The sequence below is a fragment of the Castor canadensis genome, chromosome 1, assembly GCF_047511655.1.
Source record: "Castor canadensis chromosome 1, mCasCan1.hap1v2, whole genome shotgun sequence".
NCBI lineage: Eukaryota > Metazoa > Chordata > Mammalia > Rodentia > Castoridae > Castor > Castor canadensis.
In genome coordinates, this window is record NC_133386.1 from 74,408,568 (window position 1) to 74,465,491 (window position 56,924).

The window sequence follows — 56,924 nt, forward strand, 5'->3', positions numbered from 1 at the left end:
AGAATGGGAAGAACAACTTGCAGCTCAACATTCCTGATCCCCCACCCCTGAAATCTTGGCTCCAGGCTTTATTACTTGGCACTCACTTGGTGGTAAGTCCTGATTCCCTGCACACGCAGGATCTTGGAGCTCCATGCTCCCCTGGCACCCTTGTGTAAGCAGGACCCACAGCTCCTGCTGCTCCACAGGTAACAGAAGGTGCAAGCCAGCAGGCCTGGTTCCCCCAGCAGCAGCACCACTGAACTGTGCTCCCTGAAGCCCATGCAGGAAATCAGGTTCCAGAACTCCTGCTGCCTGCAGGCTTGGTTCCCCCTGCACCCCTCCCCCCAGCTGGCAGCAGTGCCACTGAACTGCGCTTCCTAAAGCCCATGTAGGAAATTAGGCCCCAGGGCTCCTGCTGCCTGAAGGCTTGGTTCCCCCATGCCTGTAGCAGTTGCTGTGATTCTAGGTGGCCCAGTGCAAGCCAGAAAGCCTCAGGGCTCTGCTGCCTGCAGACTTGGGGTCCCCACAACTGCAGTAGCTGCTGTAGCTCCTGGAATCACATGCCCCAATGCAAGTAGACCCCAGGGCCTTTGCTGCCTTGTGGGCACAAGATGATTCAAGCCTTTGCTGCCCTACAGGCACCCTCAACTTTCTACTTAGTGCAAGAAGCCTGCCAACACACAGCTAAGTGAATCCCAGGCTCCAGACTTTGCTATTCTGCTGGTGCTAGGAGGCCTCCCTCTCAACAGAGCATGGAGGCCCAACACTCTCTACTATTCCTGACAGCAAGAGAACCCTCAATCCCCCAGCAAAGAGCGAGATTGCATGATTCCTCACTGAGGGGAGCAAAACTATAACCTGCTACTCTGCAGGTGGAACCAGAAACCCTGCTCCCCCCAAAGTACATGGAAGCCCAGCACTTTACACTGCACCTTCCTGCAAGAGAGTCATGTCTTTCCTGTCCCAGTTCTGGAATCCCAGCTCTCAACTGAGTGGCAATATGCTACTCTACTGTTGTTAAGAGGCTTGCCCCCTATAGTGCACAGAGACACAGGACCCCCCCAATGAGACTACAGGAGAACTCCTGTGTCCCCATCAAAGAGCTGGAACTCCAGCCCCCTAACTGAAGGGAGAAAAGAGGTAATCAGCACCACAAGAACTCTGCAAGGGGTAACATATCCAGCATATCCATCTCTGAGAGCACTACTGAAGCTCCAGGAGAAAAAAACTCAAAACCCCAGCTAGGGGGGGCACAAAGAATTAAAACCTTAACCAAAAACAACTTCAAATGCATAAATATCAATGCAGAATGAAACAGCAAGACAACCACTCTCCAGCAAAAGCAATTCCACCACTAAGGATCCAACACCTGAATAGAGGAAGAGCTATCAAATAATGAATTCCAAAAAATAATAGTAAAAATGATTCACAGTCTGAAAGAAGAAACACAAAAGTTAGTATTTGACCTCAAAGAGGACATGAATAAACAATTAAATGAGCTCAAAGAGAATACAAGCAAACAAATGGATGAAATTAAGAAGACTATCCAGGATATGAAAGAGGAAATCAAAAAAGATATGGAAACCCTGAAAAATAATTAATCCAATACAAACAACTCAATATCCCAAATAAAAATCTAAATCAAAATCTTGGTGAACTGAGTGGAGCCAGTTGAAAATAGAGTATCAGGAACAGAACACAAAGTAGAGGAATTAGACCAAACAGTAAAAGATCATGAAAGAACACTAAGAAAATATGAATGGAACATACAAGATATCTGGGACACCATGAGAAGATCATGGGTATAGAAGAAGAGGAGATACAAGCTAAAGGCATTCAAATAAATAACTATTCAATTAAATAACAGCAGAAAACTTCCCTAACCTTGAGAAAGAAAGTCATCCAGGTGCAGGAAGCTTACAGAATACAAAACCATCAGGACCAAAAAAGAAACATTCCAAAGACATCATAATCAAAACACTCAGCACACAGAACAAAGAAAGAATTCTGAAATCTGCAAAAGAGAAAAGACAAGTCACTTATAAAGGCAAACCCATCAGAATAACACCAGATTTCTCAACTCAAATTCTAAACGCAAGAAGGTCATGGAAAGGCATAATTCAGGCCCTGAAAGAAAGCAACTGTCAACCTAGAAGAGTCTACCCAGCAAAACTATCCTTCCGAATTAAAGGAGAAATTAAAGCCTTCTGCAAAAAAGAAAAACTAAAGGAATTTGCAACCACCAAGCCAGCACTACAAAAGATACTTAAAGGACTTTTACATATAGAAGAAGAAACTAGAATGAGACAGGAAGACTCAAGAAAGAGTAAATGCTTTTGAGCATGCTGACCGGAAACAAGGAATAGGTAAAACTAAACAACAGGGGAACAAAAATGACTGGAAACAACAGATACCTCTCAATATTAACACTGAATGTAAATGGCCTTAATGGCCCAATCAAAAGACATAGAATAGCAAATTGTGTTAAAAAACAAGATCCAACCATAGGTTGCTTACAAGAGACCCATCTCACTTAAAAAAGTAAACACTGGCTTAGAGTCAAAGGGTGGAAAGAAGTTTTCCAAGAAAATGGGCCCCATAAACAGGCAAGAGTAGCTATGCTCATATCTGACAATGTAGACTTCAGACTAAAATCAATCAGAGGAGACAATGAAAGTCATTTCATATTAATGAAAGGAACAATTCATCAAGAGGAAATGTCAATCCTTAACATATATGCACCAAACACAGGGTAACCCATCTACATTAAAAAAAAACTGTAATGGCTTTAAAAGCACAGATAGACACTGACACAGTGATAGTGGGAGACCTGAATACCCCACTGTCACCAATAGATAGGTCATCCAGACAAAAGATCAACAAAAAAACTTCAGAGCTACTCCACACATTAGACCAAGTAGACATGGTTGATACCTACAGAGTATTTCACCCAACAACTAGGCAATATACATTCTTTTCTGCAGCTCATGGATCTTTCTTCCAAATAGATCATATTTTAGGACACAAAGCACATCTCAACAAATTCAAAAAAATCAAAATAACCCCCTGAATCATATTAGATCACAATGGAATAAAACTAGACCTCAACAACAAAAGAAACTCTAGAAAATATCCAAACACATGTAGACTGAACAACACACTGCTGAAAAACCAATGGGTAACTGAAATAATAAGGGAAGAAATCAAAAAGCTCCTAGAATCCAATGAAAATTAAAATACAATCTACCAGAATCTGTGGGACACAGCAAGGACCATGACAAGGGGGAGGTTTATAGCTATTAGTTTCTACATTACAAAAAGAGACCTCTCGAATAAACAATCTAACAATGCCCCTTAAACTCCTAGAAAAGTAAGAACAATCCAAACCCAAAATCAGCAGATGGAGAGAAATAATAAAGACCAGGACTGAGATCAATGAGATCAAAACCAAACAAACTATAAAAAAAAAATCAACAAAACAAAAAGTTGGTTCTTTGAAAACCAAAAATCGTATGTTCTCCCTCATATGTGGACATTAGATCAAGGGCAAACACAACAAGGGGATTGGACTATGAGCACATGATAAAAGCAAGAGCACACAAGGGAGGGATGAGGATAGGTAAGACACCTAAAAAACTAGCTAGCATTTGTTGCCCTTAACGCAGAGAAACTAAAGCAGATACCTTAAAGCAACTGAGGCCAATAGGAAAAGGGGAACAGGTACTAGAGAAAAGGTTAGATCAAAAAGAATTAACCTAGAAGGTAACACCCACACACAGGAAATCAATGTGAGTCAATGCCCTGTATAGCTATCCTTATCTCAACCAGCAAAACCCCTTGTTCCTTCCTATTATTGCTTATACTCTCTCTACAACAAAATTAGAGATAAGGGCAAAATAGTTTCTGCTGGGTATTGGGGGGGGGAGAGGGAGGGGGTGGAGTGGGTGGTAAGGGAGGGGGTGGGGGCAGTGGGGAGAAATGAACCAATCCTTGTATGCACATATGAATAATAAAAGAAAAATGAAAAAAAAATAAATAAAATAAAATAAAATAGAAAAAAAAAAGTTGGTTCTTTGAAAAGATTAACAAGATCAACAAACCCTTAGCCAACATGACAAAACAGAGGAGGGAGATGACCCAAATTAATGAAATCAGAGTTGAAAAAGGGGACATTACCACAAATACCAATGAAATCCAGAGAATCATTAGAGAGTACTTTGAAAACTTATATTCAAGTAAACTGGAAAATCTACATGAAATGGATAAATTCCTAGATGCAGACAGCCAACCAAAATTGAACCAAGAAGATATTAACCTCCTAAATAGTCCTATTACATGCAATGAAATTGAAGCAGTAATAAAGTCTCCCTAAAAGAAGAGCCCAGGACCTGATGGATTCATGGCTGAATTTTACCAAATGTTTAAAGAAGAGCTAACACCAATATTCCTCAGACTTTTCCAGGAAATAGAAAGGGAAGGAACATAACCAAACTCATTCTATAAAGCCAGCATTACACTCATTCCAAAACCAATAAAGACAAAACCAGAAAAGAGAATTATAGACCAATATCTTTCATGAATATAGATTGAAAGATTCTCAACAAAACACTGACAAACAGAATTCAACCACATGTCAAAAGATCATGTACCGTGACCAAGTTGGTTTCATTCCAAGGATGCAAGGCTGGTTCAACATATGTAGATCCATAAACATGAAACAGTACATAAACAGAACCAAGGACAAAAACCACATGATCCTATCAATAGACACAGAAATGACAAGGTCCAACACCCTTTTCATGATAAAAAGCTCTGAAAAACTAGGAATAGAAGGAATGTTCCTCAACATAATAAAGACTACATACAACAAACCTAGAGCCAACATCATACTAAATGGTGAACAACCAAAATCATTCCCCTTAAAGTCAGGAACGACACAGTACTGTCCGCTTTCTCCACTCCTATTCAACATAGTTTTGGAATTCCTAGCCAGAGAAATAAGACAAGAACAAGAAATAAAAGGGATTCAAATAGGGAAGGAAGAGTCAAACTATCCTTATTTTCTAGATGACATGATCCTATACCTAAGAGACCCCAAAAACTCTACCAAAAAATTACTAGAAATCATAAACTCTTTTGGCAAAGTAGCAAGATACAAAATTAACATACAGAAACCAGTAGCTTTTCTATATACCAACAATGCACAGACTGAGAAAGAAATCAGGGGAATAATCCCATTTACAATAGCCTCAAAAACAATAAAGTACCTTGGAATAAATTTAACAAAAGAAACCAAAGACCTTTTTAATGAAAACTGTAAACCACTGAAGAGAGAAGTTGAAGACAACAGAAGATGGAGAGACCTTAGATGCTTATGGATCAGTAGAATCAACACTGTGAAAATGGCATACTACCAAAAGCAATCTACATGTTCAATGCAATCCTTATCAAAATTTAAATGACATTCTGCACAGAAACAGAAAAAGCAACCATGAAGTACATATGGAAACCCAGAAGACCTCAAATAGCCAAAGCATTTCTGAGCAAAAAGTCCAATGCTAGAGGTATCACAATACCTGATTTCAAACTATACTACAGAGCCATAACAATAAAAACAGCATGGTATTGGCACAAAAACAGACAGGAAGACCAATGGATTAGAATAAAAGATCCAGGCATAAACCCACACATCTATAGCCAACTGATCTTTGACAAAGGAGCCCAAAATACATAGTGGAGAAAAGAGAGCAAATGCTGTCTTTCAACAAATGCTGCTGGGAAAACTGGATATTCACATGTAGGAGACTGAGACTAGATCCCTGTCTTTCACCTTGTACCAATATCAACTAAAGGGGATTAAAGACCTTAATATAAGGCCTGAAACTTTGATATAACTCCAAGAAGCAGTAGGAAATATACTGGAACATAGAGGTAAAAGGAACAACTTCCTAAAAAGAACTCAAAAGGCTCAGCATATAAGAGAAACAGTGAACAAATGGGACTGCATCAAACTAGAGCTTTTGCACAGCAAAGGAAACAGTCACCAGACTCAAGACAGTCCACAGAATGGGAGAAAATCTTTGCCAGCTACTCATCTGATAAGGGACTAATATCCAGAATCTACAGGGAACTCAAAAAACTCAGCCCCCAAAGAATCAATACCCCAATGAAGAAATGGGCACATGAATTAAATAAGGAATTCTCAAAGGAAGAGGTACAAATGGCCAATAAATACATGAAGAAGTGTTCAAATTCCCTGGTTATAAAAGAGATGTAAATCAAAACAACACTTAGATTTCATCTCACCCCAGTTAGAATGGCCATAATCAAGGGTAATAACAACAACAAATGTTGGTGAGGATGTGGTGAAACAAAAACCCTTATACACTGCTGGTGGGAATGCAAATTACTATAACCACTATGGAAAGCAATATGGAGATTCCACAAAAAACTAGAGCTAGAACTGCCATATGATCCAGTGATACCACTCCTGGGCATCTACTCAAAAGAACGTAAGACAGGATACAGTAGAGACACCTGTACACCGATGTTCATTGCAGCATTATTCACAACAGCCAAGCTCTGGAAACAACCCAGATGCCCTAAAACTGATGAATGAATCAAGAAATTGGATATATATACACAATGGAGTATTACTCAGCCACAAGGAGTAATGACATGAGGTTTGAAGGTAAATGGATGCAATTGAAGGACGTCATATTAAGTGAAGTTAGCCAGAATCAGAAATACAAAAGATGCATGATTTCTCTCATATGTATAAGATAGATCCAAAGATAAACATATACACAAAAACAAGCATGATCATATGCAAACTCAGATGCAGAACGTGTTTGTAACAGTGGAACTACTCTATGGAACTCGGGGAAAGGAGGAAAGGAAAAGAGAATGATAGAGCTTCAGTAATACTGCATACCATTAGATGTGAAGGTAGAGGATATAAGGATGTATATTGAAAGCTGCTGAAAAATTGAGGGGGAGGGAGGTAAAAGGGTAAGGGAGAGTAACAGAAGGGGTTGACACGACCAAAGTAAAGCACACCCACAGTGGGCATACATTGAGACACCCCTTTGAAAGTGAACTTCAATATTAATAATGAAAACCAGTACTGAAAAATAGGTACAGTGTGTACAAAGCAGGGAAGTACTATGGAGAGGGGAGGGTGAAGGAAAGAGATTAAGGTGAGGGTATATGGTTGATGGACTTCATATACCTATATGAAACAGAACTTAAAAACCTCTTGCAATTGCCTTAAGTGGGGTGAGGTGGGGGCAGAGGAGGAGAGACGATGGGGCAATATAAATAATGTACAATATAAGTCTGTTGTTACTATGAATAGTGGGACTAGTCACTACAAATCTTCTCCTGTATAATGAAGATATCCTAATAAAAAATTAATAATAATAATAATAATAAAAGAACACTGGCTCAGCCCAGTGGCTCATGCCTGCAATACCAGCTACAGTGGAGGCAAAGGTTGGAAAGATCACAGTTCGAGGCAAACCTGGCAAAAAGTTAATGAGACCCCCCCATCTCAACAAATAAGCCAGGTGTGGTGGATATACATCTTGTCATCCCAGCCACACAAGAGGCGTAAGTAGAAAGATGGTGGTCAAGGCCAGCCCAGGAAAAAAAACACTAGACCTTATCTGAAAAACAAAAGCAAAAAATGGCTGGGGATGTGACTCAAGTGGTAGAGTGCCTGCTTAACAAGCATGAGGCCCTGAGTTCAAACTCCGTATTGCCAAAAAAAAAAAACCAAAAAGCAAACCACACACACACACACACACGCACACACACACACACACACACCCTAAACCAAAAAAAACACCACACCTGACTTGGAATGACATAGGATGAGACCCATCCTTTGTTTAAAGGAATGCCCCAGGAACATGTATCTATGTCATGGTAACCCAAATTTAGTAAACTAAGACTTGATATCTCTTGTTGAATTAGTAATGTCAAAACAGAATACCTATAAAGATAATGAAAGCATACCAGTGCTCAGAATAAAGAAAAGTGCTTAATTCAAAGAATTTTGAACAAAACTCCCTATGGTACTTTTTCAACAAAAAAAACCCTGATATCAAGTTTTCTCATTGTGTCTCCCATGGAACCCCCAAGCTCTACCGAATACGTTTTGCTTTCTGCATGCTTGATTTATCTCAGTCTCAGTCAAGTTTCACTAGAAAAACCTTGGTGTTAAGGGTCCCACTGAGATTGCAAAAGCATACTTTCAATTGATTTTGAGGCTCTCACCTTTAAGCTACAGGGCAATTGATCTCTCTCCAGAACCTGGAGGAGGAATCTGTCCTTCTTGCCTTTAGAATGGAGGGAGGGAGCAGCAGCGTTTGCCCCTCCGTACATTCCTCCCTGGGGCTGGGCATTGGGAGATTTCATCAGTTTGTGCGTGGAAAGTTGTCCAGTTCTGACTCTCTTCATAATTGGCTCTCAACCTATGTGCATTGGAAGGATTAGGGTTCTGCATAATAATTCACAATTTCCTGGCTTTAATCCCAATGTGTTTGAAAGTAGTGCATCCTCGACACCTACTCAATGTTCCTATAGACACTAAAGTAAGTTTTATGTGTTGTTTTGAAAAAATTGTTAGGTTTCCCAACCAATTTTGTGATCTTTAGCAAGTGACTTTGCTTTTCAAGTCAGTTTCCTCATTTCCAAAGTAGGGGATGATAGTAGGTACCTTCCAGGGTAGCTGGGAGATTTCAAGAAGACAAGGGTGAGTACAGAGCCTACTGTATATTTGATACATGGTAGATGCTCAATACATGGTCACTGCTGTATTTTCCAGCATTTATTTTTATCATTAATATTGTCCTTATCAATGTCATGGGAACAAGAGACTTCAGGGAGTCCTGAAGAATAGGACAAATGGGAAACTAGAAATGAGTGTGGTCTCATTTTTAGTCTAGCATCAGCTTTTTTTTTTTTTAAGGCAACTGATCTGTCCACTTTAAACTTTAATTCTCAGGGGTGTATTATCTGGAAGACATGCAAACTAAAAAGAGAACTGAGAGCTGAGGAGATCAAATCAAGGTGAAGGATTTGGGTAAGAACAAAGATGATGTTTCACTTTGGCCATGGGAGGAGTAAAGCTAAGTAAGAAGAGAGGACTGAAAGAAGCCATTCTCCTTTGTGTTGGTGGTGACTCTAGGTGATAAGGAAAGTGGTTGGGGGTGGGAGGGAGCTGGGGTTAGGTCAGTCTGTCCTGAGAGGATCCTTTGTGATCACCCCTATGACACAGGGGTGATTTGCTCTGTGGTTGTGTAGGAGAAGGTTGGGAAGTTTTCTGGATGGCAATTGAACCAAGGGTGGGATCAAGAGAATAACAAGAGCCCTAACTTTTCCTTCTAGAAGCATACAAATTACATTAAAACCCTAGGAAGCAGTTGATTGGAATTGAGGTGGGAATGTTACCGGTAGGTAGTCTCGGAAGACCTCAGTTGAGATCTCAGATCTTTGGGGCCCTGAACAAAGAACTGGACAGAGACACAGAAATTGCAATGTAGCAGCAGAGTTTTATTGGGAATAAGAGTGAAACAGGAAAGTATACTCCCCAAAGAAGGATGGAGTGTGGACTCTGAGCAGATGGCTTAAGAGTAGCACCTATAGCTCAAGAGCACCAGTGCCTTGGGTATTATGTATTACGGGTATTTATAGCAAGAAGTGTGTAAGTGGAAGAGATTTGGGTGGTACTTAGGAGTGGCTTTTGGTGATTGACTACATATGAAAATTCAATAAGATGCAGTCCTTATTCATAATTAGGGGTCCCTGTGCACATGCCCCAGTTTGGGTCCAGATGAAAATGCTATTTCTAAAGGGGTTTCTTGGGCGGTTCTGGGTGGGCCAGATTACCTATTTTCCATGGGACAATTTATGAGGAGGCTACCTGTTCCCCATGACCTGGTTTTGGTGCTTCCCCTAAATTTCCTGCCTCTGGAGCAGAAGCTAGCACATGAACAAGGAAAATACTAGAAACAGTATTCATTTAATGTTTCCCAATCCGGTTGAAAACTGAGAAGCTAGGTTCCTTTTTCCAAACCAAAAATAAATTTCCTGCTCTCTTTTCATGTTACTCACTATGTTATGTATGCTAAAGAAGACAATTACAGACACACGCAAACACCCAAGACAGCTCCTTTCTGCTCCTCAGTGGAATTGGTAACTCCAAGGAATCAGGTGTAACAATCAGTAGGTGTAATTCCCTTAACTTCTAGGTGGAGCAAGCGAGATGTGTGACAGAGGACAGACCATGTTCTTGCAGTTTCCTTACACTTGCACTCACATGTGTTGACCTGACATGCAAAGTCAACACTGAGGCACCAAAGCACCATGTCCAGACTCAACAAAGTGATGGCAAAAACCACAGGTACAAAAGTCACACCCTTTGGGGTAGAAGTGAGCTCTGCCCTAGCTAGCTGCTATGACCTTGAGAAAGTGACTTAGCCTACAACTTTAAAATGCCTAATCACTTGCTCCTACCTTGAAAGGCTGCTGTGAAGACAAATGAGTCCATGTGCATAACATGTTCAGTGCGCTGTTAGCAGCTGTTACCTGAGATGCCTGTGTTTTGCTCATGCATCTGTCTGCCCGTACCTTGCAATATTTGAATTCTGGCTTTGTCACTTACTAAATGTGTGTCCTGGGGAAAGTTTTGGGAGCAATGATGATTACTTTCAAAAGTCATTGTGAAGATTAAACAGTAATGTGTTTAAAGTGTCTGACACATGTGAATATGTTACTGCTTGGTAGTTTTTATTAATCATCTGTAAACATGGGATAACAACTGCCTCAGTTCTGTTCTTCTTACACATTGTTATGAGAACAACGTAATTAAAAAAGCAGTGCAAAGCACTATCCTAATGTCAATACTTCCAGCCTTTTTGTAATCCATCAGTGTGAATTGCAGTTGTCCTGCAATAGCAGGAAGATAAACACGGTGGATAGCAGAGCCCATTATTCAATTGTAACTAAGCTGCTGCTTTTATCATTAGGAAATCCCAGACTGGTCAATGTAAAACATACAGCTAAAGCTTGCTTGAGAATACTACTTTTTAATTTACTGAAAACTGCTTTCCAAGTTTTTAATTCTGAAGCAACTATTACAGGTTGGTGATTAATAACTAAAGGGTTTCCTTACAGTGGGCAGATTTTTGGAGACATTTTATTGGTAAATGCTGATCTGTGTTGGTCTGGAGCATTGTGGTTCTTGAAGATTTTCTGCATTTTGACCCACAGGTCATCTAGGGTTGGGTATAAACACAGGACTCCCAATCCTTGGAGATAGGGCATCTGACCTCCAGACAAATTTTTCTTTCACAACTGGCAAATGTAAGTGTGTGTTTTCCAAACTAATTTATATTCAGGTCCCACATTTTAAATTTTGTCTTACTGAATTTGAGGGAAATTGCTACTTTTGTTCACAAAACAATGATCTCTTTCTCTCTTGAATGGAAGTTGCACACCTCTCCACAAGAGTGACCATCTAAGAACATGTCCTGTACTTATTTCCAACCCCAACAAATGCCAACACAGTTACATGTCTGGTGCAGAAATGAATAAAGCCAGGTATTCAAGTGCATTTAGACTTCCTCCAAGAACTATTTCTCCTCCTAATCAGTTTGATCCCCTCCCTTTTCTTTCCCCTTGATTAGACTTGCTGCTCACTGTAACCTGGAGTGTGCTTTGGAATATTTTGTTTTTCCCATTAAAATACTTACAGCCCAGTAGTACCCCCATACAATATTGATGATCAATCAATGGTTTTTGAGTGTATTTATTTAGTCTTTGGAATGCTGTTTTTGTAGTGACATTTCAGCTGACAACTTTTAATCAAGAATTATTTCGTCCTCCTTAATAACAAGATTGGAAGGTGTTTTCTTCCTTTCTGGCAGAATAAAATCAGCATGTCCTGGTGAAAGCTTAGGGAAAGTATAATTGATGTATTTTTGAAATGCTGCCCTGGTTTCCTGTAATTCCTCCTCCAGAAAATTTTTCCAGTTTGTCATAATTCCCAGTTGCTTTGCTATGGTCAGCAGCTCCCCCTGGGTATTAACCAGTTTACCCATCACATTGCCAAGAGTAGCCCGATGTGTTTTCTCTGCTTCTTGAAGCACTTCCTGCACTTCTTCTTGTTTCTGCTTCTGAGCCAAGCCGTAGTATACATTCATTTCAAGTTCCTTTGCCTTTATCAACTGGCCCATATTTGCCTTCTGGTCCTTAATAACTGTTATACCAGTATTCACAAGGTCCTCCATGGCCTTGCTACAAGAGATAACACAGATTTATAAACTAAATGGATTAACCACTAAAAACACCATGATTTTGTCCTTAACCACAGATGTACAAGCAATCATTGCTTATCATCCTTAAGATAAGCACCATCCTAAGTAAGACAGACTGGTACAGATGAGCTTTTGGACCGTGTTCACTATTAACAATCAATTAAAAGTATGTTCCAGAGCCAAGAGGCTGCCCATCAACTTCCCTGCTGTGGGACGGGGCGAGGCCACTAGTCTAATGTCTAACGGCAACTTTGGGCATCAGAAAAATATGAACACATCATGCTTAAAGATGAAGAAATGGCTCAGAGTTCCAAACTCATAAATTATTTCTGTATGTCAATTCAGCTGCTTATCTTTAACCAGAGGGAAGAAACCTTTACCCTCACAGGTTAAAGTCAGCTTTAATCTTGATTTTACCTGAGCTATATTCTATGATGGCTGCCTCAAACTTTTTGGTTCCACTTTACACTAAAAATTGTTCTTTTGTTTATATGAGTTATATCTATTCATATTAACAGTATTAGACACTAAAAGTGAGAGATTTTTAAAACATTAATTAATGCAAAATAGCAATAAATTCATTACACATTAACATAAGTATTGTTATAATAAACATCTTTTCCAACACAATAAAACATTTGGTGAGAAGAGTGACATAATTTTACACTTTTTTTGCAAACTACTTTAATATTTAGCCTAACAACTACAAAAAGCTGGATTTTGTAGTATTTCAATCATTAAACCCCCAGAAAATTCCATTACACACTCATTGGAGAATGAAAGGTAACCTCTTAGTATTATCAAGGAAACAGCTTTGACTTTACAAATACCCTCCGCAAAAGGTCTCAGAGATCCTGAGGGTTCACGGATTAGACTTTAAGAACTACTGTTGAATGATTCAAACCTCTGGATATTACATATGTAATTATATATAATTCACAGCAGCTAACCCTGTTGACCTCTTACCATATGTCAAGCAGGTCAAGGAGCTTCTATGCATATATTAACTCAATGACTCCTTCAATTCTGTGAGATGCTTCTGGTATTATGCCCAGTTTATGATAAGGTCACTGAAGCTCAGAAAGGTTAAGTACAAGTTCATTTAATTTGTAAAAGTGGCAGAATCAGTGCCACAACCCAGGAAGTCTGAGTTCAGGGCAACAGTTCTCAGCCACTGAATGACACTTTCAGTGGGTTTCTGAAGTTAACCTAGTTTGAACAGAGTCCCTGAAGAGTTGAAATTTTTAAATCTGCAAATGTTAGATTCAAATATTATATTATTAAAAATCCACCCTTTCTCCTTCCCAGTCTTAATAAAGTCTTTCCAAGATTTATCACTTACTCTGTCATCTAAATTCCATCCTCTAAGGTACAATTCTCTCATTTTTCTCATTTTTTTCTTTTGCTTTGACTTTTAAACCTGACTGACTTCTCCAATCTTGAAGGAAACATCTTTCATCCTTAGCCTCTAGTTTCTAAGCTATTTCTCTTTTTCCTTCCCCAACAGCTAGGCTATATCCCCTATTAACAGGAAGAGCTAATGTTGATTGAGCATTTACTGTGTCCCAGAGATTGTGCTAGGAATTTTATGCAGCCATGAAGAAGAACGAAATGTTATCATTCGCTGGTAAATGGATGGAATTGGAGAACATCATTCTGAGTGAGGTTAGCCTGGCTCAAAAGACCAAAAATCGTATGTTCTCCCTCATATGTGGACATTAGATCAAGGGCAAACACAACAAGGGGATTGGACTATGAGCACATGATAAAAGCGAAAGCACACAAGGGAGGGGTGAGGATAGGTAAGACACCTAAAAAACTAGCTAGCATTTGTTGCCCTTAATGCAGAGAAACTAAAGCAGATACCTTAAAGCAACTGAGGCCAATAGGAAAAGGGGACCAGGAACTAGAGAAAAGGTTAGATCAAAAAGAATTAACCTAGAAGGTAACACCCACGCACAGGAAATCAATGTGAGTCAATGCCCTGTATAGCTATCCTTATCTCAACCAGCAAAACCCCTTGTTCCTTCCTATTATTGCTTATACTCTCTCTACAACAAAATTAGAGATAAGGGCAAAATAGTTTCTGCTGGGTATTGGGGGGGGGAGCGGGAGGGGGTGGAGTGGGTGGTAAGGGAGGGGGTGGGGGCAGGGGGGAGAAATGAACCAAGCCTTGTATGCACATATGAATAATAAAAGAAAAATAAGAAAAAAAAAAAAAAGAAGTAACCTAGAAGGTAACACCCACGCACAGGAAATCAATGTGAGTCAACTCCCTGTATAGCTATCCTTATCTCAACCAGCAAAAACACTTGTTCCTTCCTATTATTGCTTATACTCTCTCTACAACAAAATTAGAAATAAGGGCAAAATAGTTTCTGCTGGGTATTGAGGGGGTGGGGGGGAGAGGGAGGGGGTGGAGTGGGTGGTAAGGGAGGGGGTGGGGGCAGGGGAGAGAAATGAACCAAGCCTTGTATGCACATATGAATAATAAAAGAAAAAAAAGAATTTTATAGACATTATATCTCATTAAATTTTTACGGGAACCCACTGAAGTTGGTGCTATTTTTATTTACTCCCTATTTTTATTAGGAAATTGAGGCCTACAAATTCAATGTCAGACAAATGAGAAACTGGAGAGTTGCTGCCTGTAACTGTTACCTGCTTCAATCTCATGAGAGGTGACTATAAAACTTTTTTCACTGGAGGGTAGCATGATGAAAACATTTTAGAATTATTATGGTAATAGTGAGTGAACTAAATCTTAGTGGGGTGAGGTAGAGAGACCAATTAATATTATTCTGTAATGTTCTGGAGGTGTAAGGATGAGGGTCTGAACTAATGGCAAAAGAGTGGTAAAAAACAGGAGAGAATGAGATAAACCCAAGAACAGCACATGGTCATAATTGCTAGCATCAATAACTGTAAGGGATATGACAAATGAGGAATCAAATCTGTCTTCCTGATTTCCAACCTGGGTCACAGGAGAATGGAGTGGCCCTTAGCAGAATGGATGCTGTGGGGAGAGTTGAGAATGTGTATAGGTAGCATCCACACACATGTGGAACAACAACACAAGTGACAGTGCTCGGTGTTGGACTTATAGCCTCTGCCACCAGTAACATTCTGTCACCAATATGCCTGGCATCCAGCAGAGGGCATGTCAAGTTCAACAACACAGCCTCCAGTGCTCTTTCCACTGAAGAGGTCCCTTTGCTATCTCCACCTGTATAAGGTTATAGACTTGGAATTTTGAAATTCAGCCCATATTTAAAGGGGGTACTGGTCAGAAGTGTAGTTGTACGAACAGTTGCAGTGTGTCCACATCTGCAGTTTGGTAAGATTCAGTTTGGTATTTTATGAAATGGACTCTTTGAGTATAAAAAAAGATTATTAACTGAAAATATAATCTAATATCTAATAACCTAATCTTACTAGGCTTAGGGAAAAATCATAGAAAAATAGCAATCAATTTGTCCTCTGCTTTCTTTAGGCACTCCCCCCTCACCTTTTTTTGGTGTTATTGGGATTTGAACTCAGGGGTAGGCAGGCTTTCTACCACTTGAGCAACACTCCCAGGCCTTTTTTGCTTTTAGTTGCTTTTCGGGTCTTGAGTTTTTGCCCAAGGTTGGCCTCAGAACATATGTATGTCTCCTATGTAACATGCACCACCAAGCTTGGCTTATTTGTTGAGATGGGGTGTTGCTAACTTTTTGCCCAGGATGACCTCAAATTGCAATCCTCTTGGTCTCTGCTTCCCATGTAACTGGGATTATAGGTATGAGCCATAACACCTAGCCCTTTTCAGAACCTCTTTTAACTCTCCTCATTATTTTTGGAAGGCTGTTGAAATGTTACAAGACATATTGCTCATAGTTTCAAAGAAACATATCAGTGAGTGTTCCTTTCCTTCTACTTATTAAGTGAAAATTTCACTTTCCTTATATATATTGCTAACAGCACACTTTTCAACTCCCTTCTATGTTCATCAATAAAAATACTAAATCTTAAGATAATAAGATCTTAAGACAATAAGAAGTGGTATCTGAATTGTCCTGTGGGCCATTTGTAAATTATGATAGGATATGTTCCTAAAAGTAATTTGTATATAAAGTGGAGCAGTATTGAACAGAGCAGCTCATTTGCCTTGCTAGCCCATAAACTAATAATCCACTTTTCATTTGACCTATAGGGCTGTTAACTCTATTTCAATCAGATATAATCACTGTGTTCAGAAGGAAAATGCACTCTATTTTCTACCTTGGACTCTGTGAAGCTCTAGCTCGCAGGTCTGGCAGGAGGATCAGTGACACCCTCAAGCTGGGCTGTGGGAACACTAGAAGCTAGGAACATGGCTGACATGTGCAGAAGTCAGTCTTCTGCAACACATGTGTATCCAGTTATTAATACTCTCAAATATCTACCACCCTGCCTCATTATACATCAAGCCTTCTTCTTCCATGTCTTTGTTCATTCTGTTCTCAGTTTTTTGCCTCTTTCACAAATGGGATCTCCCATCTTCTAAGGCCAAACCCAAGACCAACTTCCTCCCAAAACCCTACCTTGCCCATACCACGCCCACATTTGCTTCATCTTTCCATGACTTTGAACTCTTCCAACACCTGTGTGTAACTTGTGCCAGGGTATTCAACCTTGCTCAGAGGGCATAACCATGCTATGGCTTGCTTCACATAATGTTAAGGAAGGGCCCTGACTTACTTCCTTTTCTTTCCTTCCTTCCTTCCTTCCTTCCTTCCTTCCTTCCTTCCTTCCTTCCTTTTCTTCCTTCCTTCCTTCCTTCCTTCTTTCCTTCCTTTCTCTCTGTCTCTCTGTCTCTGTCTCTGTCTCTCTCTCTCTCTCTCTCTCTCTCTCTCTCTCTCGCCTCAGCCTCCCAAGTGCTGGTATTATAGGTGTGAACTACCATACCCCACGGGACCATGATTTATTTATGCCAGAGCTTCAGTGCCACAACTGCCAAAGGCACTTGATAATTGTGGTGACATGGACAGACCCTCTGAATAACTCACATAACTTCCTATACATCTGAGTGACATAATGGATAATCACAGACTTTGACATCATACAGATCAGGATTCAAATCAGTCAGATCCTGCCACCTCCTTTCCAGGTAGTCTTTGTCAGTTTGCTTAGTTTCTAAGACTCAGTGTCTTAATCTGAAGATATGCAGAATGACAGACTCTGCTAGGGAGGTGCTTAAGAATTCAGTGAGAAGTATACAAAAGGTGAAGTATGTACTGGGTATGAAATGAAGGATGGTTATCCTCAGGAACTATAGCCATGACCACAAAAATTCCTGAGCAGTTGCTTCATTCATGTCTTGCCTCGGCCTACAAAATAATTAGAACCTTTCCAAGCAGAGATGTTTAATTTTTTTAACTTTCAGAGAAAAGAGTCTAGTGTTTCCTGGACAATCTGTTTAGACTCTAATTAACTTAATCCATAAAAAATTTCTATACAATTATGAAATTTCTCTCAACAGGTAAGCATTCTGAATCCCTAAGTCTTAGATGAAAGTTGATAGCCAAATAAAGGATGTACAGTTGAATTTTAATCAGTGGTCTGTTTCCATATATTAGTTTCTGCAAATGTTCTAAACAACACTGGAATCTAGCAATCTCTAGAAATAAGATCTGATATGTTGCAGAGTTCTGCTGATCAGAACAAATTTGGACCATTTGTTCAAGAAATATTTAAAGAGTGCCTACCATGAGCCATGTTCCCTTTCAAGCACTTGGGAAACATCAATAAACAAAATAGACATTCTAATTGGATATATTTAAACAATAAATGTATTTATTTATTGTTCTGGTGGTTCCCCAGTCTTCATTTATCAATTCAACAAAAGATGGACATTCAAAAAGAAAAAAGAAAAGCTTCCATTCAAACCTCATAGAAGAAAGGGCTGGAGGAGAAAAAGCAATAGGGCAAGAGAGGGCACAGGTGTGTGAATGGACCCAGAGCTCTTAGAAGAGGCACAGAGCTCCTACAGATGGAGAGATGGCAGAAGGTACTCTCCACAGGACCACAACGCCACTGGATCTCACCTGCTCCTGGTATCCTCTCTCACCTTCCTCTCCTACCTTCACAATGATTTCTACTTTAGGCATGAAGGGAGGTACCCTGAAACTGCCACAGCTGTGGTCCTCATTGGCCTTTATCTGTACCTCCTCCACATATTTACCTTTGGTCTTGTTCCAATGGGAAAGATTTTACCTGTTAATTATATACAAATGGATATGCTTGTTAATGCAAGCAGCAAAGCAAAAGGGACAAGCCGTAGTCTAGCAGGCCAGACAGGGAGGTCTTAGTGTCAGTTCTGCTGCTACAGTGCAGTGATCACTTCACATTTGGAATTGGTTTTCTCTTGCACCTGCCAAGCCCTGGGCTCCTGTCCTATTCCATCAGAGAAACAGTTATCTTGCTCTCTTCTCTCTTTCTTTCCCTCCTTCCCTCTTCCCTCCTTCCTCTCTCTCTATATGTGTGTGTATACAATATTATTTATGTAAAATACATATGTGACTGTAAATACATTGAAGTATATGGAAAGATACAGACCATTGTGTAAAATGATTGTCTCTAAGAGGCAGAGAGAGGGTGGAGAAGCAGTAAGACTGGATTTGAAAGTTTGCTCTATACAGTTCCATAAAGTCAACTTTTTGTAACATATATTACTATGTAATAAGAAAAAGACCAAGAACTAACACATCCACAGTAGCATGTGAACCAAGCTAGAGAAGGTGAATACTGAGTTTTATGTGTTTATGGAAAAATGTTTCTTGATTCCTCTCTTTATCCTGTTGAAATTGGAAATACAGAATGAAAATATTTAGAAGAGTAGTTAGGTTACTACTTTTCTTTGAAACACATGCATGTGCACACACACACATTACAATACATGTTTGATATATTTCATAATAAAATATTTTTAAAAGTTGGGCATGGTGGTAATCCAAGATACTTGGGAGGCAGAGACAGGAGAATCACAAGCTTGAGGCCAGCCTGGGCAAAGTTAGTGACTCCCCATCTCAAAAACAAAACAGAAATAAAAAAGAACTAAAGGTCAGGCTCAAGTGATAGAGCACTTGCCTTGCATGTGCGAGGCCCTGGATTCAACACCCAATATCAGAAAAAAAAAAAAAAACAACCACAAAACACAAAACACTGGGCAATATCCACCTAAACCGTAACCTCCTTCTCCAGGCGGGTTTTGATAGAGTCAAGTACTAGTTTACAAATGTGTACTCTGCAATACCGTTTTTGGGCCTCTAGTGCTTCCTTTGCTATCATCCTTTCTTCCTCCCTGGCTTTCTTCACGGCCTCCATCTTCTCCCTGTGGCACTCCATCATGATCCTTTGGATTCTGTGGACCATACGTTGTTCTGCAGCCAAGTGTTCTCTCTTCATTTCATCATCCATGTTTTGAAACATTGCTATCCTGGTTTTAGTTTCCATTTCCTTGAGTAATGAAAAAATTTGCTTTAGATATAATAACTTTGATGTTTAAAGTGAATATGAAGAGTCTAGATCTAAATCATATTTCATTCACCTGAAGGGTGTGTGCTTGTCAAACTGATGATTTAACACACAAAAAAATTTTTTTTTTGTAGCACTGGGTTTGAACTCAGGGCCTCATGGTAGCTAGGCAGGCAGTCTAACTGCTTGAGCCATTCTAACAGCTAAACTGATGATTTAAAAGAAGATTTTGCATGATATGAAAAACTTTCACTGACATGACATTAAAGTAAAACCAAAAATATCCAAACTATGCAGCATATACTTCTATATCTATCTATCTATATCTATATCTATATTATAAAGATCATATTGAAAGGTAATATGCAAAAAGGGAAAATAGATGGGTTAGAGGGGTAGGGTTAAAGGGCTTTGATTTTGTTTGTTTGTTTGCTTGTTTTGTCAATGCTGGAGACCAAACTGCTAGGCAAACACCCTACTACTGAGCTACATCACCAGCCCCAATTCTTTTCTTTTTCTTGATTGTCATATTATCATTACACATAGTTAGAAATACATAATATGATCCTACTTTAGTAAGTCCTGGAAAATTGCTGCCCTTCAGTCTCCACCACTGTGTGACCATTCTACCTCATTAGTGTTGGGGACCCTTTCTCATTCATGGGGTGGGGGCAGACAGGAACCCCAGTGCTCTGGAGTAGGAAGACCTGTGGATGGTTTTCAATCAAATAAAGAGAGGAATACTAGTCAAACCAAGACCTTTAGAGAAGAGTCTCACAAATAGTCCTAAAAGAAAAGCCTGTCATGTTTTAGAAATGCCTATTAACTCCACTGTGTGCCAAGCACTGTGCTAGGCTAAAATACTACAAACATGAGAAGGCTTGGGTCCTTGTTCTAGAGGACTCATTGTGTGGCAGAAGAGACCAACAATTCAATCATGCAATGAATGTTGCGTTAGAAATATACGCAAGAAAGGAACAGCCATTAAATCTGTCTAGGAGTTTCAAATCTTCTTTACAAGGTAAATTTTTATCTCTGTTTTAGGGAAGACAAATTAATTCATGTAGTCAGTCAGTGAAAGAACTAGGGACAGAAGCCAGGGTTCTCAACTTGGTTTTTCCCTTCATCACTGGCTGAGATACTGGAATCTTTCAAGGGATTCAGCAATTTATTTTCATCCAGAAACCCCACACAATCTTAAAAGACAGTATAATAGCCTACCCTCCCTCTCACTTCCTTCCTTCCCTCCCTTTTTATACCTGCAGAATCTCTTCTTCAAATGAAATCTTACGGAGTGTGGAAATAAATAAAACCAATAAGAATTCTCCTGGCTAGGGTTGCCCAATCCTCCTTGGAAGCCCCCTTTCTGTGAGGGCTCAGAAGCCAGCTCCATTTACTGTGCCTCCAGAAAGAAACCTCAGCTGAAGCTACAAGTTAAGAGAACTCTTAAGTTTCAAAGGAAACAACTTGTGTTTAGCTTCTTAGAACAATATTTTCACAACTATAATATCTGTTAAAAGGGCTGGGAGTGTAGTTCAGTGGTAGAGTGAAATTTGAGGCCGTGGGTTCACTCCTCAGCAGGGAAAAAAAAGAAGGCTGGTGGAGAGGCTCAAGTGGTAGAATACCTGCCTAGCAAGCATGATAAGGCCCTGGAATTTCAAAGCCCAGTACTACCAAAAAAAAAAAAAAAAAAAGTTACATAGGCTTCAGTTTTTCAAGAGAAGGAAAGTTTTTAACTTTTCACTTTGGTTACTCCAAGGATGAAAAATTTTTGAATGAAATGGACAACAGAGATCAACTCTAAGAATCTTTCCAGAGAGGCCTCAGTTGGTATATTTCAAAAATCCTTTAAGGAAAACTGATGATGTAGAAATACTAGCTGATTTTCTACATTGCTGAAGGCTTTCTCTATTAAATTGCTAATTTTTTTGGTGGTCCTGGAGTTAGAACTCTAGACCTTGTGCTTGCTAGGCAGGCACTCTGCCATTTGAGCCACACCTCTAGCCCTTAAATAGATAAATTTTTTATAATAAAATATTTTGGTGTTAATATCTCTAAATACTTTAACCCTTATTTCATATGGAGAGTACAATGAAATATTAAATATTCCTTGACAATCTGGACTCAGTAGATAAGTTGACTGATAATACTTTATAATTGTTCAAGATCATAGGCCCATTTGTCTGTCATAATGACCCCAGACTGCATTGTTGTGTAAGATTTGATATCAGCTCTTTGTAATATTTCTTGTTCTTCCCCTGCCTTGAGCTGAGACCTACAACTACTGTCAGTGAGTCCCTTTTTGTCATTTCTACTTTCTAGCATTTATTATATTTTAGAATTGAAAATCAAGTAAGCAAGCCTGTTGGGTTCAGGCTGTCAAATAAATGTCATGTCATCTGAGTGGGGGTAGGAGAGGTTCTACTATGGGAAATAGTTCTCTTATAGTCAGTCAGTGAATCCCAAGGCCTCTGCCTTTAACTCCTTCGGAGATATTTTGACTTATTTCTGGGTCTTAAAGTACATTCTCAGTAACTGAGGCTGCCAAGTGGCTGAGCTGTAGAAAGGTGAAGTATTACCATAATACATTTCAACTTCAATTATAGAATTTAAAAATGACATCAGCTTTTTATTTTGACTGGTTTCTGAACAAGGATTCAGAGAATTAAACTTTGTCTCTGTTTTATGCAGAGTTAGAAAATCAAAGATCATTTTCCTGCCTTGTAGCATGTGAAGTACATATTTAAGCTCCAAAAAAATTCAATAACTAATGTTTGGCAGTGCTCTTATTCACTGTAAGGTCTCCTGATTAAAGTATTTTTACCAAAGTGCATTTTGAGATATTAGAGGAAACAGCTTTATAATCTCCATCATATTTATTATTACTATACAGATATTTGACAGACTTTTTTTTCCTGTACTGGGGTTTGAACTCAAGGCCCAACTTTTGCTAGGCAGTTGTTCTACCACATGAGCCACACTTCCAGCCCTTTGTGCTTTGTTTATTTTTTAGATAGTGTCTCACATTTTTGCCTAAGCTGGCTTCAGACAGTGATCCTGTTATTTATACCTCTTGCATAGTTGGGATGACAGGCTTGCACCACCACATCCAGCTTACTGATTGAGATGGGATCTCACTTATTTCTTGCTCAGGCTGGCCTCACACTGTGATCAATCTCTATAACCAGAAAGTCCAGGAGAAAGAAGAGAACAGCCTATTTCATTTGTTCTACAACTATTTGTGCCCCATAAGTCAAGGCCTGCATGGCTAGCACGATGGCCAGATAACACTGATGGAGGCTGCAGTCATGAGGGATATCAGACATTAAACAAATGATCATATAATCAATTAATTACAACAGTGATGACTGCTATGAAAGAGACCAGGATGTCATGGACAGGGTGGCAGGGCCGGGTTGGTAGGGTAAAGCTTTCCTGGGGACTTAAGCTATGGGATTTTCCTTCACATATTCACCACTGCTCCATAAAGCTCAGAACTCTTCTGTGAACCTCAAAGGCCTCCCTCCCAACCTCTATGAAACACCAGATGAGACTTTACACATTAATGTTTTTACCCTCATTGCCCTAACAATTTAACTACTTTTTTTCCTTTACTAACTTTTGTTTAAGATAACAAACAAGCCCCTCTTTAAAAACAAAACAAAACAAAAAACCTGTAAATCTTGTTGATGTTTGTCTTCTAAAACCTGAATTTCAAATTTGTGTCTGGCATCTGCATCTTCGAGTGCTTTATCCACTGCTTGTTTTTGGAGCTCAATAGCCTTTAAAAGAGAGAAACCATTTACCTGCTAATACATTAAGATAAGCATCGGGCAACTTGCCATGTGGGCAGTTGGTAAATCTGGTTTTCATGTTTACTGAAAATTAACAGTCACCATAGAGTTCCCAATTGCTCACTCTATTCCCATCTCGGACTTCCCACAGCAACCTGGCTACCTTAACCAGAGATGTCCAATCATATTCCAGCCCTTGCTAACATCACTGCTTCAGGAGTTGTTAAAGACAAAGCAGTGTTTTTTGTAGGCTGTTGGGTTGCTTTTCCCCCCAGCACTTTAGTTCTTGCTTAATTCATTATCAGAGTACTGTGTGCTCATCATAGAAAGTATGGAAAACAGAGAAGTGGCAGATGTGCAAAGCTACAAGGAGTTGAGTACACACTAGGTTCCCTGCATGAGGGGTTCAGAAAGAAGTTCTATTACTTTATTTGAAGATAATACCCAGAATACTAGATAAACTTAACATTCAAACTGTAGACGATTCACAAAACATCTCCTTATATTAAGATGTATAAGTAATTGATGGTTCATAGTTAACTTGAATTTTTATTACTAATAAAAATAGATGGCTACCAAATTTTAATATATGTTGCCCTTTGCATTAAAGTATTTTGTGTATTGAAAACATTCATACCAAGCTTTTGCTGGTGTCAATACTAGACAATTCCAATACTATTTGCTGTTATCCATTTTATAAAGAAATAAAAAAGTATAATTTTCAGCACTGTGGCTTGTTCTGCCCCGAAGGAGTTTTAATTCTCTTTAGAAAGTCATTTATGTCATTCTATCTATGATTGGAAGAAGTGGGGCTTCAGGAATAAGGCTTTGCTCAATTTGTGAGCCCCAACCTTCAAATTGTGCCTATGGCACTCAGCAATCAGATGCAGAAGGTGTCATGGATGTGGGGTTGTTTGTTAGTTTTTTTATTTCAGATGGAGTCTCATTATGTTGTCTTGAACTGGTAGGTTCAAGTGATCCTCCTGCCTCAGCCTCCCAAGTAGCTGGACCTATAGGCATGGACCACTGTGCCAGAAGTAACAAGCATTTTGGAAACAGGATGAGAAGAGGATTAGACCAAGATGAAGCATTTGAAAAAATGGGCATTTAGTACAGTTGTATTGCATACAGTACAAATAGATGACCTATACTTTAAATGTATGGCCATAATAAACAATTTACAACATAGATACTCCTTTTCAAGTTTTAAACAAATGATAATAAAATGGGCAGGAATCATTCACAGAAAGAATAAAATTTAAATGGAAGCTCCTATGGGGTCCACTTCTCACTAAGCACCTACTGTGTGCTGAGCATGGTATTTCATTGAGCCCTCTCAACAGTCGCAGAAAGTAGGCATGATCCCTCTTTTATGATGAAGAAGCCAAGACTACAGAGATTGAAAAACTTGCCCAAGATCCCATAGGTGGCCAGGATTCAAAGTCAGTTCTCTCTGACTCATATGCTATATTTGCCTCATATGCTATATTTGTCATTTCAGACAAATCCAAAAAGTGAATAAAATGTAAAGGTGTAATTCAGATTGATTTCTAACTCCTTTTACCTGGCTCCATACTTTAGCTTCTGCTTTTGCAATACTTTCTTTGAGTATAGTTTCTTGAAATTGCTCTTCTTGATTCAGAATGTTTTCCCCAATATCTGTGTATTTGAAGAAAAATGTTCACAAATCTTAGTAAACTGTTTCCTGGCTTTCCTTTCTACCATTATACAGTTATTTATATGACCCATCCAGAAATATATCTTTTCAGGAGATGTTGACCTTTTCTTTTTTTAGTGGTCGTGATTGAATCCACCATGCTAAGCACTCATCCTACCACTGAGCTACACAATCTTTTCTTTAAAGATGCCCATCAGTAGGGTGAGCATTTTCCTAACTGATAGCAACAATCATGTCCAAACAGAATCAGCCATTAGTCATTTCCCTCATCACACCCAGTCCAGACAGTAGGCAACTGGGGAAGTCCATGATACAAATGCCCTGCAGAAAGTGGCACATTTTGGATACCCAGAGTTGAATGGCAGGTGAGTACTCAAGAGGTATTAGCAATTACACATTATCCAGCTCCCCTCTCCTTGCTCCTATCAGGGTGCTGTTGCTACCTGCATCAGGAAAGTGGAAGCCAAATGCCTTCTTTAATCCATTGTATATGTGTGGGTCTTCATGTGTTTAACTACTTCAGTTGTGGAGTGAGCTAAGAGCCAGTTTAGTGCTTGTCAGTTATCTGATTCCTAAATAATAAAATCTCATAATAACAACCTCTCTACACTGATAATAAGTCCATAGAGGTTAGAGGATCACACAATGGCAGATAGGCAGGCACAGACCTGGATCTGATCCAGAACTGAGCAATTTGGGCTGGTTATGATTTTCATTCCAGTGACTGTGCAAGGTGGCTCATAAATTGTTAGGGAGTGACAAGCCCTCTACATACTAAAATCACACTCTGATTTTTCTAATATAAACTCTCATAGTACTTATTCTTTATTCCATTCATTTCTCAAATCTTTGATAAGTTGAATTACTAATGTGTCATGTGATTAGGTCTTGAGGATCACCTTCCTTAAATTATAAAGCACATCTTATACTGCAATGTCTCTGTAGTGCCTAGCTTGGCAACTCACATATAAGATACTGTGGATAAATGTGTTTGTGCAACATCTCTTCTCTCCCTCTGGTACCAGGACCCTCTTTTCTCAAGATTTCCCTTCCTTACTTGAAATTGTTCTTATAAGACTGCTAATCACAGCATTCAACTTTCTTGACCTTTCTTTTTCAAAGCCATAATAATCAGTGCAGGATTGGACACATGTGCAAGCCTGGCCAAACAGGCTCTTCCCCAGAATTTTACATAAGGAGACCATAGCTCTTTTTGTCCTCTAGGATTTCTAAGCTGAGGTAACAGTGCTTAGAGCTATCTGGATCCTTCCTGGATGCTGGAGTAGACAACAAGGCTATCTCACTAAAAGAGTCAGCATGATAGACTGAAAGCCTGATTGCCAGATCCCCCTTGGGTTTCTTTTAAAAGAATCAAGCAATTCCATTTTATGCAATCTACTCTGAGTTGTGCTTCCATAATCTGCAACTAAAAGTCATGTTTGGTGGCATACAGCCTTTGCCACTAGATCCTTAGTGGGTATTAAAACATAAAACAGCAAATACTATGGTAGAGTTTGACACATACTGCAAAACCTCAACACTGTGTAGACACAATTATGAAAGATCTTCTGGAAGAAATGTGACGAGGCAAGGCCCACCAACATGTTGAATTTCATAAAAATGTGATACAAAAGTGGGCTGCTGTTACCCTTTGTAAATGCTTAAATCTCATTATTTTATATTTGTTGTTCTCAACCCTGATTATGCAAGATATCTTCAAGAGCTTTTAAAAAAAATACCTATGCTAAGGAAAAACTATTAATACAAACAACTTCCATGAATCTAAAAGCTGTTAAGCTGAGTGAAAAAAAAAACAGTATCAAAAAGTAACATGTTGCATGATTCTGTTTGGTAGCATTCTCAAAGTGATGAAGTTATTGTGATAGAGAACGTAATGACTGCCAGGGGTTTGAGTTAGAGGGAAGAGTATGACTATTCATGTGCCTGAGTTAATAACATTGTTCCAATGCCAATATCCTAATTTTCCCAATGTACCAGGATTATGTAAGACATCAATGGAAGAAGTTGGGTGAAGGGCCCATGGGAACTCTTTGGTCTATTTTTGCAACTTGTGAGTTAGACTATTTCAAAATAAAAAATTATTAAAAGACATGATCTAGAGGTACTAATGTAGTAGGTCTGTGTTTGGATAGTTGTATTATAAACAAAACTTTCAGCTGGGTGCCCGCAGCTCATGCCTATAATCCTAGCTACGGGTAGGCAGAGATCAGGAGGATGGTGGCCCAAGGCCAAAGTTCTATAGTACACTGCTAGGGTTGAAAACTACTGTTCTATGCCATATTCATATTCATTAGCTCTTCAATAGATAGTTCAGCATGCTTTGAACTTATAAAGAAAAGATTTTGACTTTCTTTTGACTTAAAACAAATTAATGACAAATATAGGTCACTGCATATAAAACATTATTTGTAACTAGGTAAATTTATCTGCTCAATGTTTGGATTCAGATATCTGACAAGACACAAGGAATTCAGTCATTAAAGCATATCTAAGAATGGGAATTACACTATCTTGGTTATTGAATAACACAATGTCTAAAAGTCATTTTAGAGATGATAATTCATAGAAAGAATTTGCTAAAAGTTAAAATCACTTTGATATTAATATTTTTAGAGAATAACTCCAATTTTATCTTTCTTAAATTTTAGTTTAACCCTCTAGCTTCTTATATTTTAGAAAATCAGGAATGAAATCAAGTCACTACTAATTAATCACATTAAAGGAAGAGAGAGTCAGAAAAATATTTTGAGGTTCCTTAGGAAAATACATATAAGGTTCAAAGTTATATTGAAAACTCTATGGGGATAAATGAGAGATGCAAATCTGTAAATTATAATTAATTTGCTTATATATCATATGTGCATATGTATGTACACTAAATATTCTCATGTTATTTACACATATCTACTTCTGTCAGCAGCTACTATTTAGAGGCTATAGTTTCTTTCACTCATTTATTAGGGTACTATTTAGAGATATTTCCTCTCCTACACATATGGAAAGTACTCAAGTAGAAGCAAGGGTGAAAAGAACTATTATGTTCCAGGTGTTATAATAGATACAAATATTTCATTAAAGCCCAATAACAACCTGAACAATACACGTAAATGCTCTTATTTACATATAAGGAAACAGACTAAAAGGCTAAATACCCTATCCATTGCACACAACTGGCAAGTGGAGAAGCTGGATTCCACCACATATCAGACACCCTGTAGGGACAAGCAACTTGAACAAGGAGAAGCTGATAAAAATCTACTAATAAGAATAACATATAATGCTATTACATGTAGAACAAAGGAAAATAATAAAGTCACTTACCTAGTATATCTTTGTGAGTGTAAAAGCGTGTCTTAAATGGCTTGTATTCGTGGATCCGTTGGAAAGTTTCCCCAAAAGGGGCTGGTGGTATGATTTTATTACAAACAGCACAGCAAACAAAGTTTGTGTAATCTGGATTTCTGATCATCGTTAAATTTCAGATGACTTCTACTATTTATAGTTAAAATAATCTTAGAATCAGAAAAAGTAGTTTTAAGAGACGCTACAAGTTTAAGAAAGCTGTGAGAGGATTAGGGTTTTAAAATAATGCTAGAGGCTGATAAGGACTAAATGATGTCATGATTAGGTAGTAGTATGTGCTTAATGTTAAAGAATGGTATTAGAACCTCTGCCATATAAAGTATGGGCACTGGATTTGGGAAGATTTAAGCAGCTGCTCCCTCCCAGGTCAAGCATTAAATGTTAACTACTTAGTGACTGTTGCTAGGTAAGATAAGCTTTGCTCATAAAAGCAACTTGAAATAATGAAGAAAGGGAGGATTTTGCAACTGTTCATTTTTTTGACACCTTATTAGTTTCCTGTTGCTGCTGTACAAATTAACATAATCTTCATGGCTCAACACAACACAAATTTATTCTCTTGAATTTCTGAAGGTCAGAGTCCAAAATGAGTCTTTTAGGGTTAAAATCAAAATGGCAAGAGAGCTGGTTCCTTCTGGAAGTTTTAGGACCTTTAGGAGAGAATCTGTTTCCTTGCCTTTTCCAACTTCTAAATGCCATCCACAATCCTTGAGCTCCAGGTCTCTCAGTCTCTCATCATATGTCCTTTTCCCCTCCTGCTTCTGTCAAGACAGAAGCTGCTGCTTCTGGAAGAAACATTGTCTCTTCCTGTGATCTTCCTCCCTGTAAGACCTCTGAGTGTACCAGACCCATCCAGATAATCCAGAATTTCACCCTCTCAAAATTCTAAACGTGATCACATCTGCAAAGCCCCCTTTGCCATATAAAGTACCAGTGATAAGGATCTGGACATCTATTTAAGAGAGGGGAACATTATTCAGCTGATCACACTTTGTTTTAAATAGGTTTTTAAATGAATTTTTTTTTGAGGCCAACAATGAGGCAGTTTCTTTCTTTTCAAGTTTATTTATTTATTTTGGTGCTGGGGATAAAACCTAGGGTTTTCCAGGTTATTTATTATAAATGTGGTATTTTGGTGCCATGGCAATAAAACTGGGAAATACCAAAATATCTTAAAGGTAAAATTACTTTGTCAGTATTCAAAATTACTAAATATGGTTTTTAAGAGCTGACACAACCAATTTGTTCCTATGACTTAAGAAAAACAGCTTTAGAAATTCTGCCTATTATAAACATTTATACAAATGATTATACCAAGCTATTGAATTGTTTAAATTGCTTAACAATATCATACATGGCAACTGCCAGGCAAGACTCATTTTATAATGAGACAATATTAATTTGAACAATAGAACTCCTATAGGGCTCTGAGGTGTCACAAAAGTTACCCTAGAATTCCTTCATGAATTACAGTTATATTGACTAATGGCCTGATAACTGGCTGAAGACCTTAAATATCTATCAAATGGTTTATAGTTAATTGGGGTTTGGGATTGGGAGAGAGGAAGAGAGGGAGGAGACAGATGAATTCCTACCAAAATTTAGACCACTGAATGCACATAGTTAATTATCTGGACTGAGAATACAGGCCACACGTGTAACCAGACTACAAAAAGGAAAAACTTTGGTGCAGCCAGCTTGTGTGCTGGCCAGTTTACTCGCTTGTTAATCAAACTGACATTTTTCCTCTTTTTGTCTACATGCTGGAGAACCCGAAGATAACAATCTTTGCTCTTCAACTAAACCAGGCATCTTCTACCCACTCTCTCTCTCTAACCACAGGTAAACCTGGAGAACTAAGGCTGGCACCTATTGTAGAACATGCATTTTGTCATGTACACAAAGTAAGCCATTGAACTCCCCTTAAAAAACAGGTATTTTCCCTCAGATGGGGGACTCTCCGTCTTCCTCATCTGATGAATAAACAACTCCTGCTTTCATTATTTGTGAATTGGCATTGAGGCTGGGCAAGTAGCTTTCTAGTAACACTTGTGTCAATATGATTCTACTTGTTATTCCTAGAAAATCTTGCCCAGAAGGAAGTATAGTGAACTGCCCTTTTTAAAACTGAAATTCTTGTATCACAAAAACCCTCTCCATGCCTGGCAAACTGGAAGGATTGGTCAACCTATGGAAGATAAGGCTGTAAAACCAATAACTATCTTCATTGTTTGCTTTCAAAAATTCTTGAAAACCAATTTATCAATTAAACAGCTAGTTGATTTGGGCAAATAGCCTATCTGAACAAATGGGCCTCCCCTGGGCAAAAAGGTCACTTACCTTTTATTGAACAATTGCTTCCTTATCAAGACTTGCTTTAAGGCAGGCTCCAGTGGCTCATGCCTGTAATCCTAGCAACCTAAGAGGCTGAGATTGGCAGGATCACAGGTTCAAAGCCAGCCTGGGCAAATAGTTCCTGAGAGCCCATCTCTAAATAACCAGAATAAAATGGACTGGAGGTGTGACTCAAGCTATAGATTGCCTGCTTTATAAGCACTGAAGTCCTGAGTTTAAAACCCAGTCCAACCAACCCCCCCACCCCAATACACACACACATGCACATCCCCTTCTTAAACACAATGGACTTCACAAAGTGACAGTAGATTTAATAAACATAGTTTTGTTTAATCAACAGGTAGTTCTGATGGTCTTTGGGGAAAGTCGGCAGTTAACAAAACACAGGAGTATTTCTGTTCTTAAGACTTGACTTACACAAAGAGGAGGTAAAGTATGGTGAAAAATCTCTAGACTTAGGAGCAATGGGATCCAGGTTCCTGTCCTGACTGAGGATTACCGTGATCCTGGGTAAATCTTTTAACTCTTCTCGGCCTGTTGTCTTAACTTTAAGCTGACAGGATTGGGGCAAGCAAAGGTCAAAATCCTATGACTATTTCAAAGGGTATTGTATTTTTGGTTGTTATGCCCTCATTCAAGAGAAAGGATAAAAACATCAATACATAGCCAGGTAGCTTTTGAAATTCTGCACACACAAAGATTCTGCTATAATCTGTAACCACTCTGTAAAGATTGTAAGGATTTGTTTCTAAAATTCAGTGTGATTCTTCCCTCATCCTCTTTCCACAGCTGGGTGCTTGACTGTTTCTCTTGCTATTCTGCCTCCTTCACATAGTTGTCACATGTCTTCAGGCTGCATGCTATCCATTTTCTGCTTGCCCTTATGTATTGTGATAACCTCTTGACAGTTCACTCAACTACTATTTCCCCTATACTGAATAAAAAAAGAATTTTAAAAGATGACAATGTGTCAACAAGTGCATAAGCTGAAAACAGAACCCTAGATCTGTTTCAACCAAAATACACAGGGAAACCAAAGGCAATAGATATTTAAATTAGAAGGCATTTGTACCACATAAGTGTATTTTAAGCTATATAAAGTGTACTATATGGAGAGATAGAACAGAAATATTTAGGGCTTAATAGTAAAGATTTAATTTAGACCCTTGTAGATACAAACTCAATCAGCTAAGGTCTTTAATATCTGTAAGTCAGACATAATTGCATCTTCATGTACCTTATAAATCACAATACTAGAAATTAAAATTAACACTCTGCCTATACTGTTACTATTACTTGGTAATAACAAATGAAACAAAACTTCAGAGTGGGATTTACTGCTGAGTCCCAATAACAATGATTTAGAGAATAGGTAAATATTTGTAAGTGAAACAGGTCTAAACCCCTATCAGGAAAATTAAATTATGTAAAATAAATCCAGTATGATAAAGAGACACTATTTACTGCATAATTTCAATTTTTCCCCCATGGGACTGCTGTTTGAATTCAGGGCTTCATGCTTGCAAAGTAGGTGCTCTACTGCTTGAGCCACACCTCCAGTCCATTTTGCTCTGGTTATTTTGGAGATGGGTTTTCATGAATTATTTGCTTAGGCTGGCCTCAAACCACTGTTATTCTGATTGTAGCCTCCCAAATGGCTAGGATTACAGATATGACTGCCACACCTGGCTATAATTCTAGTTTTTTTTAATTTATTTATTTATTTTTATTCATATGTGCATACATTTGGGTCATTTCTCCCCCCTCCCCCCATCCCCTCCCATAATTCTAGTTTTTAAACAACTACTTTAAGCTAGTTGTTTACACTTTCTTTAAAAAAAAATAAGAACTGGAGCTATGGCCCAAGTGGTAGAGTGCTTGCTTAGTAAGCACAAGTTCCTGAGTTCAAATCCCAGTACTAGGTGGGTGCTGGTGGCTCACGCCTGTAATCCTAGCTACATCAGAGGCAGAGATCAGGAGCATCTCAGTTTTTAAGTCAGTGTAAATAGTTCACAAGATCCTATCTTGAAAATACCCAAACACAAAAAACAACTGGCAGAATGGCTCAAATGGTAGAGTACCTGCCTAGCAAGCATGAGGCCCTGAGTTCAAACCCCAGTACTATCAAGAAAAAAAACCAAAACTTAAAACCCCGTACTGTGAAAAACAATTTCAATTACTTTGTATTATTCTCTCATTTAATCATTATTTTAGTAGGTGAGGAGTGATATCTTCTCAATTAAAATAATATTCTAAACCAAAAATAGCTGAAATAGAAGTCAAAATACATGAATTATCTGTGACTGTAAAAACTATTTGTCAGAGCCAACTCAGTTTTCATTTCTCATACCTTACTATTGACTTCTCTTTCTTTATAAATACAGGTTCTATGCTAGGTAAAAAACAACATTTCCTTTGCAAACAGCTAAAACAAAACAACTCTCCTAACAACTGCAAAGTCACAATTCACCTTTAGACATTAAAAACTCCATACAAGTTCAACAGCGTTGGGTACTTTTATTATACAGAACATAATAATTAACAAAATAACTTCCACACTCCAGGCACTTTTATAAGGAGATGAGAATATTGAGCTCTTTCTGTGGGAAAAGAATGAGAGAGCAGCTGGAAGTGTAAAGGGACAAAATTTACTACAGCAGTCTGCTACCTTGTCTCCTCATTAACATATTCTAGGGCAGGAAATATCACTCTGTGCACTAAAAAAGTCTCTTATTTGAAGATTTCAGAGCCTTTAATAAGCTCCATCTGCAGGAAACAGCATTTTAATCCCATTTAGATGTTTTCCTCCTCATGTAACTGTGCCCCTCACTATCAACAGCTTCATAGAGGTCCTTTTTGTTCTCTTGTGTTGCATGTAGATAACCAATATAAGCCACGCAAAGTGAAAGGGTTACCAACCCAAAAGCCATTACAGGTTTGTTCTGTCAAAGAAAAAAATTATAAAGCCTCATTAAGATGAAAATTGGAAGAGATGGAAACATCTGTTGCTCTTTTCTCTTGACAGGCCACCAGCTCTTTATTACCACACTAGCATTCCAATGATAGCATTTCAATTACAATCGTTCAATTAATTTGCTCAACTCTTGATTATTTAGAGATTACAGAAGACTCTGGCTTCTCCTCTCCAGTCTTTCTCCTCTCTACAGCTTGGACATCTTAGACCTCCACCCTCAGAAATGAAACCTGAGAGATGAGTGAGGCAAGGACATTGGTCTGGTGCTCAGATTCTTCAGTGGTATCTGTGTAATATGGAGAAGTCTTCCCATGTGCAAACTCAATTTAGTTTATTTTATAGGAAGTGAGGAATGAAGTACACGTGCTATTATTTTTGTCCAAGACATGGATAACTGTTAAAAGCCTTTCATAACCTATAGTAGGCATTCCAATAATGACAATGCATACTCTTTTCTGGAAACCTACTCTATTGTCTTAAGAAATTTAGTGATTGGAACATACACTACACTGTTATCATAACATTGATGTACTCCTGGAAAAACTAAGACTCTAGCAAGCAACCGAATTAAAGGTGGGACAGGGGAGTTTTTAAATATAGGAAAGCTTCCAGAGAAGTGTTTTATTTATCCCTGAAACTATAACTCAGACCTCTCTGTGTGCAAGTTTGTACCCAAAAAAATTGGCCTTTCTTAGGTTAGTGAAGATGCACAGTAGTAGTACAAGTAATATTTTCTACTTCTGTCTCCATAATAGTTCCCCTTTATCCTGAGGATATGTTCCAAAACCCTCAGTGGATGTCTCAAACCACAGATAGTAGTACCAAGCCTTTATAGTAATAGACTATGTTTTGCCTATACATACATATGTATGCTAAAGTTTAATTTATAAATTAGGCAAATAGGAAAATAACAGTAATAAAATACAATAATTATACCAATGTATTATAAGGAAAGTTACATGAATAGTTTCTTTCTCCAGTCAAATATTAATATTTTTAGGCCACAGTTGATAGCAAACTGCAAAAAGTGAAAACACATAAGGGAGGACTACTGCACTATTTCAAAGCTTAATTACAAAAAAGATAAGGGTCAAACTTTTCTACTTGGACAAACACCTACGAAAGGCCACAAGCTCAGAGCATTTAAATTTGCAATTCTTAAAATGCTTTTAGCAATTAAAAGAATACATTAGTTGAAAGTTTTAAAAATACTCTACCTGTGACAGCATTTGCCAAGCAAGCACAAAGCCTTGAGTTTACTGCTGAAAAAAATTCTATCTTGATTTAATAATTTATGTTGACCTGTTTAACATTAAAATTGCTTACACTGGCCAATTTTATTAAAATTTTAATTAGACTTACTGTACTTAAATATTGTATAATTTGATTTCATTGATATTTATCTTAAAATAGGATTTATATTTAAAAATAAAACTCATTAAATCAAATATATTCACTAAATTACAATATAAATGACTCACCACCTCCATTAACAGTATATAAATATTTCAGAATTTTTCACAAAAGGTTTGCAATGTCACCTAGATAATAATTAATATAGGCTGGAATTGCAGCCTATAAGACTAACAGATTTTCATTCTGGTCTCTGTTTCAGTGGAAGGTCTTATTTACCTAATAGTATGATCAAATGATAAAAACTCTTCAAAGTAATGCAACAACTAAACTAGTACATTAGTTTGAGAAGTTGACCCATTAAAATGCAACCATTTTCATTATAATTCCCAAATATCCTCAAAATATCTTGCTTTATCTGTATTTATATGTATAACAACATTTAAAATTTTTCTTTTACTTGCTTTTATTCAGAGGTCTTCTTAGGCAACATAAAATAGCTATGAAAACATCAAATGCTACATACAATAAGCTTTCTATTTCTGATAGCCTGATTAAACATAAAATCTTATCCTGGCTACATTTCTTACAGGTTTAATGAAGAGTTCTGGATTCACAGCTCGAAACAAGGTTGTTGTGCGCACCCCTCTGAACCCTGGGTTTTGAAAGTCTTTCTCTTTGGGTGGTTCCTTTTTAAATGTTGGAGGCTCAGGGGTTGATGACATCTTGACTAATGACGATTTATTACCTAAAAACAAAATAATAATATTTTTCCTTCATAATTGTTTTTGATAAACCTCTTTTAAAGATCACTTATACACATTCTTTGTTTTTGAAGTCTAGATATACACTAAAAGTGATTGTTAATTCTTATTATTTTGGTAAGTGATGCTGTAAGTTTTGTTTGGAAAAATGGTTATTTTAATCTCAAAAAACACCAGTGAAGTAGAAATCAGAAGTCTGGAGAATGATTTGTTGGTTTGAGTTACACTGTAATCTGTTATACAAAGCAAAGGCTAAGGGTAGGAGAAGCCAGCATATAGTCCACCTCTTATTTCCTGTTTTCACTTTTTCTCACCTTCCAACTGCCCTTACCCAGCAACCTCAGGGAAATACTAGCATTCCTTGGCTCAACAGCTCCTTCTACAGCTTCACCCCTCATCTTCCCTGCCTTCCTCCACTGGTTCACCCAAGCACCAGTTGTACCAAGCAATAAAGTAGCTGCTTCTATTCACTCCCCATTTGCCTATTAGCAATTCTCTAGGAATGACATGCTTAGCTACTCTAAATCTATCCTATTAAAGTCAAGTGTCTTGTCTTCTGGTTCTCCTACCTATACAGTCAAAATTTGGGGAATATTTTTCTCCTCCAGGTATCATTCCTGTCACCTCATGCTGTGATGGGAGGTGGAAAAGAGGAGGTAGAGCAATAAACCAACCAAAGACTAAATGACAATAGTAAGTAGAATTCTTTGGGGAGAAGTTGCAACTTTCACTGGTGCTTTATTTGTACAACTATTCTCTATTCATTAAGTCTTCTATTTTACACACTTAAAAACAATATTTTTACAATTTTATGGTTATGGAGTGAACTAGGTGCTCAGTTATTTTAAAATACTTTGTGGTGCAGTGATCACCATTAACTTAAAGCTCTTTACATACATACTTCATCAGGAACATTTGCTTGAAGGAAAAGAAGCCTCCACTTTCTCTACTAGCAAAAACTTTAGAAATGTTCACTGTTGGCTGTTCTATCACTTATTTTCCATGTATGTTATTTTGTCATTGTTGATGTCTTCTCCATCATCATCACTACGGCTTTCTGGTTTCAGTTTTCTATCAGTGAAAACTTCTCTAGCAACTTCAGGATTTGCTAACTCTTGGGGAATAAATTGCTCCTGGCAGCCACACAATCAAACTGGTTTGGGACAAGTAACAAGTGCTAGATTGGCTTGAATACCAGGGTAAGTTGCAGTCTTCTGGGTGTACCTTGAGGGATTCCACAGGAACTATGCCTGTTTTCTGCCAACGTTTCACTGCTGTGGATAACTTTATAGACCACTGGGTTTCAGCAATCATGTCAATGACTTGCTTTATTTTGATATTCTCCATTTTTTCCTCCTTATCTAAATTCTGAGTTTTCCCAAGACTGGTTTCAGTAGTGAGTTTTCACTATGTGACTTGTACCCTGATCTGAAAGCCACAGAATGGTGTGCAGTTCAATAGGAAAACTTAACACATATACAATCTGAGGGTGGGAATATTGTGGGCAGTGATGGTCTTAGAAAATACTGTTTGCTCCTGTCATTCTCTTATCAGCTGTTCTCAGCCATTCACTAATAAATCTGTAACAATTTGCCTTGGTAATTACAAGGAATAAATGAACTATTCTGAAGCACTGGAGGTTAGCTGACTTACCAATTTCCAGTGATACAAAAAGCATTACAACAGAACAAAGTAATCATCAAAATCTGTTTACTTCCTTGCAGAGTTCACCATTGGCAGGAACTATATGATGTTAACAACTGGTAAAGTACACCTTTTTCATCAGCATTTGAAACTCTATTCAAGCTTTAACTAGCAATTGTTAGGTTTGTGTTTTAAATTTTCTCCTGCATAAAAGTTACTAATTTTATCTAATGGAACAGTATTTTCACCACAGGTAACATCTGAAATAATTTCATAACATACCTGAAATTTATTCACCAGTTCATACTTGCTTGAAGCTTACCATGTCCAAAGCTGGTAAAAATTCAATGCTTTTTATACAGGTAATTAATTGCCTGTGTAATATTAAATGCCCATTTCTTGGAACCTCTTGATATCCTACATAACAGCTACAAAAGGTACCTCACACTCACTCCTGCTTTAGTGCCAGAATCTCTTTTTTTAAAAAACTTTACCTTCAATCTTTCAAAAATGTGGAGAATGTAGAGGGTATGATACCAAATGTGCTATTTCTCTTATCCTGTGACAGCAATCTACTATTTTCACTATTGTCATTTTTTTCTTCTAATGAAAACTGTTGTTTCATTTTCCTTCTCTTGACCATGATGGCAGGATAATGGTGTGTACAAATGTATTTAAAGTTTAAGTAACAAATCAACTTAGGCCAGGGACCTAAGCCTGTTAACAGTGATATATCTCTTTGTGCTAAAAACTTGCTTGACTACAAATGTGGGGAAGGAGTAAATGCAAAATGAAATAATCATTAAAGTGGAAGCACTTTTGTCTATCAACAGGCTATATCTATAAGAAATGTTAGGCAGGAAACAGTCAACACTATTAGGCCTGAATCATAGCCTCAGAGTTTTCCACTACTGGGGAAGTAGTAAAGATACTAGGAAGGCCTGAAAGAGTAAATATACAAAGGTAAGTTATTCTACCCAGAAATTGACACAAACAGCATTATCCTTTATTACTGGAAAGCAGCTGCATGTGATTAAAACAAAGATATCCTATGAAAATGGATTAAAGTTGTCCACAGAGAAGAAAAACAAGGTAATGGGGGAGATGGGTATAGAGAGTGCATATTATAGAGCATAAACAGGTCCTTAGAACATAGTTTTATCATGTTTATCTACTTTGTGTAGATGATAATGTGAGGGAATTGAGGATTTTTAACTCACTCAACACCTAAAGTCATAAATCTCTCTCTCTCACACACATGCGCAGGGACACTAGTTATGGCCAACAAAAACTTCATTAGAGGTAGAGAATCCCTTACCTGAAATGCTTGCAACCAAGTCTTTCAGATTTTTATTGGAGTTTGGAACATTTGTATATAATAAAGTATCTAAGGGGTGGGACTTAAGATTAAACATAAAATTCATTAATGTTTCACACACGTATACCTTATACCAGTATAGCTTAAAGGTAACTTTATATAGTATTTTTAATAATTTTGGAGATGAAACAAAGTTTGTGTACACTGACCCATTAGAAAACAAAGATGCCCTATCTCAATGGCCATATGGATATCTGTGATTGTTTGGCACCACTCTCCTTCCTCACTCTGAATTCATTTGCTGCCAGTGAGCAGTCATTTTCTTACCCTTATTTACACATAAGCATTGAGTAAAAAAAATATGACACACCAGTAATACTGTGAAAAGATCATGTGTTCTGGGTAACTAGGCAGCATAGCAGCCCTCACTAGAATCCCTGTGCCAGCTGTCAAACAGCAATTTTCAGTTTCTACCTGCAATGCTGTGTTTGGTTAAAACGTTACTGTGCCCAATATTTTTTTGTTCGTGTTTTTAGGTTAGAAGAAAGACCAAAAGCAGTTGAGGGACCAGGAAGCGGGTCCTCTAAGGCTGAAGAGGTATGTTGCTGGGTGGCATTTTTAAATGTTTCCTCCAGAGCCACCTGCCTCATTAACAACCGTTTTTGTCTTAGAAGCTGTTCTTTGATTTTATAAACTGCCGAAATTTCTTGTTCTGTTATAAATGCACGCTGTTCTAGTCCTTCAATAAGCCCATCACACAGTTGCACCATGTCATCGAGAGGCCCTTTTTCTGTGGTATTATCAGCATTGTCCTTCTCATTAATATCATCACCTTGATTCAGGACCATTTTGTGTATTTCACCATCAGTCAATGAATGAACTGGAGCCTCATTAATGCTAAAAACTTCTTCAATGAATTTCTCTGCTGCTTTGTGACCAGCAGATGCTTTATCACCACAAATTTTAAAAAATTTAATACCATGTCTTTTCTTAAATTTCTGCAACCATCCTGTTGAATATTCACAGTTCCCTTCAATTTTCAGTTCATTGTGATAGATCTTTGCTTGTTTCATGATCAGCACACCATTCAATGGCATGTGTTCCCTGCGACGCTGACAGATCCATTCTTTCAATACTCGATCGAGATTTTCATTTTTAGCTTTATGCAGTGTTTTTCTATTTTTCATTAACTTTGGCTCATCACTTTCAGCATAGAATTTCAACAGTTTATCCTTCTGTTTCTTCAGGTCATATATGGTAGTCATTCCAACACCATATTCTTCAGTGAGATGTTTCACACTTACACCACTGTCCAGTTTTTCCAATAGCTTGACTTTCTGTGCAATAGATAAACATAAATGCTTCCTCTTTTTCTTATCACTGTTACCCACAAGGACATCTGCAGGCCTTTTTGACATTTTCAATGATATATTTATACCACAGAGCAGAGAATAAGCAAAATAACACAGTGAGTTATGTACACAGGTCTTGGTTCCATGTGAGACATCATGAGGAACCTGCCGTTGGCACACTGTGCCTGCACGAATGCCAGTTTATTATCCATCAAGGATCTGCTTAGGTGGGGGAATTTGGGCACGTGCAGATGTTATAACAGCTGAAGGGGCCTGGGAAGATCTTTTTTCTCTTGGGGATGCTGAATAAAAAGTGTATTGTGCACATGAACCTTGACTGCAACCTGTTACATGAGGTCAAGTGTGGAATTTTCCACTTGTGGCATCATGTTGGCACTCAGAAAGTTTCAAATTTTGGAGCACTTCAGGTTTCCGATTTTCAGATTAGGAATGCTCAACCTGTGTTTTAAAATTAAAGGGATGCAGTGATGTTGAATGTCATGAAATTCAATCTATATGAGACAGGAGTCTAAAAAACTATCCATCTATCTAGTGTTCTAACACAAATTCTAATAACAATTTCAGTTTCAAGATTAGTTGATCTCTTTTATTCTTTTGTGGTAATGGGGATTGAACTCAGGGACTCCACTCTACTACCTGAGCCACACCCTTCTTTTTCCTGCAGAGCCTGTATTTCCTTTGCAATGAATCAAGAAAATATCCAGTCAAGGTAGTATTTATACTGCAACATCCAAACATCCACATTCACCTTAATAATACTTTTATCAGAACTGACAATTACAGAATACTTAAGACTATAAACCCACATGTATATTTAAAAAGATTTAATATGCCACAATTTCCATTTCTTGTGATACTTTCTATAAAGTATGAAAGTAATATTTCTCATTATTATTTTTCTTTTATTAGAAATGGGCAATGCCAGGAGCCAGTGGCTCATGCCTATAATCCTAACTACTAAGGAGGATCATGGTTTGAAGCCAGTCCTGGCAAATAGTTTGCAGGACCCTATCTTGATAAAACCGATCACAAAAAAGGGCTGGTGGAGTGGCTCAAGGTATAGGCCTTGAGTTCAAACCTTGGTACCAAAAAAAAAAAAAAAAAAGTGGAGCAGCCGGGTGCCAGTGGTTCACTCCTATAATCCTAGCTATTTAGGAGGCTTAGATTGGGAAAACTGTGGTTCAAGGCCAGCCTGCACAAATAATTCACGAGAACCCATAACCAGAACAAAATGGACTGGAGGTGTGGCTCAGGCGGTAGAGTATCTGCTTTGCAAGTGCAAAGCCCTGAGTTGGAATCCCAGTCCTACTAAAAAAAAAAAAAAAAACCAAGAAAGAGAGAGAGAGAAAGTGAGACAATGGCTGGAGGTATGGATCAAATGATAATGTGCCTGCCTAGCAAGCCCAAGACCCTGTACTCCAATTCCAAAAATAACAAAAAATCCCCAGTAGATGTGGGGCAAGACAGTTCAGTTTTATTACTGGTTTTCCTTTTATGAGTTAATCAATGAAGATGTTATAATAGGTCTACCAAAATGCATGAACCTGTTTATACATTAATAAAGAACTTTTAACACCATGGATATTTTCAATATAGATTACTGAGGCCAAAAAGGATCTTAGTATCCAAGAATTTGTTATATAACTATAAAAATAAAAACTATAAAACCCTTGCATATGAGAGAAGGTTCTTCATATGCCTGGCCCACAGAGCTGTACATGTATGGCTGGGGCAGAAAAAGATGTGCTAGATGAGTAAGAAAAGTATGAATACAAAAACCGTAGTTGTTTCTTCATATGTATAAATTACTTTTTTGAAAAACAAAAAGGTGGGCTGGCGGTGTGGCTCAAGTGGCAGGGCGCCTGCCTAGCAAGCTCAGGGCCCTAAGTTCAAACCCCAGTGCCTCCAATAAATAAAAAAAAAAAAAAAAAAAAAAGGAAGGAAAGAAAAAAACACTTGTTCAAGTTTACTTCAGCAAGTAAACGAGTAAACTTGCAGAGTAATAAGTTCAAAGTACAGCAATAATCTATCCTAACATTACCGCTCAGAGGAAATGTTAACATCAAGCACACTTCTATCAAAACTTCCTAAGTCTTCCCATCACTTTCTCCAAACCCTTACTACCCCCCACTCCTTTGCAGGTAATTAGGATTTATTTGCATATAACGCTGACCAGTCTCTAGTTATAATAACTTTGAGATGTTTATTTTTAAGCTGGATTTAAAAAGCTCCTTTATTGTGTTAAAAGGGGACTCATACAAACACATGAATACACTGGCAGAGGATAACAGAAACTTGGCATTGCACAGCTCCTAAGCAATTTGGTGATTAATTTATGTGTGGGCCCACTAGCAAAATAACAAATCAGGCACTGCTGTCTGTGCAATCTGCTCAGGTGCTCTGATTCTTATTTCTTCTTCATTTCCCCATCACCCACTTCTTGTTCCTTTATTCACCATCAAGAAACTGTCATTTTTATGTGTCTCTTTTAGAGGACAGTAGAAATTTTCATACTTGTGTATTAAAAATATCTATACTAAGCTGCATTTATTTCATTATGTCACTCCCTGGTAAAATATTCTTTGCCTTTTTCTTCTGCCTTTCTTCTCTTCCTGTGAAGGAAACATGGAATAGGAAGAAGATAAAGGACTGCTCTTTTACACAACTCCCTGAGGGTTATTTATATCTTGAAACCTGAGAATGTGGCCCCATGGAATTAGTGACACACAAAATGAAAGGCATATAAGACAGAATCAGAACTGCCCATTTTTTAGTGGTTTTCTCTATTTTAGTAAAATTTTTTTGCTCAGATGATCCAGAATGGATTTGGCAACTGACATGAAAAATTCACTGGCATGACCATATCAAATTACAATATGTACATGAAAACTGGACCAAGATACAAAGACTGTAAGAATTACTTTGAGGGGCATTGGTGGTTCACATCTGTAATCCTAGCTACTCAGGAGGCAGAGATCAGGAGATCAAGGTTCAAGGCCAGCTTGGACAAATAGTTGGTGAGACCTCCAAAATATCTAACACACACACACACACACACACACACACACACACACACACACACACACACACAAAAGGACTGGTGGAGTGGCATGTGCCTAGTAAGTGTGAGGTCCTGAGTTCAAACCCCAATACTGCCAAAAAGAAAAAATTACTTTGAAGGAAAAACCCTCCATTTTCTAATACACATTTTAATAAACACTTCAATAGAAGACATTGAATTACAGAATGGTTATGAGTAGATACTTTATCAATAATCAGAGGCTTTCCTTTACTGGCTTTTTTTTTTTTTTTAAATTGTACTGGGGTTTGAACTCTGGGCCTCAGGCTAGCTAAGCAGGAGAACTACCACTAAACCAGTCCACCAGTCCTAAAGTCTTTCTTTTAAAAGACTTAGGGAAATATCAAATGGAAAAAATGATAGAATGTAAATTTACTTTTCATTTTAGTTTCACAAATACCACACTATCTTAGTACTTGGGAAAGTAACTTTAAGTCTGAGACAGAACATATTAAAAACACTTTAAATTGGTCAAACCTGGGATAGAATTCAGAGGACTTTATGGCTTGACAGAGTCTAGCATAGCCTCAAACCTTAACTTTGATACTTCAAGCTGTGTGTGTTTTTGAGTAGGTAGCTAGCGACTCTGTCAGTTTTCACTTTTAAAAAAGGAGTAATACTACTTATTGCATAGAATGGATGGGCATTAAATGTGTATGATTTTTTTTTTTTTTTTTTTTTTGGTGGGACTGGAGTTTGAAGTCAGGGCTTTACGCCTGCAAAGCAGGTGCTCTACCACTTGCGCCACACCTCCAGTCCACTTTGCTCTGCCTATTTTGGAGACAGGGTCTTGTGAACTATTTGCCTAGGCTGGAGTCAAACCATGATCCTCCCATCTCAGCCTCCCAAGTAAATGATAACTTCTTAAAGAACATATTTATTGCACAGAACAGACAGGAATTAAATGTGTGTGGATAGATAACATTTCTTAAAGAACAGTAGGCCTTCAGGAAATCGTAACTACTGTCATTCTCCCTATCTATCCAATCCTCCACCCCTCTTTAAACAAGGAGAACCCTAGACCCAAGGAGATGGTGTCTTTGCTAGGAAGGGGGAAGCATTCAGTGGGCTGATTATGCAGCCCACTCCTATTCCACCATTTTACTGCTAAACTGATTAAAAAAAAAAAAAAGACTCAGCATTTACAAGTGATTACAAAACTTAAGAAACCTAACTCTTAGATTTTAAAAATGGATTCCACATGTTGTTTTTACTGTAAAATCCCACTTTTCCAAGAAGATTTTACTGTCCCTGAAGGATGGCTAGGTTGTGTCTGTTGCGCACTGTGGGGGCTGAAAGCCGCCTGGGCTTCCCCCCATGTGTGGCCCCTCCAGGCCCGCCCGCTATTCGGGGCCTACTCAGGAGCAGGTGCGCCCGCGCTTCCAGAAGAAACGGCAGTCAATTAATCTGGAGACGCGCGGCCGTCGGCACCCACGGCAGCAAGCGAGGGTTCTGCGTGGGGTGTCGGTGGACGCGGCACCGAGCCCGAGGGTCAGGGCCCGGAACGCGGTGCTCTGGGACGGGCTCTGTGGGGCCAGAGGTCTTCAAGACTGGGGGAGCGGGCTTAGGGTACCCCGGGGTGACAGATTAGGGCTACCCGAGAGACCCCACCGAGTCCGCGGCACCGGGGAGTAAGGCTGGCAGGGCGGACACCCCGTCGCCTCCCGGACAATGCCCCTTCACCCGACCCGGCCTCCGCCGCCGCTCACCTTCCGCGAGGTCACCTCCTTTTCGGGGTTTGCCACGCTCCGCCTCGCCGGCCCCGGCGGGAGAGAGCGGCCGAGCGCCCGCGGCCCGCACTGCGCCACAGCGCCGCCTATGCGCCGGAGGCTGCGGCGCAGGGGCGCGGGGCTAAAGCAAACCACAGCCAAAGCCGGTCCAGCTCCTGACTGAGCCTTGGAGAGGGGACCTGGGGTTTGCCGGCTGGACTTTTCGCTTTCTTCTGGTTTTGACCTTTGTTTTTTAGCCTCCGAGCTTCAAATAAGCTTACAGTTTTGCGTGTGTGTTTAAATAAAAGGAGATATCTCCTAGAAAGATGTATTTATTTAATGGAAATGCAAGGCATTCTGATTTGAGAAACAAGGTTTAGGTCTGATCTCTATATATTCCCACTTTAGGGGCAGAGTAATTTAAATATATACCTAATCCTCTGCCATTCTGTTATGGTTTTGAGATTCTAAAACATAATGTGCAATTATAGTTGAGAAGATAGTCTGGATGCTGGTTTGCACACATTTTGTTGATGTTTTAGTTTGTCGGGACACAGGTTATACCCAAAAAGACAAAACCAGATTAGGTGGTTTGCACCAGTAATCTCAGCTAGGCCAGCCAGGGCAAAAATTCGCAGGACCCATCTCAACCAAAAAACAGATGTGGTGATGTCTGTCTGTAATCCCAGCTACACAGGAAGCATAGGTAGGAGGATACATTTCTAAGACCACCCAGGACAAAAATACAGACCCTATCTGAAAACTAAAGCAAAAAGTGCTGGGTATGAGGTTCAAATGCAGAGTGCCTGCCTAGTAAGCATGAGGCCCTGAGTTCAAACCCCAGTACTGTCAAACAAAAACAGATAAAATAAAATAGCAGATACCCGAATTTTGGCACGGGTTTATGTAAAGCTTTGACAAGTGGATTTTGAATTTAAAACTTGTTCTTTCAAGTAAAATTAAATTTACATTTGATTGGAGGTTGAATTTTTAAAAGTTTGTTGACACTTGGTGTCACTAGGCAATCTTTTCACAGTATAAATTAAGTTTCCATGAAAAAGCTATTTGCTCCGAAACGAAGAATAACATTACATCACCAACAGATCCAAACTTTCTCTTTATCCTTTGGGAGATAGCCTTTGGGGCTGTCACTAATCTGTACCATGCTAAATAGCAGTGTGGAAACAAAAACACTTTTACTGTCTTGATCAATCCGAAGTGAACAGATAAAAAAATGAATCAAACATATAAGAGCATAAACTGTTGGTAAAGACAACAGAGAAAAGTAAAAAGGCCTTGCCACTTTTTATGCAAATAACATGACTAAACAATAATTTCAAGAAATTACTTTGAGGAGCGATGCCAGGCTGGATGCTTTTCTAATCTTCATTGTGAACAGCAGCATCAATATTGAATAATACTTATCAGGAGATTTTATATTTAATGACAGTGCATAAAGCAGAGGTTCATCTGTGTGAAAACATTCAAATTAGATCAAAGATAACTATTCTAATAAGGGGTTCCTAAGTTGTGCTCTGAGGATGACACAAATGGTCTGGAGATCTCTGATGGCGCTGGTGTTTTTTCTTTTTCCAAGAAAGAATTAATAGATGAGTTATAATATTTAATTAACACCACACATTATTGGTGTTTGTCAAGGTGGGATTTTAAAAAATAACCTAAATGCTGGCTTTTTTTCTTTAATCCAGCAAAAAGCCTAGCAAAAGTAAATGACTTAATTAATGTGGCAAGGATATCCGACTTCCTTGACTGAATTACTTGTTGACATATGAGAAAACTAAGCATGTTGTAGTAGTTTTACAAGCAGTTTCAGTTCTTCAGTACTGCCTGTGTCCCCACCCTCACACATGCCCTCCTTCTCTTACTCTAGAGTTGCCCTTGAGACTTTAGGTAATATGATATTAACAAGTGTGGCAAAAGAGGCTAGAAAAACAATTGAACTGGTAAATATGCTCCAACAAACCCACTGGAGATAAAAACACATACAGCAAAGCCAAGATCTCATTCCCCAAAAACCTCTGATTCTGCAGGTGGAGGACGGGGCCTGAGAATTTCCATTTTTATCAAGTTCTCCGGTGATGCTGCTCCTCTTTTTCAACTGCACATGATAAGGCAGTTTCTTTCCTTTTCCATTGCCAATAAGACATTATTGCTCTTTATCAAATAGTTTCTACTTTGAGGAGAGGGATGTGTAATATTTTAACTCATCATAAGAAAATTTGCACCCATGATAAGAAAATCACCTGAAAAGTTAAATTTGACTCAATGAAGCCTCCAGCAAAGCAAACAAAACAACCATTTCTGGTGGGTGGATTTAAGCAAAAGTGGTCTTGATCATAAGTCTTTATTGATTGTGATCAATGCAAAGACAATCAAATGGGACAACTTTACTTTGACTCAATGACATTTGTCCTGAGAACATGCTTTTCAAGACTCACAAAGAAATACAGAGATTTATAAAGGAAGATTAGAAGATCCATTCTAATGATTTTTTTACTCCGTCCCTTTATGGCATAAAACAAATAATTGAGCTACTGAGATGCATGAAATTATTCCTTTAACAGTCCTAAAAGAGTGTCCCATGTGTCTTAGATAAGACTGAAAAGTCTCAAGTTCAAACAAGTAATAAGGATTCTCTTGTCTTTTTTTAATTTTATCTTTATCCTCTTCTTTCCCTGTTCCTTCTTTCATTGGAAAACACCTGGAGCTTTCCCCAAGTCATTTGAAAGTTGTTTTAGAACAGATGGTATACATAACAAGATTATTTGTAGATTCCTGTGTTTTTATTCACAGCTATTCAAGTTAAGATAACTCTATGATATGCCAAGGGCTTTTGTGCCAAATTAAGCTGATGAGAATCTGAGTGTATATTTCATTGAAAAGACTGAAATCTCCAGGGGAGGCCACTCATGTGCTGACAGCAGTCCATGAAGTTTCTAACTTGAGGAAGACGTTCACTCAGTCTGATTGCCAAACCTCTACCTCCCTCCAAACCAATGGAAAGCCCTGTCTCTCTTCCAGCCAAGTTTTGAGAACATAATATTTTACCTGCTTTCTTCCAAAAGTAAAGCTATGATAGGCTGGCAAGTAAAAAAAAAAATCTCTGAAATAAGGCAAAATGGCACAGATTTATTACTTTGGAAACCATGTGACTCAAGACAAAAAAGTATAGCAGGATTATGTAATTGTAAGGGATCATTTTCTTTTGTTCAAATTTTCTTTGATACTGTCAATGCATTTCTTTTCAATAACAATTATTTAAGCTATAAACTGGTGCTAGAATTTAGGTCTTTATCTTGCCCACTCCATTGTTTCATGTAAAGTTTTTATTTAATTGAAGTGTGACATATGGATAGGAAAGTAAACCAATCCAAAATATATAGCTTAATGGATCCGCACAAGGTGAGTATACTCAGGTAACTGATATCCACAAGAAACGGAATTCCTTGAAGAATGTGACCCCAATGTCCTAACTTCCTCCCACTAGACACTACCTCTTAAAGGTTTCTCATGGGACTGAGGCCTTAACAAACAGGCCTTTGGGAGACATTCCATATCCAAACTATAGGACTTGGTAACTTTTCTTCATTTGGTTGGATTTGTTTTTTACTTCTATTGTCATATATTTGGTCTTTTAAGCTTTATGTTTTACCATTCATTCATATCAGTGCATTTCAGTCAGTTATTCATTTCCATTGCTATGTAGTATTCTATTGTATTGCGAGTTGAGATTACCAACACCAACATAATTTTAACTGATGGGGCTGAGAACTGAGACCCCCTGTGTCAATATTAGTGCTTTTATTCCCCAGGAAATTGTTGCCAAGGAAGATATTATTGCAGACTAATAAAGACTGTTTGCATCAGGAAAATTTTATATACTAATTTCTACTAGCAAACAGTTTACTTACCTGGGTAAACAAGTCACATATCAGGACAACAGTTTGCTCTTCATAAAACTCACCTCCAGAATATTGCCTTGCTGTGTCCATCAAACTTAAAATATTTTGTGAACTTCACCAGTTCTTCATCTTGAAAGATCTGCCTAAAGCCTCATGAGTCTAGAGTCTCAAACCCTATGAATTCCTTTCTCTAATTTCCCCCTTTAGAGGCACTAGTAGACTCTGAAAACTGCTTGCTAACAGGTTTGTCTGGTGGTATTTATGAGGAGGTTGATGAATACAGCCTTCCTGTGGTTTCAGTTCCTTATATGGACTAGTGTAGTATTTACATATAACCTATACACATCTCTCATACACTGTACTTTAAATCATCTCTAGATTATTTATAATAGCCAATACAATGTAAATGCAATATAATTGTTATCGTGTATGTTTAGGAGATGATGGCAAGAAAAAATCTTGTACATGTTTAGACATGTACATAATAAAATGTCAGACATTTTATTAGAATATTTTTGATCCACATTTGGTTGAATTATAGATGTGGAACCTCTGGATACAGAAGGATGGCTATATCTCCCTATTACCCACCCTAATCTGAAATGTACAAGAAAGGGGGCTGGGGATGGCTCAAGTGGTAGTTTGCCTGCCTAAGCAAGCACTTCACCTGTCATTATGCTGTTTCCTGAAGTCCTTCATTTCTACTAATTGATCAATAATTAAACTTATTTGTTCCTTTGAAAGTAATACATGTTTTTATCTGATTGCTCCTAAGGTTTTCTGTCTTTAGATGTTAGTAGTCTCTTTTTCTTGGTAATAATCCTGTTAGTGACAGATAAACCTTCTTGAATTTGTGTCTTGCTGACTTTCATATAGCTCAAAGATTCTTGGTTAATAATCAAGTATTACTTTTTTCCCATTTTCCCTTCTCTAGTTTTGGAACTGTAATTGCTCACATGTTAAATTTTTCATTGTTTTCCAAATGTCTTCTAGTCATTTTATTTCTCTCTTTTTAAAAAGTATTTTTCATGTTATTTTCTCTGTGTGCTTCAATAAGGACATTTTTGGCTAACTGTATTCTCTCTTCAACTAATCTGCTGTTTAAGCTTCCTATTTCATTCTCAATTTTATTTATTAGAAGTTAACTAGAGTTTCTAATTGATTCTTTTTTTTTTTTTGAGACAGGGTATCTCTATGTAGCCCAGGCAGGCCTCAAGCTGATGATCTACATGCTTCCCGAGTGCTGGTATTATAGAAATGTACCAGAAAGCATGGTTTCTTATTGGTTTTGTGATGTATTTAGTTTTCTGATGAAATTATCAATCTTGTCATCTCAAACAAATTCATTTTGTTTTTATATTGCATTCAGCTTTTCTAGTTGTTCTCAGCCAGAGCATTGATTTGTTACAAATTAATCTGTTGCAGCCAATAGGAGGAGTCCCTGTAAATTCCCTTGGATTCTGTCTCTGACCCCAGTCAATACCTGCTTTCAAGGACCAGAACACTTTTGCTTGCTATGATCAGTCAAAATCTCTTTAATTCCAGTGATAGAGTTGTACAAAGACACTTCAACCTTCAACTTCTTCTCTGGTCTAAGATTACCCTTTCTCTGGAAGATCTTCATAAGAAAGCTAAATGAACATAAGAAATGGTCCCATATTCCAGGGTTAAATGAACTGCCCCCACACAATCCTCCAGACCTGAATCCCCGCCTGACCCCACCTTTTCAGGAGAAGCAAGGACCACCACTCTTGCCTGGTTGTACTGTGATTTTGTGTGCAGGTCTGGAAATGTTTCTGTCTTCTACAAGACTGAATTTAGCAAGGAACCCTTATTGACTGCAGACTCTTCAATGGCCTCTTTATATGACAATAACTTTGTTAAATTTACTCTGGAGAATAAACAAAGATAATTCAGCTATTTCTCTAGCATAGTTTTTCAGATTTTCCTTTTCATTATTAATAAGTTAGAATGTTTTGATTATTTTCTGACAATTGAAATTTTTCCTTTTCCTTTCTGATAATGGTATATTAATCAGGGATTATTATCAGTTGACAAAACCTCCATTAAGTTTCTCCATATTTGGAAGAATTCCACACAGACTAAAATCTTTCCAAGTCTCCAGTCTAGTATACTTAATGGGTTTGCTAGGGATTTCATAACAAAATACCACCAAGTGGTTGACTTAAACAACAGAAAACTATTTTATGATTCTGGAGGCTGGAAGTCTAGAGTTCCAGCAGGAATGGTTTCCTCTGAGGACTCTCTCCTGGCTTGCAGATGGTCACCCCTCTGTGAACGTGTGCCCTTGTTATTGCTTTGTGTGTTCAAATTTCCTGTTCTTCTAAGGACATCAGTCAGACTGGGTAAGGGCCTTATTTTAACCTAATCACCTCTTTAAAGATCTTATCTTCAAGTGTAGTCACATTCCAAGCCACTAAGTGTTAGCTCTTCAGCATATAAATTTTGAAGAGACCAAAATTTGCCCTATAATAATACTGCTCTTTTCTCACTCTCAAAGTTCTCAGAGGCCAAAAAGTGTTGAGGGTATACTGAAATGCATTATCCTTATAGAAGGTTGGAAAAATAAAGCTGCTCCTATTTTTAACATTTTGAGATCCCCTTTTATGTGGAAAACCCAAATTGCTCCATCAACTATTACTTATTTTTAACTTTAAATCGAGCTGATATTCATCAAATACATGTCAGACCCTGTTACCTGATACTTTCACTTTATTGTCAATCAAGCCTACCAATCCTGAAGACACAGTGAAGTTATACTTCAATGAGTCTATTCCAGTCACACTGGAATGGGAGATCCTTACTTACATATTTTGTATGCTTTGCATTATTAATCTCTATGTTATATTTATATTTAAGGTGTAAAGATTAATGCAGATCTCTGTAAGAGATAGGATTTTAGTGCTGTGTGTTGCAGAAAATGTTACATACAGTATGACTGACCAGCGAGAATAAGACTCAAACCCAGTGGTTGGAGGAAAGGAAGATTTATTACGCTAGCGGGTCAGCACCTGGATCTCTCTCCAAGATGGTGCAGGCCCCGAGCTCAGGGTGGTTGAGGTTTTTATACCAAGAAAAGCAGCAGCAAGCAAGCAGGGAGTGAAGAAGCAGACCTCGCAGTTGGCTGTTCAAGGCTACAATATATCATGACAGCACAGCTGTGCACCAAGGCCATTAAAGGAGATAGCTGGATACAGGGGCCCTGGCTAAGGGGAAGGGCTTTACTTGTCTTTGATCCTTCCCCCTGGCTTTGATCTTTCTCTGGGTTTCCTTATCATGTGTTTATATCTCCATCTAAAATTTAACTATGAAAATAGTATTGTTTTGGGGTGTTCATGTGTGTATGAAAGAGAGACAGAAAGAGAAAGGAAGATCGAAAGAGATATTAAATTAAGAACTATTTATTTGGCAAAAGTTGGTGGAGAAAAGAATTTGCAGTTTGTTTTCCAACACATGCATTAACACCTGTGTGCAGGCAATGCCATGCATATTACTACGCTTTTGGAAAATTCTAATATGGCAAAAGCAAAATAAAATCTTAAGCTTATTTATCACACAAGTGTAATAATTATTGTACTGTGTATATAGTGAACATTTCAGTTGGCTCCAAATATTTCCTCACACTGCATAACTTGCTTTCTTAACTAAAATGCTGAAAAGTGAAATATGGCCTCTCATTTGTTGACCCAAAAATAACAACAACAACAAAAAAACTAATTAGGGCTAGAGACACATGCATCCATCAACTGTTAAACACTGAAAAGTCTGAGATGGTAACTAAATTGATGTAAGGTAACATAATTTTTTTCTTAGGAAAAATAAGGTCTCAAAGCATTTCTTGGGCATGGAAATTGCCTAGAAAATATCTAATGCTCTAAGGGCAAATACTGGAAATGTAAGGCTTTTCAACCACTGGGAGGAGTTGTGGTGTTGCAAGAGGTGCTTAAATTGGTTTTGTGGAAAATCACTGCCTCCTGACATAGGTCCAATAATTAACTGAACACAGGAAAAAAGCTTGCCACCTTCGTTTCCATTTTGTACCTGTTGTCCTTTGTTCTGAGCCATTCTCTCCCACAGCCACCTTGGAATCAAGGAAGGACAGGACTGATCGATAATATCTTTATGACAAGGGAATGAAACTTCCCATAAAGAACAGTGGAGACTTGCAAGCCAGACCACCCCTCCAAATGAGGACAGTTACCTACAATGATGAGTCTGTACTCTGGAGCAGGAGTAATCATCTTATGGGAACCAGATTGCTCCCTGCAAGTGATGACAGCAATAACATCTCCGGAACTCCGGGAGAACAAGGACCAAGATAATGGTCAACCAGAACACACCTGTGATTGGGACTGTTTAACTATGCATACCCAGTTCTTTGTCGATTTAAACCTATAGCTCATGTCTGTACCCTGAAGACAGCTAAAGATGAGCTGAGTGCTTACTTTGCCTCTTCTCACACATTTGGAGCTGTGTAATAAATTCCCTTTCTCAGCCCTTCACCATACTTCTTTATTTGGCATATAGGGATTAGTAGCTGGACCTGACATGTGGAAAGAGTTTGGGCCTGGGGTCCAAAACTCTGGTTTCAGCATCTGGGTGAGCCTGAAGCTGTGGTTCTGCTACCAGCCAGCTGTGGTGTGGGACAAGTCCCTTCATGCTACTGTTGCTCCCCTGTGATTAAAATCAAATGTTCATTTGCAAAGGGCTGAAAATTCACTTCAGGTACAGAAATGTGCTCAAATGCAACCAGTCCTGTGCCCCTAGATAGTCAGTACCTATGGAGAACTTTCCCTCCATTCTCTCTTACATCAGTCAGAAGGTGGGTGAGCTTTGGCAATGTCTGAAGGCATAGCCCCCAACACACCCTTAGCAGAACAGGAAACCTGAGAAGCTGTTGTCATTGGACAGAATTGATGTCACAAAGTTAATCATTATTAAGGTATGCTTCCTAGAGTTGCTCCAGGTGCTGCACATTCACAAGCTTCTGCTGTACCGAGAATTTTGTTAGAAAGAGATAAGAACGTCCTTCTCTGTGTAGGTACCTTATGTTTCTAAATTGTAGCAAAAAGCAATTATTCTAAGATATGGAGACAAGTTCTTCCCATAGGTGTTTATTGCCCAGAACAACAGGTAATTTTGTTTTGTTATATGTTTTCAAATCTATGCATATTTTTCTCATTTCTTGAGCCGTTTTGGGCATTGGGTTCAGGAACTTTCACAATTGAAGGTAAGCATTGCTTCAAGCATAATTTACTGAGCAGTTATTATTTCTTTAAACCATTATAAGGACACTGTGAAGTAGGAAATATCTTTCCCATTTGCCAGACCTGGAAATGGAAGTTCAGAAAAGTTAATCATCTTGAGGAAGGCCACAAAGCTAAGTAAGAAATAGGTCCAGGATTCAGGCTCTGATTTCAACTTAGAGCCTGTGAGACCTCTAGTGAAAAAAGTAGAAATGGTATCAAATTCTGATAAGTAACACCCTTGTACTTATCAGGGTTCAATGTCTTCAGGTACTCCAACACTTTTAGCTCTTCCTCTGATACTAGGGTTTGGACTGACAGCCTTGTGTTTGCTAAGCAGGTGCTCTATCACTTAAGCCACTTTCCCAGTCCTTATTGCTTTAGTTATTTTTTGAATAGATAACACATTTATGCCTGGACCAGCCTGGACCATGGTCCTCCTACTGCTACCTGCTTCACTGGGATGGGTGTCTACTACCACATGACCAGTTTTTTATTGTATGACATGTAGGCATGAGCCATAATGCCTGGCTCTACTTCTTTTTTTAATGATGTGGTTAGAGACATGCTCACCACCCAGGTGACTCTCTTCTGGACAGAACAAAACAGTGTCTAATAGCCTCTAACTAAAACAGAAAAGACTAGAACCCTGACCTCTGTTGGGATGGACCCAATGTTCAGAGCACAGTGCTACGCCTGTGTGGTTCCCGATGCAGAGTAGAAATTAAATTTCATCACTGTAGTCAGCCATGATGCTACCTCTTAGAACATGGCTATGTTCTTCTCATGTGGCATTTGCATTTAGCACAACTCTGTGGTCTTTCTTAATAGAGTGATCACTAAGATGCATCTTCTTGTAGCTCCTACTCTTCACCACTTGAAGGAAGAAGCCCTGAGAGTTGGGTTTCATCCCTAGCTCTTTTCTATATTTCTATATAGGCTTAACACCTGAAGCCTATATAGAAAGATAGGTCACTCTCTCTCTGGTTCAATTTTTTTTTTATTTTTGGTGGTTCTGGGGCTTGAACTCAGGGCCTCACACTTGCTACATATGCACTCTACCACTTGAACCACTCCACCAGTCTGTTTTTGTGTTGGATCTCACGAACTATTTCCCTGGGCTGGTTTTGAACTGAGATCCTCCTGTTGTCTGCCTCTAGAATAGCTAGGATTACAGGTGTGAGTCATTGGTGACTGGCTCTCTCTGGTTCAGCTTTTTAAAAATGAAAGCATTAAATTTCATTGATAATCAATATTTCCAGTTACAAAACTTGGTTTCTAAGCTATTCTTATTCTAAGAGAAAATATTCATTCTTACATAATTTTAAACAAACTCGTGCCTAGAAATGGCTCCATAAAAAGATAATGTATTTTAAATACCTCTTGCTCTCTTTGTTTTATGCTTAGAAAATATCTGTTATAAATGATCCCTAAATCTGGGGAAATGATTTTTACTTTTCTCTGTATTTTTTCATCAGGGACAGTTTTCCCTGATGAAAGTACCCATTACATTTATTTTTTTTATTATTATTTTATTATTCATATGTGCATACAAGGCTTGGGTCATTTCTCCCCCCTGCCCCCACCCCCTCCCTTACCACCCACTCTGCCCCCTCCTTCTCTCCCCAACCCCCCTCAATACCCAGCAGAAACTATTTTGCCCTTATTTCTAATTTTGTTGTAGAGAGAGTATAAGCAATAATAGGAAGGAACAAGGGTTTTTGCTGGTTGAGATAAGGATAGCTATACAGGGAGTTGACTCACATTAATTTCCTATGCGTGTGTGTTACCTTCTAGGTTAATTCTTTTTGATCTAACCTTTTCTCTAGTTCCTGGTCCCCTTTTCCTATTGGCCTCTGTTGCTTTTAAGGTATCTGCTTTAGTTTCTGTGCATTAAGGGCAACAAATGCTAGCTAATTTTTTAGGTGTCTTACCTATCCTCACCCCTCCCTTATGTGCTCTCGCTTTTATCATGTGCTCAAAGTCCAATCCCATTGTTGTGTTTGCCCTTAATCTAATGTCCACATATGAGGGAGAACATACGATTTTTGGTCTTTTGGGCCAGGCTAACCTCACTCAGAATGATGTTCTCCAATTCCATCCATTTACCAGCGAATGATAACATTGCGTTCTTCATGGCTGCATAAAATTCCATTGTGTATAGATAGCACATTTTCTTAATCCATTCGTCAGTGGTGGGGCATCTTGGCTGTTTCCATAACTTGGCTTTTGTGAATAGTGCCACAATAAACATGGGTGTGCAGGTGCCTCTGGAGTAACCTGTGTCATAGTCTTTTGGGTATATCCCCAAGAGTGGTATTGCTGGATCAAATGGTAGATCAATGTTTAGCTTTTTAAGTAGCCTCCAAATTTTTTTCCAGAGTGGTCCATTACATTTATTTTAAAAAAAATGTTAACACAAAAACTATGTCTTTCTAGTTTCTGGATTTCTTCTTCTTCTTCTTCTTCTTTGAGACAGGGTCATACTATATGGTTCAGGTAGGTCTCAA

General features: G+C 38.4%; 2 protein-coding genes across 3 annotated transcripts; both read right to left on the reverse strand.

Moving 5' to 3' along the window:
• Nucleotides 1–11,121: 11,121 nt before the first annotated feature.
• On the reverse strand, nt 11,122–33,367 carry C1H6orf163 (chromosome 1 C6orf163 homolog). Its single transcript, XM_020178541.2, has 5 exons — nt 28,614–33,367; nt 25,158–25,252; nt 23,474–23,581; nt 19,579–19,781; nt 11,122–12,285 (listed from the first exon to the last, which is right to left on the reverse strand). Exons 1-5 carry the CDS (start codon nt 28,759–28,761, stop codon nt 11,850–11,852), a joined length of 990 nt encoding a protein of 329 aa, XP_020034130.1. The 5' UTR covers nt 28,762–33,367; the 3' UTR covers nt 11,122–11,849.
• A 140-nt stretch (nt 33,368–33,507) lies between these two features.
• Smim8 (small integral membrane protein 8) lies at nt 33,508–45,304 on the reverse strand. 2 transcript variants are annotated; one of them, XM_074078508.1, is made up of 4 exons: nt 45,225–45,304; nt 39,896–40,874; nt 35,928–36,085; nt 33,508–33,952 (listed from the first exon to the last, which is right to left on the reverse strand). In XM_074078508.1, exons 2-4 carry the CDS (start codon nt 40,479–40,481, stop codon nt 33,794–33,796), a joined length of 903 nt encoding a protein of 300 aa, XP_073934609.1. In that variant the 5' UTR covers nt 40,482–40,874; nt 45,225–45,304; the 3' UTR covers nt 33,508–33,793. The 2 variants fall into 2 exon arrangements, with proteins under 2 accessions (XP_073934609.1, XP_073934604.1); XM_074078503.1 differs by lacking the exons at nt 33,508–33,952; nt 35,928–36,085 and having other exon boundaries at nt 38,029–40,874.
• Nucleotides 45,305–56,924: the final 11,620 nt, after the last annotated feature.

Coding starts and splice junctions, on each gene's coding strand:
- C1H6orf163 (XM_020178541.2), bottom strand. CDS start 28,761: ATGATCAGAAATCCAGATTACACAAACTTTGTTTGCTGTGCTGTTTGT. Junction 25,253..28,613: donor CACTCACAAAGATATACTAG/GTAAGTGACTTT, acceptor TCAAATACACAG/ATATTGGGGAAAACATTCTG. Junction 23,582..25,157: donor AAGCTAAAGTATGGAGCCAG/GTAAAAGGAGTT, acceptor TCTCTTTTAAAG/GCTATTGAGCTCCAAAAACA.
- Smim8 (XM_074078503.1), bottom strand. CDS start 40,481: ATGTCAAAAAGGCCTGCAGATGTCCTTGTGGGTAACAGTGATAAGAAA.